Source organism: Canis aureus, chromosome 26, assembly GCF_053574225.1.
Source record: "Canis aureus isolate CA01 chromosome 26, VMU_Caureus_v.1.0, whole genome shotgun sequence".
In the NCBI taxonomy this organism is placed as follows: Eukaryota; Metazoa; Chordata; class Mammalia; order Carnivora; family Canidae; genus Canis; species Canis aureus.
Genome location: NC_135636.1, coordinates 45,978,792 through 46,050,880, shown reverse-complemented (window position 1 = coordinate 46,050,880; position 72,089 = coordinate 45,978,792). Strand labels below are relative to the sequence as shown.

General features: G+C 39.6%; 2 long non-coding RNA genes across 3 annotated transcripts; one reads left to right on the top strand and one right to left on the bottom strand.

Moving 5' to 3' along the window:
• Nucleotides 1-19,951: 19,951 nt before the first annotated feature.
• On the bottom strand, nucleotides 19,952-22,978 carry LOC144298867 (uncharacterized). Its single transcript, XR_013365739.1, has 2 exons — nucleotides 22,707-22,978; nucleotides 19,952-20,660 (listed from the first exon to the last, which is right to left on the bottom strand). It is a non-coding gene; the product is annotated as an uncharacterized LOC144298867 (long non-coding RNA).
• A 19,676-nt stretch (nucleotides 22,979-42,654) lies between these two features.
• Nucleotides 42,655-55,686, top strand: LOC144298865 (uncharacterized). 2 transcript variants are annotated; one of them, XR_013365737.1, is made up of 3 exons: nucleotides 42,655-42,686; nucleotides 47,818-47,969; nucleotides 54,551-55,686. It is a non-coding gene; the product is annotated as an uncharacterized LOC144298865 (long non-coding RNA). The 2 variants fall into 2 exon arrangements; XR_013365738.1 differs by lacking the exon at nucleotides 42,655-42,686 and adding an exon at nucleotides 43,279-43,357.
• Nucleotides 55,687-72,089: the final 16,403 nt, after the last annotated feature.

The following is a 72,089-nucleotide window of genomic DNA, read 5'->3' as shown; positions in this document are numbered from 1 at the left end:
TGGTTGACAGAAATCCACTTTGTTTCTCCCTCTCTCTCCTCCTGAGCCCCGTTTCCAATAGCTTAGCCCCTGCTGTGTACGAGGGGATGGTGAACACTGTTAATCAAAAGGGGACCCCATCCTGGTCACCAAGCCTGGGCGAAGAGAGACACAGGTTTGAAATCATCTTCCTTAATATTCCAGACCATACCCTGCCACACTTGCTTCCAGGTGATCATTGCAAGAGGTGGGGTTGAAACAGTGCAGCTTAACTGAGTTCATTTTCAGAGCACCAGAAGGTCTTTTCTTGATCCTGGACAAGCCTGACAGGGTACCACAAGTGAGAAATTGTTTTCAAAGACGCATGCGAATTTATCAATATGTTGTCTAGGACAAAGCACGTTTGCAGAAGGAGCAGTTTAGATGGGGTGGGGCAAAAGGTTGAGGGCTCAGAAAGTGGAGAGGAAAAGCATAAACAAGAAACCAGGAACCGTAATTTACAATTTCTTTTTCAAATCACATCTTTTTTTCACATTCTTTGCCTCAGATAATAGGAAGTGAACACTTATTCCATCCCCATTGTAGAGGTAGGTTTGGTTTGGTTTTGTCTTGTTTTTTTATCCTTAAGTAGACAAATTCAAACAGAATTAGGGATTAATTACCAGGAAGAGCTGAGAGCTTTTCAATACACCCTCTCTCCTGCCAGCCCACACACAGCTCTGTGATCTTGAACAACTTTCTGATCCCTTTATTTCCTTCTTTTGTTTGCTCTGCATTTCCCTGGGGTGGGGGGGGGTGGGGGGAGCGAATCACCATTTCTCCCTACTCCCTTCTACCTCAATGGCTCATGATTCAAGTCTAGTTTTCCTGTGTGTGTGTTTCCCAAATTAATCATAGGATCGCTTCCTTAAATGGAGCCAGCCCTCTGCTCGATACGGAGCATTTTCTGAGCTAGTGCTTCAGGAAGAGATAGAGAATGGAAGAAACCCAGGCTGTGCGTAGATTCCTCAAAGCAGGTTTTCAATATCCTTTTGCTAAGGCCCACACTTAGCATAATAATGGCTGCTTTCTTTGATAGTTTTCCTCAAATAATCATTTTAATATAAATACGAGTTGTTGCATATTCATCATTTATCATCTGCCAGGTATCTGCTAAACTCATTATATATTTATTTTATTTAATCCTCACAAACTTTCTGTGACCCTTACTCTCTCTCTTTAATAAATGGATTCAAACTTGGATAGAATCACCAAAGCACCTATGCTCTTATCAATGGGATGCAGAAGACCTGGCCAGACTGGATGGCCAGTACATGTTATGCAACTTTGCTGTGACTGGGCACTAACTCTGTGCTAGGTATTGTGCAAAGGGCTTCTGGTGTGATGTCATTACTGTGCATTGTTACTACTACAAGCTTGCAAGGGAGGAATTATTGTATCCCTGTTTAATACATGAGTTATCTAAGGCTAAGTTACTTGACATACCAAGCAACTTGAGCAAAGTACATAGCTCATCAGTACTCGATGTGGAACTAAAACCCAGGTCTGTCTGATTCCAAGCTCATCTCTCAGTGGGTGTGGCAGAGAGCCTCTGTCATGGGCCTCAGTGATCCCCATCCCCTGGTAGTCACACCTGTGTGTCATCCTGTCCAGTTTGTTTGATTCCAACAAACAGAACATGGCAAGGTTACCAAATGTCACTGTGGAAAGACCATGACTTTCATTTCCCTCTCTCTTTCTGTTGCTCCCTCTTCCAGCCTCCCCTGGTAGTAGTGGGGAGAAACAGGTTTCCATGTTGTGAGTAGCCCTATAGAGAGGCTCACATGCCTGGAATGGATGAATCCAGCTAACAGAAAATCTGAGACCTGCCAAGGGCCCCAAGAGTCAGCTTGATAATGAATTTTCTAAGACCTGCCAGGTGAGTGAACTTGGAAGCAGACCTTCCCCCAAGCCAGCGTGGAGAAATCTGTAGCCTCAACCAACACCTTGATTACTGCTTTATGAGACACTCTGAAGTGGAGACACCAGCTAAGCTGTGTCTAGATTCCTGATATGAAGAAACTGAAATAATAACGGATACATGTGGGGTTGGTAGGCAAGGGATATGGTATGGACAGGCAATGTATTCTAGAAGGTATCCATTCCTTTCTACTAGAAGCTCTATAGTCAGTCCCTTCTGGAGCAAGTCCAGCTTTGAATGACTGAAGCTCTCAATAATTGAATGAATGAATATTCTGCATTCCTTTGGGCTTATTAGGTTTCTATCAGAATTATTTTTTTAAAGGTAATAGTTACTAGTCTTATATCATCACATAAGAAATACATGAAAAAAAAAAAGAAAAAAAAAGGAAATACATGAAAATAGTCAACCATCAGCCTATCATCTTGTTAATATTTTGAGTATATGCTTTTGGTCATTTTTGCAATATAATTATTTATACCTATTCGAACAAAAAATATAATCCTATTATAATACTGTTTTATAACTTGTGTTTCATTAATATTTTTCCACTTAATTTTTAAACATTTCTGCAATTTACTAAATGGTCTATTGAAAGGCTAACACTTCTAGAGGAGGTAAGGTTTGGAGTGAACAAATCACTTTAATCAATTCTACACGCTGCCTGAGCTTAGCCTCAGAGAACAGAGTTCTGAATTTTGGAGGAGAGATGGCAAAAAGTGGTAAATTTAAAGTTAATAAATTGACTTGAACTACTGCAAAGTAGATTCTATGTTATGTTACTAATATTTAATATTTATTGAGCAAATTTATCATAAATAATTTACTATTTGCTCAATACCAGGCCATAAGTAAACTATTCAAAAATTAAAATTGTATTTGATGCACTGTGCATTCATTTTTTAAAAATTTAACATTGTGATCTAGTCCTGTGATCTAGTCCTGCTATCACAGTGTCTCTATGAGCTGGACCCCAAACTAGTCAGACTTTTTATTTCATCAACATGAGTTTGCTGTGAACTCCCAAGAGAAATTAAGCTGGTGACTAAGGGGTGATGTCAAGAAGATGATCAAGTTCTATTTTTAAAAGAATAAGATATGTTTAAAAAGAATAAGATATCATTATGCTACTATTTGGAGTGTTATCTTTTAAAAAGGAAGGCAGATGTTGGCGTCTGTGCAAGCATATTGATCCAGTACACTGCTCTAGACTCTTATCCAAAGCATACAGCCATGCGGAATCCTAGGTAATCACACTTAAGAGTATTTTATGTATTTTAGTAGACATATAAAGGATTTCCAGACAATGAGATCAGTAGGCTTGACCTCTCTGAGATTAAATTGGGGAGAGGGGAAAGGGGATGTTCAGTTGAGAATCCATTACTCTGGGGAAATATAAAGGCTCTTCTAGAGAAACCATGAGTTAAGAAGTGGTGCACATACTAGATTAAAAATACTAGGTTAAGGCTTGCCTCAGAAAACAGTGGAAATTCTAAGACAGACTGTTTGGAGGCCTGAACACTGTCAGTACCACTTTCATTTATCTTTCCTGCCAACCTCCATTTTTCCTTTCAAATCAAAAGCTAAAGTAAGACACACATTTGGGGGAAAGTTGTCAAAATTCATTTTATGGAAATGTGCTACTCACGAGGATCCTTTGATCAGCAGCAGTATCTTTTGAAATTGAAATTGAATAGATTATATGGTGATCTGCCTCTTCTCTCCTCTGAGTTCAGCTGGAAATAAATTGGAAATGCACGTGAAAAATACAAACTCCTTTTCTGGTTGGAGCTTCCCTAATATTGGTTTTACCTCATCTTTGAGCAACAGATGTCAAAAGCTACTGGCAAATGTGGCTCTTAGAATTCTCTACAGAAAGATGGGCATGCTCAGATGTAAAAATCATATTAATAAATTGTTCATATAAAGTGTGTAATTAAAAAAAATAAATAAATAAAAATAAAGTGTGTAATTAAACTAAAAACTTTGGGTCTTCAGGACATGTGGATTCCAGGACCAACTCCTGTACAGCTTCTAACAAATTACAAAGTTTCCTTTGGGTTTGGTAAATCCACCTCTAGCAGTGAGCAATTGGGAAGGTTCAAATCACAGAAACGTAAACTGAACTAGATTAAAAAATTAAATAATTTTAAAAAGCCTGGGTAGCTGAGCCTTCCCTTCAGTCCAGATAGATCTAGGATGGAAAAAGTCTTATTAGAATTTGATCTGAGAGCCTCTTCTTTCTTCCCCTAACTCCCTCCATCTTTAGCTTTTCTCTTTGTTCTACTATATTTCCTTCTATCTCATGGCTGCCAATGCTCCAGACTCACACTAGTCACAGCTCCTGGTCTATTAAAATGAACATGCCTCCTTCTTAGTAGCTTCTACAAGCATCATGGAGTTCAGGCCATTGGGACCAGCCTGAGTCACTTGCCCATCCCTGGACCATACGGGGTAGTTCTGGATGAGAACATGCTAACTGGACAGCTTGGTCAGGTACCCACCCCTTGAGACGGAGGAGGCAACAGTAGAGTCATTCACACATGAATCACATGGAGTGGGACTGGGGACATGTGGGCCTTTGTTGAGAAACCCAAAGGGGTGTTCTAGAATAGGAAAAAAAAATCTGAGCAGGAAAAAGCAACAGATGTCCACTACACTTCCCGCCAACCAAAACTTCTGGTAAGCAGCATGTCTTTTTTTAATAAAGCCAAAGTGTATTTTAAATTCCTCATTAGGTTTGAAACTGCTGTGTTGCCCTTCTTTTATCAAAAGTGGTGACAAACTCCAAATTAAGAAAAATAATTGGTAGACATTTATCACAGATGGCAAATTCTATTCTAAGTGTAGCCTGGCATGATTTTTATTGCCAACATAAATAATGCCAAAAACTGGACAAATCACTGAAACTGATTCCTATCATCCATCTGATTGGCAGCGAAAAAACAATTTGACCAAAATCTGTGATGTGCTTGAGGAATTATTCTGTGTAGAAGAAGAGAGAGAGAGAGAGAGAGAGAGATGAATGTTTTGCAGCTGTAGCTATAGGACTAGAGCACAGCCATGGTGTATACAGTAAACACATAATTTCCTTCTCCAGAAATACTCTTTTATAATCTCTAGTGCTTGGCTTCAAGATACCTGGGCCTGATAGCACAAGGGATATCCAGAGTTCCTCGAAGCTCAGATAATTCAACCCTGAAAAAACCCTCCATGGCATAACAAACTTGCTTTGAAACGGTCATTGTAGACAATCCATTTGATTTATGTGGGAGCTTCTAAGCTGAAATAATTGGTCTGGTCTCTAAAATGAACACTAAAAAGGCCATTGGCAAAGGATGGTAACGAGTTCAGCCATGTCTTCTCGGTCATGTCTATAATTTAACACCCATCTGCGGAAACAATTACAACTGCAAATTAACAGATGGCCCCATCCATGTATACAGAAATGACTGATTCAGACTGAAAAAGTGAATTTTATAAAATAATTACAGGTATCCCCTGCTATCCTTGAGTTTGTTTTGTGCCACTTCAATTATTACGGAAGACCTACATTAGTACCTGTTTGTGGTAATCAAAAGAAACCCAAAGAAGATTTTGGCTTTCACATAAGGGTAGCTGCTTCTTTGCTTGCACCATTTCGGGGTATGCAAGGGTTCATGGGGGCGCTCTACTTTCAGAGAGCAGGTCAAACCTCTGTGTGCAAAAATAGTAACTTCATGAAAGTTAATATACATAATCCTTTTCAACTTTTAAATCCATACTACTGTGTACCAATCAATATTTACTGAATACCTACTGTGCACCAAGTCATGAAGTCTTGGCAATTAAGAAGACAAAGACTCAGGATAAACCAATCATGAAATAAATATCACGATAACTTCAGAGAGTTTTAAGTACTCTGAAGAGAAATGTACAGGTTCACAGGAAAGATAGGGTGTGTGGTTGTGTGGGGGGGCTGGGGGAAGAGATTCCCTAATGCAGAATTAGTGAATAGGGACAGCCTCTGTGATGACATGGCTGGAATGAAGGGAAGAGAAAACCAACAGAAGGTTTGTAAACTCATCTTAAGACAAGCAAAGAGCAAATACCAAGACCTGCCTGGAGAATGTGCTGAAAGAAATAAATGCATTTTATTTCTTTAATTGTCTTTATTTTGCAAAAAGAGAAAATATTTTTAATGGATTTTTTAACCTAAAGCTTTTTTTACTGAAAGCTTTCATTTTTTAATTTTTATTTATTTTTTTATTTATTTATGATAGTCACAGAGAGAGAGAGAGACAGAGAGAGGCAGAGACACAGGCAGAGGGAGAAGCAGGCTCCATGCACCGGGAGCCCGACGTGGGATTCGATCCCGGGTCTCCAGGATCGCGCCCTGGGCTAAAGGCAGGCGCTAAACCGCTGTGCCACCCAGGGAAACCCTGAAAGCTTTCAATTGATTTAAAGTTTTGTCCTTTTCTTCTCATATGCAAGTCACATCTGTCAGTCTGTAGATGGCTTCCTTCTGCATGGGAATGTAAACTCCTGGGGCTCCTGGGTGGCTCAGTCTGTTAAACGTCATGATCTCATTGGGCTTCCCACTCAAGGAGGAGTCTGCTTCTCCCTCTGCCCCTCCCTGCACTCATGCCCTCTCTCTCTATCTCTCTCTCTCTCTGAAATAAATAAAATCTTAAAAAAAAAAAAAAAAGAAGAATGTAAACTCCTTAAGGTCAGGGTTTCTTCTTCATTATTGGGGATACTGCTATATCCCCAGACCTTAGGGGTGCTCACCATGTATGTTGAATAATGAATACAATATTCATTATTGGGGATACTGCTATATCCCCAGACCTTAGAGGTGCTCACCATGTATGTTCATTCGAGTATTTATTCATTGAATAGTATTTAAGCATCAAATATTTGCAAAGTGGTAAAAAAAAACCCAAAACCCTAAAACCTTGCTTTGTGAGGTAAGGTTAAGAGTATTCAATTAACAAATGAGAGGACAGAGAGAAAGAGAGAAAAAAGGGGAATCAGTGCTGTAAGTTTTGTTGAGGGTTATGTTGCAGGATTTTAGGATCCCATTTCTGACACCTAGAATGGCACTAAGGTTGACTAGAGATGAGCCACTCATGCACTAGTATAAATTCCCAATGATAGAACTTTCCAATTTTTCATAAAACATGGTTTTTGTTTTCTAACCACTTTTCACTATTTGATATCTCAGAATGCGTTCATTCAACACACATTTGAGCACTTTCTATATGCTGGACCTTTCTACATCCTAAAAACCCAACCGTTAACAAAACAGTGAAAAAGAATCCCTGAATTCAAGTTTATATTCTGATGAGAAAATGGAATTGTTTGCAGATTGGCAAATGTGACCCTCATAAGTATGTGGAGGAGCAGATGCAGCCTATGTGTGTGGCTTTTTGATTCCCCTGGGTCCATGCATCCCCCCACCATCACTGCTCCCCACTCCTGAGCCCAAGCTGGGGAGGAAGACTAACTCTTGCTATGTCTCTCTCCTTAATACCCAGCCTTCTGTTACCATCCAGAAAAACTCTCATGAAAAAAAACGATGCTCTTAGATATTAAGTTGGGTTCTCTGAAGATCAGTGGGAAAGTGATCCACTAAGTATTTCTGGAAAACATTGGTAGACAAGTGAGGGAGCTGGATTGGGAGTGAAGGGAGCCAAAAAATGGGGCACCATCAAGCAAAGTCCCATGGCAGGTGTCTCCATTCGGTCCTGCAGGAAAGTATGACCCAGTTCAAGTCACATCTGAGTCACTGCAATGGGGACAAGGCAGCCCAACCTTGGTACCATCAGTCATTGGTTGAGGATTGGCCCCTGGGGGATGCCAGCCTCCCTGTCTTCAAGCAGAACAGGTTCTTAGTGATGGGACTGGATATCCATGTGCAGCAACATGGCTAAGAAATTCAAGGGGTTAAGTGCCACGTACAGATTGCATCTCCTTCTGCAGTGGTTCTCACAGTGTGGTCCCAGACCACGGCATCAAATATCACTTGTTAGAAGTACCAACTCTGGGGACCCAGGCCATACCTACAGAATCAGAAACTTTGGGGGTAAGAAACAGCTACCCCATGTTAAGGAGCCCTCCAGGTGACTTTGATGCACACACAATTGTAAGAGCTACCAAGTCATTGGAATGTTTATGTACAGCAGGTTCTTCTTGCTCCCGATCTAAACTAAGCTCCAGCAGGACTTCATCTTCACCATGGGAAGATCAAGCAGAAATATGCCCAATTGAACCTGAACGATATGTCTCTTCTTCAGTTTTCCAGTGTCCAGGCAAGCTAGACTCTCCAAGCCAACCCTGCCACTTGCCAGCTGTGGGAAGTTTGGTTATTGGTTAACCTCAGACCTCATTTCCACTTATAAGGGAAAAGATACAAGGTCCCCCCAGTAAGATTGTTAGGAAAAACATACGAGATGAAATTTTAAAGTCCAACACCTAGATCATTGTAACTATCCTAAACATAGTTATGGTTCTTTATTATTATCATTAACATTGGCATGTGCCGAGTAAATTCTAGTTCCCTTCACACAGTAGAATGTATCAGTATCTGTCTGTCCCCAGTATCTGTCTTAGAAAGTATTTTCTCCCCTTCCCCACAATCGCCTCTAGAAAAATAGAGAAAATATTTGCTGCAGGTCAATTCCTAGGTAATTACTTTGGATAATTCCTTCCAATTATCTGTGCTTGTCTTGCTAGGCTTTGCATCACAAACCATTAAAATTTTAGAAAATAAGGTCTCCAAACTCTTTCCAAGAAAAAAAAGCCAGAAGAGCAATCATCTGCTCTTGGTCAAGGCAGAGGCAGCAGACACTGACAAAAGGTACCATGTCCAATGTCTAAGGCAAAACGGGGCTAACACTTTGTCCCTGGCTGTTCTGATGTGTCCTCGAGGAGGTGAAAGTGGGGATAAGCTGTGCATGCCCCACTCCTTAAAACTGGAAGCATCCAGTCTAGATGTCAGATCTACTAATGAAGGAAAAAGGCTCCTTCTGACTTCTTCCTAATGGAGACAGCAGGAAACAGGGTCTGGAGCTTTGAGTGGCATCCTTGAATTAGCCTAGGTTTATACAATGGTCCCTGTGGGTTTCTCCATTAACGGGTTTGCTATTACCCAGGCTTTGATCTAGGTGGACTTCCTACTGTTTTTCACAATATGAAGCCTCCCTGGCTTTATTACAGTCCAGCCTATCCATAATGCATTTAATATTATTTCTCCATCCACATTTCTACCATATTATAGCTTCACAGAGAAGTGATTTTCCTCTCTAAAAATAAGGCACCGGACTCAGAATTACACTTTTAAGATGACAGTAATCCAGTAATCACTTCTAGGAACCCAGATTTCTAGGACAACATAATTATTATACACTTAAATATGGGGATGAGGAGAGGAAATGCTAATTCCATCATTCCTGATAATTCAAGTCCAATAAAAGTTGACATAAATTAAAGGTGAGCCCAAAAGAAAAGCAATCTGAGTCTTAGATCAAATTCTTCTCTGGTACAAAAGAAAAATTACCTAAAAGCTTCAAAAGTTACAAAAATGTTCTCTGATACATATTGCACAAAGTTCTTTTCCCCTCCCCGTGTCACTTAAAAATAACCAGGACAAGTAATTTCCCTGTATCACAAAAAATATAAAGAAAAAGAAAACATGAAATGACTTCAAAGAAGGCAGGCACTTTCTCTCTTTTTCCCCCTTACACTTCTATTTTATGCAAGAAAGTATTCATCATTAGGTAGGTACTCTCTCTCCTTGAGGAAGAAAAATGGAAGGTCTTTTCTGTATTGTTACACTTGTTTTATGATTTTATTTTCTTTACAACACACAGCAGTTTTCTTTGCCTGCAGGAGGTAGGGATGTCCAATGCCCTTTACCATTCGCATCCGTTAAACTATCTGCTCATCGGCAAGAGTAAGTGCAGGCAGCAGACACTGAGATGAAAAGTTTCACTTCACAAAAATCCTTCCATTTAAATAACTGAGAGTCAGAGACAGAGACAGAAACAGAGACAGAGACAGAGGGGGGTGCGGAGATAGAGAGAAAGAAAGAACTGTCAAAGCATAAAATATATTTGACTAAAATACAAAGCAATGTTTTTTGTGACAGCAAAATTATATCCTGGATTGCTTCCCTGAGGACAGTTCACTTAGAAACAGTGCTGCAAAGTCAGTCAGTAGGAAAAATATTTCCATCTTCATTTGAAAGATTAGCACCTTGTTCCTTTTTGTTACCAAATTGGAAATAAAACCAGTTTCCTTGCTTTGCGTAAGGCGTGAAGGAGGAGAAATGTCTATTTTATGAGATGTATCCTACTGGCTCTAGCTCTGTCTCCAGTGTCAAATCAGCTCCCTCCACTGGGCTGAAAATGACCAAAATCGTTTGCACAGTAGAATTTCTCTCCGTGATGTCTGCAATATGCTCCAACCTCGTTGGACTCCATCTCAAGGCTAACAGTGTTATCAGGTTCTGGGCTGTGTGTTTGGACAGCAAAATGCATTAGCTGGTATACAAGCAAAAGACATCTCCATGCAGGATGCTGTGCATTATAGAACACATTTTGATCCTTTCCACATCTGTGTTGGTTTGTGTTACTGATAAATATGAGGGCACACAAAACAATTGGAAAGTGCATTTTAAAATCAGGACATAAAAATGTATCAGTAAAAGAGGAGAAAAGCTAGGCACAGGGAAAAGAATGGTATAGGTAGGCTTTCAAATATTCAGTCTCCAACTACTTATAATCATGCTAGCCATACATGATTGTTGTCAAGCCTAAAAATGCAGCATTTGGGTAAGCTGCTGAAAGAAAATAATGAGTAGAGGGTCTTGTTACAAAGTTGTAACCAGTAGAGGGTCTGTTCCAAAGTCTACTGTTCAGGTTAATTTGTCTTCTTTCAGCTGCAAATGGCAGAAACCTAACTGAACATAATTCAAGCTACTGGAAAGTACATGGGGTTCCTTTAGGCACAGCTGGAGACAGGATTGCTGATATTCCTCCATTTCTTGACTCTGCTTTTTCTCTACAAGGGCTTCATTCTTAGACAGATTCTCTTAATGTAGTAGTAAACTGCTCACCAGCAGCTGCAGCCTCATACCCTATGGAGCTAGCAAATCCTATTTGAAGTGGTGAGTAGAGAGAGGTGGCAAACTTATCCTTCCCTAAAATTCCAGAAAAAGTCTGGAGGGTAATTCTTATTGGCTCCAAAGCATCACATGTGAAACCAAACCAATCCCTGTGACTCCGATGGGCCAACAATAATCCCATGAGCTGGGAACGGATCACTCCCTCAAAACACAATGGACAAGGGTAAGAAAGTGAAGCCACCTCAAAAGAATGGACTTCTGTGATCAGAAGATAGGGGGTGAAAGCTGAGCAGGGATCTGCTATAAAATGGCTGCTGAAATGATGGAGAAAGCTCTGAGTGGGTCAAGGGGCATGAAAGTGTTAAGTAGAACATCTGAGGTAGAAAGAGCAAACACTGGGGGGCTGGAAATTCGCAGTATATATGCAAAAGGTGAAAGAAGCAGAGTAAAGTGGTCTGTTTGGAAGAATACTGAGAAATTAGGTTGACTGGTTATAGGGTAAAAGGGAGAACTAATTCGTGTCAAGACATAAAAGTGAGGTTTCACAGGCTGGATTTAACACAATTAGCTTATAGGTGACATCTATATATTTTAGCAATGGTTTCAGGTAGGAGAGGCTGGATTGAACACAGAGGTTATGTTAGACAACAGAGGCCCCAACAGCGAGGTAACTAAGCAGTTCAGCTTGTGGGAATAGCTGAAGGATATTTTTTACATGTCTAAATGTTTTGGATAACTACTTACAGAAATGTACCTGGTCTCTATTTGAGCTAAGGTAGGAACAATGAGCCTTGAAAACACCACAATGTGTGTGTTTTCCAAAGGCTATTTTGCGAAAGAATGTGAAAAAATATTCTATGATCATAGAGCCCTGGGGTCAAATACCAAGTTAATCCAAACTTAAAGATTTCTCGGGAACTTTACAAATATGAATATTCAAGTAAGAGACATGGTTATATGGCATTTCCCAAATTTGTCTCCAGAATCCCTGCCTATAGATCCTATAAAACATCTCGTGCAACTAGTGTTCCATAGAACATACTTTGGGAAGCACTCTTCACCTCCATGCAAGATTATATAGGATTCAGGTATTTACAAAATATTATTTTATCACAAATATTTGGACAAGCAAAACCAAGACAATTTTGGACCAGTCTAAAGTTGCAACATTTTTAATGTTATAATAGAATAGTGGATCTAACTTTTCTGTCTTCATGAAGTCATCTCTAAGCTACATAGATATATATGGCAAATACCTAGCCAAACTATAGTTTCAATGTTTGAACCTGGTGGCATTAATCTTTAGATGACTATAACCATAAGGCAGTCATTTTATGGCCAAGTCCAAAGTACCAAAGAAGAGTTACCAGCCCCTGGAATAGAGTTCCAGGACCCATGACAGCTGAAAATACAGTAATTGAGACTGAACTGAACAGAGTAGAGACGTTTTATATCTTCAAAATTTTCTTAAAACAAAAACAATCTCAAAAGGGAATTATTTTTCTGGCAAAAAGAAAGCAGAGCAATGCTTTTCCATCTAGTCCAAGTCATTTTACACTATTACCTTCCTTATAATACACATGTGTCTAGGGGAGGGAATTGGACAAATTGTGACTTGGACTGAACACAATTGATGGGTCTGCTTCAGATAATATGACAAGTTCCTCTTGGCTCCTTCTCCCCTTAGACTCAGAAAATTTGTTGTGATTTATCTCTAAGAGAAAAACAGGATTCCACAGATGATTAGTTTGTAAGTCAACACTCACAAGATTGAAAAGTGGTTCTCCAGTATGCATCCTCTTTATCCCATTGGTTTTTCAACCTTATTCTCCAAACCGTAAGTCAAAGACTCAGTGGTAGATGCCCAGAGACCACACTGGAAGACATTTCAGGGTGGGAAGCAGAAAATAGTCCCTTCCACTCATAGAGATAGAGTGATCTCTTCTGATTGCGGTTTTATAGGGGTCAGATTGAGATCATCCATAAGATCTTTCAGGAATGAAGCTATTCTTCCTAAAAGTAGGTTTCTTTTGAGCATAATTGCCTAATTCAGAGGATGATGGATTAAGGCTTGCAAAAGCAAGAAAGAGTCAGAACAAAGTCACTAGGCATAACCAGCCATGAAAATGAGAGCTGAGTATAGATAAGGGCATATGTTAGGATAATCTACGAATCAGATGTCATACTGACACAATCCAAAACACTTTCTTGGACTTGATGTGTACATAAGGTTTACATCTCATCCTTTGTACAGGCAAAGGAGTATGCTAGAATAAGTAACTGTCTTACCAGCTACTTTATAAACACAAAAATACTCAGTTGGGACTTTTCAATGTTTTTACTGTATTTATATTTATTTAAAGTAAAAAAACATGAGTGTTAGAATACTACCAACTGAAACTAAAGGAGGATGCTGTGCTCCTCTTCAAGCATGAGGAGTTTAGTACTAACGTTATTCCAGAATAAAGAGAGCATAACAACATGCATGTTTTCCTCTTGGCTGATATGTCATAATGCAGCAACCATTGCTAGCTACCAACTGAATGTTTATTTCTACAGTTACTAGTTTTTTAAACATTTATTTATTTATTAATAGAGTATGTGAGAGCAGGGAGAGGGGCAGAGGGAGAGAGTCTCAAGCAGACTCCCCACTAAGCACAGAAGCCCATATGGGGCTCCATCTCATGACCTTGAGATCATAACCTGAGCTAAAATGAAGAGTCAGACACTTAATCGACTGAGCCACCCAGGTGCCCTGATAGTTACTATTTTTTTCAATTAACAACCCTCATTTTGTTTAAATAGGCATTATATTTAAAAATTATACAAAACAGACAAAGGGGGAAAGACTATCCACTGGAAGAAAGACATTCTCTTCAATAAATGGTGCTGAGAAAATTGGACATCCACATGCAGAAGAATGAAACTAGACCACTCTCTTGTACCATACACAAAGATAAACTCAAAATGGATGAAAGATCTAAATGTGAAACAAGATTCCGTCAAAATCCTAGAGGAGAACACAGGCTACACCCTTTTTGAACTCGGCCACAGTAACTTCTTGCAAGATACATCCACGAAGGCAAAAGAAACAAAAGCAAAAATGAACTATTGGGACTTCATCAAGATAAGAAGCTTTTTGCACAGCACAGGATACAGTCAACAAAACTAAAAGACAACCTACAGAATGGGAGAAGATATTTGCAAATGACGTATCAGATAAAGGGCTAGTTTCCAAGACCTATAAAGAACTTATTAAACTCAACAGCAAAGAAACAAACAATCCAATCATGAAATGGGCAAAAGACATGAACAGAAATCTCACAGAGGAAGACATAGACAGGGCCAACAAGCACATGAGAAGATGCTCTGCATCACTTGCCATCAGGGAAATACAAATCAAAACCACAATGAGATACCACCTCACACCAGTGAGAATGGGGAAAATTAACAAGGCAGGAAACCACAAATGTTGGAGAGGATGTGGAGAAAGGGGAACCCTCTTGCACTGTTGGTGGGAATGTGAACTGGTGCAGCCACTCTGGAAAACTGTGTGGAGGTTCCTCAAAGAGTTAAAAATAGACCTGCCCTACGACCCAGCAATTGCACTGCTGGGGACTTACCCCAAAGATACAGATGCAATGAAACGCCGGGACACCTGCACCCCGATGTTTCTAGCAGCAATGTCCACAATAGCCAAACTGTGGAAGGAGCCTCGGTGTCCATTGAAAGATGAATGGATAAAGAAGCTGTGGTTTATGTATACAATGGAATATTCCTCAGCCATTAGAAACGACAAATACCCACCATTTGCTTTGACGTGGATGGAACTGGAGGGTATTATGCTGAGTGAAATAAGTCAATCAGAGAAGGACAAAAATTATAGGGTCTCATTCATTTGGGGAATATAAATAATAGTGAAAGGGAATAAAGGGGAAAGGAGAAAAAATAAATGGGAAATATCAGAAAGGGATACAGAACATGGAAGACTCCTAACTCTGGGAAACGAACTAGGGGTGGTGGAAGGGGAGGAGGGCAGAGGGTGGGGGTGACTGCATGGTGGGCACTGAGGTGGGCACTTGACGGGATGAGCATTGAGTGTTATACTATATGTTGGCAAATTGAACACCAATAAAAAATAAATTTATTATTAAAAGAATTATATAAAACAAAAAATTATTTCCTTATCTTTCCTTGCATGCATCCCAATTCTGTCTATATAGACATTCCTATGAATGGCATCCCTTCCCAAACTGAAATGCAGATCTCATTCTGTCTTGTTCTCTTCTCCCTTCCCAGATCATGAAAGATTCTTGAGGTTCTGAATTGGAATTAGAAGCATTCACATGAATTGAGGATTTCATATATACATATATGTATACATGTGTTGACAACTAATGCCTATATCATTTACTATACATCAGGATGCACAAAAATTGCCAAGAAAGGGAAATATAAGGAGACTTTTTGAACATACTTCTGTGCCAAGATGCAGGAAGTGTTGAAAACCTGATGAGAACATACCAAGAGTTCATAAGAGACAGATTGATGTCAAAATGGAAATTTTTGAGCATTTCAATAAATGAGGACAGAAGTTGACTTTCCCACACTAAATAAAAATGAACTTATGCAACTATACTGGGTATACATTCATAAAGGAAGGAGGGAAGGGTTTTGATTTGGGATTTTTGTTTGTTTACTTGTTTTGAGTAGAATACTCATACTGCTAACTAATAAATGTTGAAATACTGAAAGGTTTAAATTCACTATTTCACAAGGACAATAGCAATAATTGATTCAGGCAAAAAATCAGCAGTAGAGATTTAAAAGCCTTGATGTGGACAGGATATTCACACAATTTAAAGTACCCACCCACAGATTACTTAGTAATTACAATTGGAGGGGGGAGGTAACTTCATGGTGCAGACTTCTGGCAGACATTACCGAGAAGTGAGCAAATGTAATATAATAAAAATCGACTCAAATTGACATCTTGTACCTACTGATTTAATACATTGAGAAGGACACAACATCGTTTATACAATATCCCTGCTAAAAATGTACTGCCTGAATCCAATCACAAGAAAAACCCAAATTAAGGGACTTCTACAAAACAGCTAACCTATATTGCTCAACATTGCCAGTATCAAGAAAAATAACAAAAGGCTGAAAAATTATTAATTAAAAGAAACTAAAGAAACACAATAGCAAAAGAAAATACATGGCCCTGGATCGGACCTTAGAGCTAGAAAAAAATACTACTTATAGAAAGTTACATAAATTATAATATACAACCCTGTGCTTAGGGACACAATCTTAAATATTTGAATATGGAGTATATGTTAGATAATGAGATTCAAACAATGTTAAATTTCCTGAATGTGACAAATGCACCTAGATTTATGTAAGAGGGTGTCCTTCTACTTTGAAAACACAAAGTGATGACATAGGTGTCGAAGGATCATGATGTCTGCAAATTACTCACAAATCGTTCAGCAAAAAACAAATAGGGAGAAAGAGCACAAGAAGGAGTGAGAAAGAGACAAGTGGAAAATGTTAATAACTGGTGAATCTAAGTGAAGAGTAGTATGTGACATTCATTTAATATGACATAAAACTGGAAAAAAAGGATTTTTAAAAAAAATTCATGAACAGGATATTCAAAGAAATATTATGGCTTTAAATATTTGCATTATACTCTTCAAAGTGTAGGGATAGAGGGAACATTCCTCAATATCTTAAAAGTCATTTATGAAAAGCCCACAGCGAATATAATTCTCAATGGGGAAAAACTAAGAGCCTTTCCCCTAAGATCAGGGACATGAGAGGGATGTCCACTCTCACCACTGCTATTCAACATAGTGCTAGAAGTCCTAGCCTCAGCAATCAGACAACAAAAAGAAATAAAAGGCATTCAAGTTGGCAAAGAAGTCAAACTCTCCACCTTTGCAGATGACATGATGCTGTACATAGAAAACCCAAAAGACTCCACCCCAAGATTGCTAGAACTCATACGGCAATTCAGCAATGTGGCAGGATACAAAATCAATGACCAGAAATCAATGGCATTTCTATACACTAACAATGAGACTGAAGAAAGAGAAATTGAGGAACCAATCCTGTTTAAAATTGTACCCAAAATAATAAGATACCTAGGAATAAAACTAATCAAAGAGGTAAAGGATCTGTACCCTAAAAACCAAAGAACACTTCTGAAAGGAATTGAGGAAGACACAAAGAGATGGAAAAACATTCCATGTTCATGGATTGGAAGAATAAATATGGTGAAAATGTCTATGCTATGCAGAACAATTTACACATTCAATGCAATTCCTATCAAAATCCCATGGACTTTCTTCACAGAGTTGGAACAAATAATTTTAAGATTTGTATGGAATCAGAAAAGACCCAGAATAGTAAGAGGAATATTGAAAAAGAAAACCAGTGCCAGGGGCATCACAATGCCAGATTTCAAGCTGTATTACAAAGCTGTGGTCATCAAGACAGTGTGGTACTGGCACAAAAACAGACACATAGGTCAATGGAACAGAACAGAGAACCCAGAAATGGGCCCTCAACTATATGGTCAACTAATATTGGACAAACCAGAAAGACTATCCACTGGAAAAAGGACAGTCTCTTCAATAAACGGTGCTGGGAACAGTGGACAGCCACATGCAGAAGAATGAAGCTGGACCATTCTCTTACACCAGACACAAAGATAAACTGAAAATGGTTGAAAGATCTAAATGTGAGACAAGAATCCATCAAGATTCTAGAGGAGAACACAGGCAACCATCTTTTTGAAGTTGGCCACAGCAACTTCTTGCTGGACACATCTCCGAAGGCAAGGTAAGCAAAGGCAAAAATGAACTATTGGGACTTCATCAAGATAAAAAGCTTCTGCACAGCAAAAGAAACAGTCAACAAAACTAAAAGACAACCTACAGAATGAGAGAAGATATTTGCAAATGACCTATCAGATAAAGGGCTAGTATCCAAGATCTATAAAGAACTTATCAAACTCGACACCCAAGAAACAAACAATCCAAACATGAAATGGGCAAAAGACATGAACAGAAATTTCTCCAAAGAACCTCCACACGGCCAACAAGCACATGAAAAAATGCTCCACATCACTGGCCATCAGGGAAATACAAATCAAAACCAGAATGAGATACCACTTTACGCCAGTAAGAATGGTGAAAATTAACAAGACAGGAAACAACAAATGTTGGAGAGGATGTGGAGAAAGGGAACCTTCTTGCACTGTTGGTGGGAATATGAACTGGTGCAGCCACTCTGGAAAACTGTGTGGAGGTTCCTCAAGAAATTAAAAATAGACCTGCCCTATGACTTGCACTACTGGGTATTTACCTCAAAAATACAGATGCAGTGAAATGCCGGGCCACCTGCACCCCAATGTTTATAGCAGCAATGTCCATAATAGCCAAACTGTGGAAGGAGCCACAATGTCCTTCAACAGATGAATGGATAAAGAAGATGTGGTCTATGTATACAATGGAATATTACTCAACCATTAGAAAAGACAAACATCCACCATTTGCTTCGATGTGGATGGAACTGGAGGGTATTATGTTGAGCGAAATAAGTCAGCTGGAGAAGAACAAACATCATATGATTTCACTCATATGCGGAATATAAGAAATAGTGAAATGGAGTATAAGGGAAAGGAAGGGAATTGAGTGGTAAAAATTAGAGAGGGAGACAAACCATGAAAGACTCCTAACTCTGGGAAACAAAGGATTGCAGAAGGGGAGGTGGTGGTGGGGAGATGAGGTGACTGGGTGATGGGTACTAAGGAGGGCACTTGATGGGATGAGCACTGGATGTTATACTACATGTTGGCAAATTGAACTTAAATTTTAAAAAATGAATAAATAAATAAATGGTTGTATTATAAATGGAGGATGAATTGAAAAAGAATGAACTATCTAAAGAAAACAAGAAAAAGGAGTAAAAATAATGGCTAATCAGTGCATTAGCTAAAGAAATCCATGACTATAAGCTTAAGAGACGGTTTCAAAACAAACATTAAAGAAGTTTTCTTTCTGGCCCCAAAAAAGGAATAGAGAAGTCAAAGGAACTTAAGTTAAAAGCAAAATTAAATACGTAGGAACTTATAAATGTTACAAAAAATATAATATGCAACTTTGTGCTAATAAATTTGAATATAGTGTTTTCATTCATTAATCATTAATAAGATAATGCAAGCCACCAAAATTCACAAGGATTTATGAAATTTCAATTTTGGAAATTTAAAAAATGTTTTTTCTCTGTTACTGCTTATTAAGTTTTTACACACACATTCACACACACACGATTTGTACATACATATATAGTAATATAACAATTCCAGGCCCATGTGAGTTTAATTTTTTGTTTTAATTTCTCATTCCCAAGAATATTGATCCCAATTATATGTGCCATTCCAGAATTTTTAAAAAAAGATTCTCCAGTCTGACAAAATCTTTATGTAAAACTTGACATAGATAAAATAAGAAAAGTACAGCTCCAACTCACCCATAAATACAGATGCAAAATTCCTAACAAAAACTTGGCAGATTATACTTTGTAATTAAAAGATGATAAGTCACTACCAAATAGGGCTAGTTTAAGGAATGAAGAATGATTCAGAATTAAAAATGAGTGAATTTTATCTCATGTAAATGACACCTCAATAAAGCTTATCATTTTCAAGTATGAGATTGTCTAATATTTATAAACCACATAATCACATCAAATATGTGTGTATATCTATATATATTTTATATATATATATTTTTTTATATATATAGATATAACATATAAAAATAGAAGATGTACATTACGTTGGCACAGACAAACAGACCACAGGAAATATAACAAAATGTTTGGTGATAGACTTATGGACAATGTTTATTTTTCTTCATGTTTTTTCTTCTTTTTTTGTAGTTCTCAAATCATCTGCCAACAACATAAGACAACATCATAATACTATGAAGAAAAATATACAAATGACTGTTCAGCCTCTCATTGGAATTAAGCTCTTTATAGATCTTGGATACTTGCCCTTTATCTGATAGCTCATTTGCAAATATCTTCTCCCATCCTGTAGGTTGTCTTTTAGTTTTGTTGACTGTTTCTTTTGCTGTGCAGAAGCTTTTTATTTTGATGAAGTCCCAATAGTTCATTTTTGCTTTTGTTTCCCTTGCTTTCATAGATGTATCTTGCAAGAAGTTACTGTGGCCAACTTCAAAAAGATTGTTGCCTGTGTTCTCCTCTAGGATCTTGATGGATTCTTGTCTCACATTTAGATCTTTCAACCATTTTCAGTTTATCTTTGTGTCTGGTGTAAGAGAATGGTCCAGCTTCATTCTTCTGCATGTGGCTGTCCAATGTTCCCAACACCGTTTATTGAAGAGACTGTCTTTTTTCCAGTGGATAGTCTTTCCTGCTTTGTCGAATATTAGTTGACCATAAAGTTGAGGGCCCACTTCTGGATTCTCTGTTCTGTTCCATTGATCTATGTGTCTGTTTTTGTGCCAGTGCCACACTGTCTTGATGATCACAGCTTTGTAGTACAGCTTGAAATCTGGCATTGTGATGCCCCTGGCATTGGTTCGGAAAAAAAAAAAAAAAGGAATTAAGCAATCAAATGTATGTAGTTTATGAAAAAAAAAAAAAAACCTATGGTATTTTGTTTTTGATGCATGTCAGTATATAAGCTTCTTTGGAAATATGTCTTTTTAGGATTTTATTTATTTATTCATGAGAGACACAGAGAGAGAGGCAGAGACAAAGGCAGAGGGAGAAGCAGGTTCCATGCAGGGAGCCTGATGTGGGACTCAATCCCAGGATGCCGGGATCTGGACCTGAGCCAAAGGCAGACACTCAACCACTGAGCCACCCAGATACCCTAAGGGATGAGTCTTAAGTCTGAAAATACTACCCTACTCAGCAATAGCGACGCAATGAAATGAACCAGCAATCTCAAAACTGCCTCCAAATCTTGATTTACACATTGGTTTTTATTTAGTTACTGTTAATTCTTCACACTCTCTTTTAGTGATAATTGATTACAGGTTGATTAAATAGAAACAAACAAAAAAAAAAGAATGTCGGTGATTTTTTTTTTTTCCTCCAAAAAGTGCCCCAGTAATTCCTGGAATGGATAAACGACTTAACGCTCTGATATTTCATGTTAAACTTTCTGCCTTTAAACAACAACCACATTTTCTTAATGAGTTTTGGACGTTATTTAGCCAGAAAGAAGTCCTATCTATAAAATTCAACCGTTGAATTTTATAATCTTATTCTGTAACAAAACTGGCATCCCCTCCATTTAAATGTATAGACATTTCATACCAGATTATCAGTTCTGATGACTAATTAATGCAAATGATTTTGTTCTTTTTGGGATTCATATTTTATTGGCTCACTGTGGCTGATCTACTATTGAAATCTCTTTAGAGTACATGTGTAAACAGCATCAATGGGTTTTTCCTGTTTTCGGATTAAGAGTAAAAGAGGTAGAGTTGAATATTATGAAAGTATTTTAAAAATATTTCTGGTGTATGAATCCGAAAACTTGTTTGGAAATGTACTGAACTGGAATTAATTGGTATTCTGATTTCATTCCTAATGTTCTGCTGCTCTATTGTTTGAAAAATAAATGAAGAGAAGAGTACTGAGCTGTTAAGACTGAATGATCTATTGACTATCTAATTAATGTGCTGGGCCATTTCATTAGCATTCAGATGTTTTATGTAGATTGACAAAGCTCCTGTGGTTTTGTAATTTGTGGAAAGATTGGGAATTTAGATGACCATTCGGGCACAGAGGCCAGGGTAGCGTCTGAAGGGGGCAAGATTTGGAGAGATCCTAGGGAAACTGTAGCTCCTAGGTCCTGAGTATCTCACCCTTCAGGTGGATGTCAGTAGCCTGAAAGTGGTCCTGAGGACAAACGGTGGCCTTTTTTTTAAAAGCAAATACAACCCACATCTCCCTTCCACAGTGAAGAAACTATCTCAACTCTCCATCCCTCGGGTTCCTTATTGATGACGTGGTCCCTGATGCATCTTCTAGCTCTGATCCCTCATTCGAACCATGAGTTTATAATCACCTGAGGCATCATCTCTCCCACATCATCGCTTTGGAAGACAACACACTTGTGATTAGAATGGGGTCATTTTTTCAATATGATATTTGTGCATGTGGAAAGAGAGCATGGAAAAAAAGAACAAGTTTTTAATTGCTTAGAGCCACTTCATGAACCAGAGGAGAAAATGCTTATTCATTTAATAGTTAATATTACTCAAATAGGTCGACAAATACGCTATCTTCCTCAAGTCCACGATCTATTGCTTTTTCTCCCACATTAACCAAGCATACTGCCTGCCAGGTACTGGGATTACAATGATAAATAAACAAACAATGAACAAACAAAGATCTCTGCCTTCTGGGACCTCCAACATAGCTGGAATGTATCTAGTCAGCAAATCAGACAAGAACCCCAAAAGAAGCACGAAGCATCCTAGGTACAAAGGAAACAAACAGAGGGGTATGCCCCAGCATATGAGGTACAACCTTTATAGAGGATCTTTTCTGTGAAGAGATGACATTTTACCCTGAGACTCTGAAGGAGGCAAAGCTCACCAAACAAAAGCCAGGGGAGGGCTTTCTTGATAAGGCAGCAGCAGGTGAAGAGGCCAGGAGATGGCAGAGAGCTCGGTGTGTTCAAGGAACTGGCAGCAAGCAGGTGAGCTTCAGTGTGGTTAACAGCCCAAGCTGCAAAGAGCTGGGAAGTGAGGTTGCAAAGGAGTCCAGCCAGCTCCTGCAGAGTCTTCTCAGATGCAGAGGCATCTGGATTCCGTTCCACACACAGTGGTTTCATTCAGGGAAACGATTTGTATATTTTATTGGAGCATATAATGCCTATATAGAAAGGTGTAATGGTAGATTGCTGTGAGGTGTGCAGTTGTCAAATCAAATGCAAGACACAAAGTAGAACCTTGCCAGCACCCCAGAACCCCCCGCCTCCCCTTTGTCACTCAAAGCCACCTTCCCTCCCTCCATGGCAAATGATAGTTTTACTTCCATACTAATAATTTTCTTGCTTTCCATTATACTTTTCCCATCTAAACACGAATGGCTAAACACTACATACAGCTCGGCTTTCCAGGTTTTTAAACTTAAATGAAACTGTTCTTTGTATCAGTTTGTGTCTGGGTTCTTTTGCTAAGTATTATTGATACAGGGGGCACCTGGTTGGCTCAGTGGGACGAGCACATTACTCCCCATATCCCTGCAGTGAGTTCCAGCCCCACCCACATTGGGTACAGAGATTCCTTAAAAAAAACTTAAAAAAAACCCACAAGAAGTATTATTGATACAATTTATTTATTTTTTTTAGATTTATTTTTTATTGGTGTTCAATTTACTAACATACAGAATAACCCCCAGTGCCCGTCACCCATTCACTCCCACCCCCCGCCCTCCTCCCCTTCTACCACCCCTAGTTCGTTTCCCAGAGTTAGGAGTCTTTACGTTCTGTCTCCCTTTCTGATATTTCCCACACATTTCTTCCCCCTTCCCTTATATTCCCTTTCACTATTATTTATATTCCCCAAATGAATGAGAACATATAATGTTTGTCCTTCTCCGACTGACTTACTTCACTCAGCATAATACCCTCCAGTTCCATCCACGTTGAAGCAAATGGTGGGTATTTGTCATTTCTAATAACTGAGTAATATTCCATTGTATACATAAACCACATCTTCTTTATTTAAATATAATATTGGAAATTCCTGTATGTTGCTACACTATTATTTGGAGTGTTCCTTGGCACAGGCAGCCTTCAATTTAATCTTTGCATCCATTATACTGTGGATGTCCACTGGGTTGTTTTTTGGGGTCTGCTGATATAAACACTTGTGTACTTTTCCCGGTCCAGACATATTCTTGTTGGCTGGCAGCCCTTTAGCAAGAGAACTGTGGTAGACCTTCACTTCAGTAAGCAATGCCTCTTTTTTTCAGAGTCATTTTACCAGTGTAAACTTATGCTGTGTGGGAAACCTCATTGCTTCATGCCTCGCCACCAATTGGTGGGGTCATTCTTTTCAATTTTAGCTCTTACGATGAGAGCTTTTATTTTTGAAAGATTGTTATGGATGTTGTGTGACAGGGCCAACTAAAGCAGGTATCCAAGGTAGGTTCTAAGGACCAAACTAAGAGGACTGACTGATAGGTTGGATGGAGATGATCAAGTATGACTTCCACATTTCTAGCTTTAATAACTGGATGAGGATAATGACACTTTGAGATAGAAAGGACTGGAAGCAAAGAGAGTCAGAGGAGGGGCATATCATTTTGTGCAGATGTGTTATGAGTGACATGCCTATTAGATACCCACCTTATGTCACATGTGTATCTCAATGCATCTGGGGCTCAGAGTAACTGCTCAATTCCTAAACAAATAGGAATTCCTTTTTCTCTGAGGTAATAGGAAATCTGGAGATAATGTGATTGCTGGCATTGATTCAGTAATTTCTAAATAATGTCATCAGGAATGAGGGAGGGGTTTCTATCTTTCTTTGCTGCCATGCTCAGCCTATTGTCTTGACTTTGTCACATCAGCATTCACAGTAAAGAGAAGAAGAGAGGGGCTTCACCAGCTTTCATAAGTTTCTTTTAGGAAAATAAAGGATCTCCAAGAAACATCCACTAGACTTCTACTCACGTGTCAACCGACCTATGGCATGAGCCCAGCTCTAGCTGCAAGGGAGCCAGGAGAGGTGAGTCTCTAACTGTACGCTGTTGCCCAGAGTGAAACAAGGGTTCCCTTAGTGAAGAAGAATGGAGAATGGATATGTGTTAAACAGACAGCTCTGCCTGCCACATGAAGATGGTGGATGTTTGAGTTCAACCACACTGGACTATACTGGGTTGATTTGAGAGAGAGAGAGACAGAGAGAGAGAGAGAGAGGACTGATGCTCTTGGTAAGAGTGGTTATTTGCACTAAAAGCATAAAATTGGCCACCACTGAAGATATTGAAGATAAAAATGAAACACATTGTGGGGGCTGAGAGCAATCCACAAAGAATTTAAAGACAATTTTAATGCCTCTACTTTGGAAAACATATGCTTAACTCACACACATGTAATTTCTAGTATTTTCTTGTTTTGAAACAATAAATATCCCAGAACATCTCGTCATCTGAAAGAGATTAATGATCAACCCAGCCAATTACAGAGATAGGCTATTTTTTAAATGCATTCATTCCACAATATTAAAATATATGGCACCGTGCTATGATTTTTCAATTAATCAAAATGAAATACAATACTTATCTATCTCCAAACTGCCACTTTCATTTTGGTGGCCTATACTGTTTCTATAACTGAGGCTGGATTTTTGTACACCAAATCACAGTGAGGCTCTACACTCCATCTAGACTAAACCAATCCTACCAGGACACAAGTAAAAAGGGCTTAATTTTTTTTTTTTCCAAAAAGAACAGCACTTGATTGTCTTCATTGAATCAAACGTTTGAAAACCATTCACAAATAATCGTAGGTCCTTTCCTGTGCCCTTCAAAACAATGGCAACACCTAAGCAAATCCTAAGATGCTCTCTAATATCCCATGCATGTTCGACCTACTACAACGATGACAATTTCAAATAGAATCTGCTGCCAAAATGGGTTTCAACAGCAGAAACCCACATGCAAATTGCTCCCGCTCACAGTCTGGTTACAGGGTAATGTATACACACAAATGAGTGGCGAAGAAATTCTAGGTTTTAGATAAATGATGATAGTTTGTTACCCTCAGTACCTACATTCCAAAGGGTTGCTTCCACTGCTCTGAAAGAATAAATCAATCTTGCCACAGCCCGGGTTTAAGGATAGTGGAAGAAAAGCAGTGATAGCTTAGGAAGCTAACACATATTGAGTGCTTGGGAGGCACCAGGGACTCTATCAGGGGCATTATGTGCCTTGCCTTATCTAATCATCCCTGCTCTGGAGCTGAGGCTGGTAGAGATGCAGCGTATTCCTAAGATGACATGCCTAAAACAAGATGAAGCCACCATTAGAACTCAGCCAGATTTCAGAAACTAGGGTTTCTTTTTCTTTTTTTTTTTTTTAAGATTTATTTATTTATTTATTCAGAGAGAGAGAGACAGAGAGGCAGAGAGAGACACAGGCAGAGGGAGAAGCAGGCTCCATGCAGGGAGCCCGACGTGGGACTCGATCCTGGGTCTCCAGGATCACACCCTGGGCTGCAGGCGGCACTAAACCGCTGCGCCACCGGGGCTGCCCAGAAACTAGGGTTTCAATCATAATTTTGTCCCCCACTCCTCAACGTACAGGAAAAAGTCACACCTCGGGATCATTTCCTTAAATGACATATGTCAAAAAAATACATAGCAAAGGAGGTATATTTAACTCCAAACCCCAATTTCCATACTCTCACCTGCTCAACCCAGAGTGGATTAAAAATTTCCTGATGACACAGCTGCCTGCACTGATCAAGTCCATCAGTGATTGGGAGACTGCTATTTCTCTGCAATCTTAGGAATAAATGCTCAGGAGAAATTTGTTCAAGGGCGAAAGAAAACAACAAAAATCTTGTTGAATCCTTAACTGACACAGATTTATAAACTTAGCATAAGCAGCACGGGCATCACTGAGCTATCCTGATAGCTCTACTTAATAGTAGCAGTCCAAGGTTCTGGCCACTGCTTCATAATCTCCTCTTTTCGTTTTTCTAATGTCTCTTTATTTGTATTTCTGTGGGTTCCATGCATTTTCTCCCTCTAAGGGACACAAAAAATAATACCGCAGAGCTCCCACATAGTCATAAAGTGATAAGTGCCACTAGTAAATCCTAGCACTTACTTCATACTATCGGATTGAATGACCAAACACAAGGCAGACATATATTCCAATAGTTCTTCAATCCTTTAGCCATTTATTTCCAAATTGGGTGTGCCATTTACATTTAGACTAGCAGCCCATTTTCGTTTTTCCTCAAGTGCTGTTAACAGAATGGCCCATATAATATAGTAACTTTGATTTTTTCCTGAGGATCAATCTTTACTTGTTAGGGAGAAAACTTGCCAGAAACCGACTGCATTCTAAACTCTTATCCAAAATCTCATGATAAACCTACCCAAGCTGAAAGTGTTTTATTTCCTGTTATTTATCTTAACAATACTGTGATATAAGTATGGCAGTTGAAAAACTCAGAAACCCCCACTATAAATAATGCAGTTTTTAAGAAAGACAGTAATCCATTCCTGACCTAGTTCACCAATTCATATTCAGACGGGAACAGCCAAATTGTATCGATGAATTTTTTAAAATCAGAAAACACGGTTCTTTCCATTATGAAAAGCACCTCACTTTGCTAATTGCCAAACATCAGTGAACTTGTCATTCAGTAGAATATCTATTATGTTGATTCGTAAATGGCAAATTGAGTACCACACAAGGAAACACAAACAAGATAATTTAAATTATGAGTTATTTGTGCAGACACAAACAAAATGTGTGCTTATTCAAAGTTTCTAAAATGTTTTGGAAATGTGGTTGGTTCGGTGCCCTTAAAGCACCCACACATATGTCCTGTTAAAAAGCACAGTCTGTTCCCTTGCAGTACCTGCTTCTGTGATGTAAATTAGCTCCTACAGATCTAGAAATAAAGAGATGATGTCAACGTAGCATTTAGGGCACGGGTGTCACTTACACTCTCACTACTACACAGAGCAAGTTGCGGGAGGGGGCGGGGGGGCACCAGATGATGCCTGTTCACTCCAAGTTCCTCTCTATGCTTGGTTGACCTTGGAGGGTTTTTTTGGAAATGATTTTTGCACGATTCCTTCCACTCTTTATGTGTTTATCTATTCATTTAATTTTGCAGCTTCAACCCTTCCACACACTCTCTTCCAGTGGGTTCTCTTCACTTTTCATCAAAGATTTATTTTTTTCATCAAAGATTTAAAGTCCTATACTTACTGTAGTATTTCTTTATTATGAAGGAATATTTTTGTGCTTTGGGGTTTTTTTTAGGATTAGTATTATTGTTGTGATTGCATACTTGCATGGTTTGAGTGGTTTGTCTAATGTTATTTGCCCCCAAAGCTCCATTATTTTTACCAAGTAATTCTGTGAGGTTTTTCAAGAACACATATATTGCAGTAGAGCAGTATCTATGAACAATATTGCGTATAGATCATATGAAGACTCTCATGAGACATGCCTTTCCTTCAACTCAAGAATGCTAGTACCTTTCATAAAAAATGAGTTTGCCTTTATCCTCGTGCTGTAAACGATGTAATCTCCCTTTGTTAGAAGCTTTATAAGATGCTTTATAGATGTCTTTGTTTCCCTTATGTTAGATGCCTATAGAGAAATTTGGGCCTCATCCTATCTAACAAGTATAGAGGATTTGATAATACACATTTTTGTATCAAACTCATTACTGGCTCCATTTCTTTTCTGTTGATCATAGTGGATGTTAGTATTTCCTCCCTTTTCTATTTCTTTTACAATCCTGTTACTTTATATATTGCTTCTAAACTGCCATTAACACTGTCTAAAGGTAGGAAGTTTTATATATACACACATCTATTTATATATACACAGACTCACATGTGCATATATACATATAAATAGCACATACATATGCAGATAGATACACTCTGTATTTAGAATTACTTGGTTATTTAAATGGAATCTGAATGTAAGTAGCAGGTGGTAGGAGCCCAAAAATAAGTTAATTGGAATTAAACAGAAAAGACCAATTGATTATGTGCCTCTCTACAACGTTTCCACTGTTGTTTTGGAGTTGTGGAAAGAATGTCTCTATTACCCACCAGGATACCATTTGTCACATTGGAATAGAACCAAAATTTTCTACAAGGCATTCTGGATTCATTAAGAAGTTAGCACTTAGCACGTTCTCTCAAAGCCCCTAACCTACCCCCAGCGTGTATTAATAGACTGAGGGAATCTGAGTCAGCAAGTCATAAATTTTGTATATACACAAACAAGAGAGAAAAAGTGGCAACATGGCATGTTCTGGTTGTAAAACATAAGATATCACCAAGATATATGATAGAAGAGCTTGAGGAAATTACACCATCTCAGTCACACAAAGACCAAAATGCAAAACAAAAGTTGGGTCACTTTGATTAACATGGAATGAGATTGTAAATTTCATATATTTCATTCATTTGTCAAGCAGATATTTATTGCACACTTAGTAATGTGCACATTACTCTGTTGTTGGCCCACCCAGATCCCCTTTTCCAAGAAATGTACTGATTCCCAGATACCCTCAGTATTGCCTGCTAATAGCTCATGACTGTACCCTTCTCTGAGAATCACCCTCGGCTCGTGGGAGCTGCTCTCATGTCAATGGCTGACTCATCCTGGGGAAATGGGGTGAGAATTCAGTCTGCTGGATTCAAAGTGGGACAACTGCCGTGATGCAATTCATGCTCCCCATGGGATTAGACAGAGGGTAGGGAGCCAACAGTTCTGGCTTCCCTAGGACTGGCTTGGTTCTCTCACTTCTAAGACACCACCTCAATGAAACACCTGTGCAAGAAAACTCATCCCAGGCTCTGCATCTGGAAAACTCAACCTAAGACACCTGCTTACTATGGGCCCGCCCGTCTTAGGTGCTCAACAGCCAGGCACGGTTACTGCCATTATGAACTTACCTGTTATTGATCACAAAACCTTAGAAACACATTCTAGAAGTTAAAACACACAAGGTCTACCTGGGACCAGGTGAGCAGTATTAGGTAGAGTGGTCAAGACAAGGCCTACCTGAGGAACAACAACTGAGCTTTGACGAAAATGCTGAGAAGCATCCAGCTGTGTGAAGACATAGAGAGTGGTTCAGGAGGAGGGGCCAGCAGATGCGACTATCCTGGGGTAGAGTACACTCTGTCTGCTTTAGTGGGGAATCCTTCCTCTCCACTCCTGACACTCCTTCCTGCAAAAGCAGCTCATTTGGCGTCATCTCCAGCATCTCCCCATTCTCAATTCTCTTTGCCCCAGAGTGAGTGCAGGGACAACTGAGTGGTAAATTTAAGCAGAACAGTTGTTTATGTTGGACTCATTTGTACACTCTCAAGAGCAAGCTGCCTGCCCTCCGGGAGCAGCCTTCTGATCTGCTTCTCCAGAAGCAACTTTGCCCTGATAAAGTGTTACCTGTGACTGGCTGGGTTTAGTCTAGCCAGCTCTGGAATTCGGAATCAGTAAGCCTTCTTGACTAACAGGCTTCAAGCCCAGTCCTCTTACATGGGCTCTGAAGGAATCTAGGTGCTAGCTGACCTCCAAAGACCACTGCCTCACTGCATCGGTTTGTTCAGATCCAGGATGGGCAATAGTCCTTCCCCCTCCCAGAGGCCATACTGACTTTTCATTCACCTCACTAAGATTTACTTAAGAGAGCAACTTGGAAAAGAGAAATCATCAAACATGGCAATCCTTTCCATTGAAAATAAGGTAAATAAAGGCGTGGACCTTGAGAAAAACATCCACGATTTTGCTTCCATTAGAGCAGAAAAGTCAAATGGTAAATAAATTCTGTCGTTAGTATGGACAATATATCAAAAATTATATTAAAGTTATAAAGTTTTGATACACCTACTTTTCAATTATTCAATAGATTTTCAACTACGTGAAGGTTTTGGGAAACTAAGTATTAAAAATACATTAAAATGTGTACATGGATCCACATTTTCCTTTTGCCTCCATTTTAAATTTTTAAAGACTATTGCATTACAATATTAGTTTTCTTGATCACTGACTTTCTGTACCCCCTTAACACACTTAAATTTTGTACATGAGGCAAGTGACTTGCTGAGGCACAGAATTTGAGGCAAGGGCAGGGGTGGGGGTGAAAGGTGGGGTGAGGGACAAAGATTTAGGTGGTGCTTTACCTGCTTCACCCTCATCCTAGCACCACACAGTAATATGTTCTAAAAACTGGGGGTGGGGGAGTATAGCAAAAATTGTGCTTTTACTAAGTCATGACAGGAAAAGATAGAAGAGACAGAGAGGCAGACAAGACTTAGATCAAGTAGGGCCTTTAGATAGGGATTGAAAGAGAGGTTTCACCCTGGAACTAGTGGCTAGTCCATTTTCCTGCCACCTACCACTCACAATAGCATCAAATACGACTCTGACTTCGAAGCAATCTCTTGGTTCTTACTACCCAAAAATTAATGTTTCAGTTCCCCAGTGCCCAGTCAAGGAGTTATCAAAAAGATATCTATTTTTTCCACCTGAAACTTCTATAGTGACCCACAAAATCTCCCAGCAAGCTCATCCTTCCCATGATGCTTGATGTTTGAAGAGCTACCTTGTATTCGTAAAGTTCATATGATTGTGAATACTTCTAACAATACAGAAAAGAATAAAAAGATATGAAAAATCAAAAGAAGATACCAGACATTAAGGAAGTTAAATATTAGTAAGAGAAGAAAAAGCAGAACCAGCCTTGGATTATTTTCAAAAATAATAATAGTGGTTTTCTTTCCAAATTGCAAAAACAACGATGTTTGCCTGCCCCCAAATCTGCCTCATGTGACGGCATATTCATTTCCTTTCCTTTTTAAGCTGTAAAAAAATATCCTCATAAATAATTACGCAGGGAATAGAGCCACAGAGCAATACTTATCACCTCTGTATTATTAAGGAGTAAGAAGATACTGAAGCTTAATTGCTACCGTATTAGTATTTTAGTAAAGTTAATGGTGCTATCACTAGTATTTTCATTCATGGTCTCATCCTTTTAAACGTCCATGGAACAGAATTTAAACCTTTGCTACTGATTCTGGGGAATCTCAAAATTGAATGCTCGTGGGATTAAGCAAGCAACATAAATACAGATCATGAAAGAGACAAGAAGGAATGGTGGGGACTAGGGTAAAATGGGAAGTGTTCATTTCCTTTTTAAAGGGTGCTGCTTGAAATTCTATAACAGAAAAGCTAAGGATTTTCACAATAAAACCCAGTCTTCCTATTTGTCGATGATGACAACTAAGTCCTTTTTTAATGTTTTTAACAAGCCAAACAAAGCATGTCTTTCAGAGTGCTTACAACTGCAGGCGAGAGTTATCATTCTGAACATCCATCTTTGTGCTGAGTTGAACTACAGGATTGCTTTCAAAGAGATGCAAAGGTATGAAGAATTAATGGTCTCTAAGTGCTTTTCTCTTCCTACCTCCCTGCTATTTCTTACCTGCTTCTCAATATCTGTGGTAAATAGAAAAGCAAAGTAAGGGAGTTTGTTAAAGAGTCACCCTGTTTTTACCAAAATTTTAAGTGAATATACTTTGGGTTGCTGGCAAAGGGTGGCTTTGGAATTCTCATGTGAAGGAAAATGCACAGTCTTTATAGCTGTGATTTCCTTTCCCATTCAGAGAGGTGTTTTACCTACTCCTGGATTCTCATCCCCACATAGGATTTTCTGTTACCATCACCCTCGTTACCTAATCAAGGCCACCTTCCCCTCTTTCCTAGCCTCCCTTGTCCCCAGCAACCGGAGAGGTCTTCTTCAAATATGCATCAGTCACAGTTCCTGATTGCAAGCAAGACAGTAACCTAAGAAAAATTGTTTAGAGGGATGTTGGGGAGTTCACTAGACCAACAGCAAAAGCTAGGGAGCCACGGGGGAGAAATGAAGGGGAATCATGGGAAAACAAGCCACAGGACCCTTGCCAAGGCCATGCCCTGAAGCAGCCATTTGACTAAGACCATACTGTTGGAAGTAATTCCTTCCCACCTCTCCAGATCCAACGTCCTGAGGAGGTGCATGTAACTGGCCACGCCAGGATCCTGTGCCCCACACTGCTAGCTGACAATGGATGGAAAGGGGAAGGACTCTGCTGGGGAAGGTGGCAGGGGGAGAGCACCAATCCCAGGATCCACACGAGGGAGAATCCTGCCCCCACCCGCACCGCCAAGTACAGGAAGTAGATGGGATGCCTTGCAGACAAAACATGACAAATAAATATTAAACCACTTTGCTACATAAAATCTCTTTGTGAATTCCCATGTCTTTAAGAATAAAATCCATACTCCGAACCAGAGCACTTCAAGAAGTGGTCCCTCTTCCTACCTCTGCAACCTCTCCTCTCACTCCCTTGAAAGGTACTTCTCAGCCATAGTGGCCTCTTTAGGTTCTTGAAAGAGCACCAGGTCTCTATCTTTGGACCTTTATGCACGCCTTTCCCTCTGCGTAAAATTCTCTTACCACTCCTGCCCACCGCTCCCATGCCTGGGTCCACATCATTTAGGGCTTTAGCTACTTTTGGAGTTCTTATCAGAGCATACTATCATAAAAAGCTCACGTTTTGCCACAGGGCTCTCTACCAGATTCATATATCCACTTCATATTTCTTATGACAGCCTGGAGATATACTGGTGTGTATTGACTTGGTGCCTGTCAACTTGGTGTGTGTTGGTTTGTATGCTGTCCCTATTCCTCAGTAGTCCACATGCGATGACAGTGGACCTTTCCAGTATGTTTCTTCTCTAGCACCGAGTATAGTATCGGGCACAGAAAAAGATGCTCAATAGCTATTTGTCAAACACGTGAAAGAATGCAGCCTTAGAAGACTCACTGAGGGAAAAGTATGGCATCATGTAGACCAAGAGTTTCAAGTGGTGTTTTGCAGAGCTGCTCCCTAGATTGCACTGAAAAGGGAAGAAAACAGGCAAAGCTTCCGGGACCCTATTCTCGCTTCAAACAGAACATCTTCTCTTATATGTCTTCTACAATTTAGCCTCCTAAGCAAGATTTAACTTAAAAGATTTGCATCTAAATGAAGCTTGACAATGAAGACCTAATTGGGAGAAAGGAAAATTATTAAAACAGGTTAGTACTTTGATAAATTCCGATAAATATTCTAGGTGGTGATGAGTAAGACTGATAGATCATGATTATTCAAATTGACCTACATCTTTTACAAATCTTTTCCAAAGAAGCATTATTCTGGGAAAATCCCTGCTTGTGTTCACCTATGTTTAAATCTGTTCATAATGTTTCCATATATGTTAGTCTTTAACTCTGATATGGTTTATGTGACTGCCTGATGAAGTTTGGTGCCTACTAAAGAAAAGTAAAAGCTAAAAAATATATTGGTGTTTTCCAGCTAGGGGGCAGGTTCCTTGTGAGCAGAAACTAAGTTCATTTTGCTCACTCTACCATCTCCTGTCTTTAGAACAGTGAGTGCCCACACAGAATATGGTTCACAAATATTTGATGACCAAGAGCTTAGAAAGGGGTAAAGAGGTTACCAGGTTGGAAGGTGATAGTGGTGGTCTGGCACAAAACCTCAGAGACCAGGAATCCCTGGGTGGTGCAGCGGTTTAGTGCCTGCCTTTGGCCCAGGGCGCGATCCTGGAGACCCGGGATCGAATCCCACGTCAGGCTCCCGGTGCATGGAGCCTGCTTCTCCCTCTGCCTATGTCTCTGCCTCTCTCTCTCTCAATCTCTCTGTGTGACTATCATAAATAAATAAAAATTAAAAAAAAAAAAAAACCCTCAGAGACCAAGTAAGGTAAGGATGAACATCAAAACAGGGAGGGTGTGTTGATGGATGATTAATTATACTGATGGGGAGTATTAATCCTGTGAATAGATGCATTAAGAATAATAGCAGCTAGGTTTTTTTTTCACTATTGGAGAAAAAGGTTACATATATGGAAAAGGAAAAATGTAGTTGAATAATACACACACACAGGCACACACACACATACATACATGCCCAGATTTTATTTTTAAATATCATTTTCTACCAAAAGGAACCCAAGTTTCTTGGAGTAAAGCCTGATTCAAGGCTGGGACAGAAGCAGAGCTAGATGAGCCTAGACCACCTTGTGCCAGAAGTAAGAATGGTAACAGATGGTAACTACACTTATCACGGTGAGCACTGCATAAATAGAATTGTTGAATCACTCACTAGGTTGTACACCTGAAATTAATGTAACATTGTAGGGCAACTTTACTTCAATAAAGCAAAATAAACTTAAAAAAAAATAAAAACAATTTAAAAATGCTCTCAGAGAAGAGCAAACATGTTAAAAAAAAAAAAAAAAGAAAAGAAAAGAAAAGAAGAAACCAAAGTCAGCTTGAATAGATTCCCAGTGGTCAAATCTGGTACAATCTCATCATCAAAATGAACAACTATAATCATAAATTACACCCATTTAGTAAAATATGAATCCATGAGATTGCACTGATATGAACAAATGGGAAAATAAAAATCTTCTTGCAAGAAGTCAACTAATAAAAGTCGAGGGAAGGGGCACCTGGGTGGTTCAGTGGGTTAAGCATCTGCCTTCACCTCGGGTCATGATCCCAGGGTCCTGGGAACCAACCAGCATCAGGCTCCCTGCTCAGCCGGGAACCTGCTTCTCCTTCTCCCTCTGCAGCTCCCTCTGCTTGTTCTCTCTCTCTCTCATCAAATAAGTAAATAAAACATTTAAAAAATAATAAGAAGAAATAAAAGTAGAGGGACGCCTCGGTGGCTCAGCGGTTGGGTGTCTGCCTTTGGCTTGGGGTGTGATCCAGGGTCCGGGGATCAGGTCCTGTGTCGGGCTCCCTGTGGGGAGCCTGCTTCTCTCTGCCTGTGTCTCTACCCCACCCCCCTCTCATGAATAAATAAATAAATCTAAAAAAAATAAATAAAAGTAGAGAGAATAACAGAACTGGGCAATCACCATTTGGCAACTATCATAGCAATAATTTAGCCAAGGGATATCAATGAATACAGAAATAATCAGTAAAAGTTTGTTTAGGAATTGGATACTTATGAAGCTGCAAGTTACCTCCCAACAAGATGCACATGATGCGCAAAGGGAAAAGAATAACTTTCCATTGGGAAAAGTCCAGAAGTGATCAAAGTGAACATTAAGAGTAATGGGAGAAATCACGTGCCACTTGATGGGGGGTAGTGACAACCACAGCTGCCACAGACTAGACATGTCATCATATTGAGACATTCTTGCCCCAAATACACAACCTCAATCAAATTATGAGGAAATATCAGCAACCCAAATTGAAAGACATTCTTAAAAAATGACTCATCTGTAAAGTTCCGAATTATCAAATCAATGTCACGAAAGTCAAGGAAAAACTGCGGATATATTCCTAATTGGAGATTAAAGAGACAAGGCAACTCAATGCAAGATGTGATCCTGGATTTGGCTTCTTTTGCTATAAATGACATTATTAGAATAACTGAAGAATTCTGAATGGGGTGCATGGATTATATGGTAGCAATATGTCAATGTTAATGACCTGAATTTGATGGTTATACTGCGGTTAGATAGAACAATGCCCTCATTTGTAGGAACACACACTGAAATATTAGCTGGTGATACGGCATCACATCAGCAACTTACTCTCAAATGATTTAGAAGAAAAAAAGTTCTTTGAACAAGGCTTTTCTGTAAGTTTGAAATTATTTTTCAATAAAAAGTAAGTATATTGATACTGCCCTATATTCTACAGACAGTATAACCAGTATACTTATTAATAAAAACCAAGGCAAATTAAAACAATGTAGTATTGTTTCAATGTGAGGAACCGGAGGCTTCTTAATTGACCAGCTATTTCTCCTTTTGCCTTAAAAAAAATCAGCCTCTCATTTTGCAAACGTTTAAGGACCATGCCTTATGTGCCACCCACTGTTCCAAAGATGCACAAAATGAACCAGGTTCCTGTTTGCACGGAGCCTTGCCTTTTTATTGGGAAGTTGAATATTGAACACATTTCTATCAAGGAGAGTGGAGAAAGAGGTAGACAGGCAGAGAACGTGTGTACAATCTGTCACCTCCTACGGCGCTACCTTCTATAATTAGTGATGAGGGTTTTTTTTTCCTTAAGCAATAAAAGCAATTTTCAAAGTGGCATATTCATACATCTCCATATATTCATGATGTATAGATGACAGGAAGGTAGGTAGGTATGCACTTTGGGGGGAGGGAGGGGGAGGCCGGATGGAGAGAAAGGGAGAGAGAGGAAAGGAGGTGGAAGGGACAAAAAGAATACTGTTTTATCATCCCACTGCTGGACTTGACATCATAATCAAGAGAAGGGAAAGCATCGGAAGCAAACTGGCATCTCAGATGTAACCTCATATGGGAAGGGAAGGGCAGTGTGGGACAGCACTGGGGCAATGGCAGCTATTTCTATGACCATCAAGTCCTGAGGCCCTTCTTGTCTGACCTCACGATATGCCCTTGAGCGAGGCACATGACAGCAGTCAACTGCACCGTGTTTACCACGCAGCGTAGAGCACGTCAGATGGCACACTGCCTGGGCTGACCTCCAGTGCTCCAGCTGCTTGCTGGCTGTGCCTCCCAGCTGTGGTGGAACCGGGGCGTTCTGGTGGGATATCACGGGTGTTCCTTCTCTCCCAGCCTTCCTGGAGAGAACTCTAAGACATAGATTGCCACCTTTAGGTGCAAAGCAGGCAATGCAAACGCAAGGAAGGAGACCAGAAAAAGCCACAGAGAAATGATTCTGCTTCCCATTAATCTTCAAACATATGATTCATTCACCTTTCGTTGGATCTTTCAACTTCCTGTATTTACTAGAGACATGGGTACCCCAAAATTTAAAGTTTCCTCTTCAACGTACAGGGGCAAAGATAAATAGCATGTGGAGCACAGCCTCAGTGTTGGGAGTGAATTGAGGAAGTAGGGGCACTGGGGTCAGCAGGAGAGCACATAATCCATTGAAACACAAAGGGTCCTAATCAAGTACCAGCAATTTCTGCCAGCAGGAAAAAAGTGTCAGATTACCTGATCTTCCAATGTTTTCCTTTCCCTTTTTGTTTTTTGTTTTGTTTTGTTTTTTGTTTTTTGGTCTTTTTAAACATTAACACTTAATTCACATAGCATAAAATTCACCTGCTTAAAGTATACAAATCAATGCTCTTTAGTGTATTGAGGGATGCAACTCTCACTATAACCTAAATCCGGAACATTCTCAGCATCCCCCAAAAGAAACCCCAATCCCACTGGCAGTCCCGGTCATTCACCTTTCTCTCCCCCAGCTTCTAGCAACCACCAGTCTTATTTCCCCGTCTCTGTTGATTTGCTTATTCTGGACCTTTGATATAAATGGAGTCTTGAAATGTGTGTTTTGCTGTGGCTGACTTCTTTCCCTCAGCATAATGTTTTGGAAGTTCATCTATGTCGTAGCAGCTTACAATATTTTAAGAGCAGCCAGCAACACAGATTTTCATGTGACCTCTGCATTGTTCAAGGATGGTCACTAATTTGAAAACATAGTATAGTCGAAAGAAAAGATCTGAGACAGTTGATCTGGTTTTATACTTTGTTAAGAGTATAGAAATTACACACGAATTTTAAACAACCATTGAGGTCAGAGGCCATTTGCCTCTGGGTCCCCAGTGAAAGAAGAACCAAGGGCAGGGTGGTAGGAGGAATCTGTCCTGCATGAAGATAATAAGGATACACATTGTTCATAGAGAATTTTTAAGTGATAATAAATGACTAAAAGTTGGTCTGCTTATCATCATGCTAAAAATTTTAAACAATATTACAAATAAAAAAAAATCTTTCTCCCAAACATATTTTGCTTATCTTAGTTCTCATCGATTCCTCTGATAACCATTGGGTTTTACTAATACATAGAGAGTTTAGGGGCACCTGAGTGGTTCAATGGGTAAAGCGTCTAGCTTCAGCTCAGGTCATGATCCCAGGGTCCTGGGTTCGAGCCCTGCTTTGGGATCCCTGCTCAGTCTGCTTCTCCCTCTCCCTTTGCTGCTCCCCCTGCCTGTGCTTTCTCTCTGTCAAATAAAAAAAATAAAATCTTAAAAAAAAAAAAAGATAGCCTCAGATTAGCACACTGTCTTTACTTTTCCTTTAAAAAACACTGCTTTATACATGGCAGTTTATTTGGAGAATTTCCAGTTATAAATTGGCCTCAGACACAGGGGAACTCAGTCACATGCATCTATTTCAAGAATAAACTCTTAAAGGATCGGAACCCTTCGAGCTCGCCTCAGGGTAGGTTGTATCCTCTACCCCTGTGGACCTACCTAGTTTTGCATTTCAACAGAAAATGCAAAACAAACATGGATTGCCCAGGGATTATGATAAAGGAAAAAACAAAACATAGAATACTTCAAGTCTTGTCCTTTTTTGTGACTACTTGGAGTTTTCATGCATATAAATTTTTAAACTTGCTTAATAAACAGAAGCCAAAATGTTATTATTTGTGAATGCAAGACAAATAGATAGGCAGATAGGTCCCTTTAAAAAATGTAGTGATGGGGATCCCTGGGTGGCTCAGTGGTTCAGCGCCTGCCTTTGACCCAGGGTGTGATCCTGGAGTCCCGGGAGCGAGTCCTCCCAGCATGGAGCCTGCTTCTCCCTCTGCTTGTGTCTCTGCCTCTCTCTCTATGTCTACCATGAATAAATAAATAAATAAAATCTTTAAAAAAATGTAGTGATGAAATTAAAAACTACTATCACGTTACTGTTTTTCTTTTTCATAGTTATTTTATTTTTTATTATATGTATATTTATTTACTTTTTTACTGGCATGTTTACATATAGAAAACATGATAAAAGAAAATTTAACTTAATTATATTTCTTTTCTGCCACTATTTTGTTTCATTTCATAGTAGCTATTGAAAATGCCTTTGTCATAAAGACAAAAGGGAGTGATACATGTGATCCACCCCAAGTATCAAAGTTACTAGTTATGTCACTAGTTCCAGAGAGTGAGAGGGAGGGAGTACAAAAGGATTTCATGAAGTAAAAGACGGCATGCCAATGAAAAACAAATTCCTTCACTCATCTGAAAAATAACTTTAAGAACTAAGCGTGTATTCGACAGTTTTCCCATTATATACTGGTGCGTAACAAACTCCCCCAAAAGTCGGTAGTGTGCTGTGTTTGTTTTATTGTAGAAACTCCAGCCTGTGTGTGTGTGCTGAGAACTGCCCAGGGAAGGGATTAAGACAACAACAACAACAAAACAAAATAAAATAAGATAAAACAACAACCACAAAATCACCGATGTAAGAGGAAGCAGGAACACTTGCTAGACAGAAATCATGGAAGAGCAGGAATGAAACTGACTGCTCCAGTGGTAGGGTATGTTCTTAGCAGGCCACACAGCCACATTGCTCTTAGATCAGGCCGCCTGGAGTCCCTGACCTGGGCCTCATGGTGCAAGGCACAGATGTGCCTCAGGTCCATCCACAGATGCTTCCCCCCCAGGAAGCAGAGCCCCCACTTCCATAGTGCATTACATACAACCAAGATCCTGGATTTCTCTGCTCAAAGCACCAGCATCCACTTCAGGACCTACAAGATCCTCTTCCCAAGTCAGAGTCCCTGAGAATGGGCCACACTTCTGGGGACTGCTCTTTGCTTAGGAGAAGAGAATAAAACTTGAAAAGGAAGTGGTCATGACCTGAGCTGGGACAGCCAAGTATGCTTGTTCCCCAAGCCTTACAAATGCTAGCCACAGGCTTTGCCAGACTGTTTATCTGCAGCAACTGGATGAAAGGCAGAACACAGGATCGTGGAAACTGACAGTTGGTAGCTGACCGGTATTGCCAGGCAGAAGCTCTCCTATCACTATTTTATCAAGAAAATAAAAAGCAACAACCATCAGCCAAGTTGAGAGGGGGAAGGTGTGGTTTGCAGGTTGTAGAAGAAAGGAGGTCCAAGGAGAATGGGAAGTGAGTGGACCAAGAAAAGTCGTAGGAGAATCAGCCACACAGCCTGTCCACCTAAAGTTAGTAGTTCTATATTTTAGGTCAGACCAGTTAGTGGACTGTGTTTAGGGCCTGAATAGGTAAAATCTGTACTCAATCTATGGTGTGTTTTCTCTGAAGGGGATGATGAAGGCCAAGAGGGCTGAGGCCATATCTAAAGGAGGTTGTAACAATGGGCTTTGGGACATCAGCTGGGCAAAAAAGGGAGTAAAGATTAAAACTACTGAAGGACTGGGGATCCCTTGGTGGTTCAGTGGTTTGGCATCTGCCTTTGGCCCAGGGCGCGATCCTGGAGTCCCAGGATCGAGTCCTGCATCGGGCTCCCGGCATGGAGCCTGCTTCTCCCTCTGCCTGTGTCTCTACCTCTCTGTCTCTCTATCATTAAATCAATCAATCAATCAATCAATCAATCTTAAAAAAAATACTGAAGGACTATTAACAGTGGGGGTTCAATGGTTTAGAGGTCCTACTGGGGTGAAGTATTGTTGGAATCAGAAAACAGGGAAATGACATAAGACATGATAATTGGGCAGTGGAGTTCGTGACACTGAGAATGTAAATAGTGTCCTGCTTATTGGTAACAACAAAGTCTAGATGGGAATATGATCAAATTTGATCAGGAAATAGGAGGCTGAAGACCACTGGAGAGTCCAAAGCATCAACAATTCAGGGGAGTGAAGGTTTTATTTACACGAATATTGAAATTACCAAGAATCATGAAATAATAGCTAAGCTAATTGAGAAGAGCAAGGTGCACAACAGGACTATAGGAAGCCCTCATTTGAGTAAAAAAAAAAAAAAATGACAGATGTGCTATACATTTGTCTAGACACAATCTTTAAAGACCCATATACATTGTCTAGACACCTGTATGCTTGTGTGCACATGCAAAGACTAATTCTAGAAGGAGACCTGGGGAATGACACCCATCACCGACTCTCATAATGGAGTCTAGGGAACTAGACTGGTTCAAGACCAGGAGTAGTCTTATTTTTCAAAACATAACCTTTGGCACTGCCAGAATGGTTTACAATATATCTGCACTATTTCTTAGTTTAGAAAGGAAAGAAAATAGCTAGTGAATAAAAAATAAAAACTGGGGCACCTGGCTGGCTCAGTCAGAAGAGCATGAGACTCTTAATCTCTGGGGTCATGAGTTCGAGCCCCATGTTGGGTGTAGAGATTACTGAAAAGAAAGAAACTTCTAAAAAAAACTAGAATGTTGATCTTAGCCTTATTCAGCTGGAGTTGCTTTCCTTACACTCTCAAGAAGTACTCAGTCCTTAAAATGGAGCCAAGTTTTGAGAATAAAACTCTCAGAGTAATCAGGACAATTAAGATGTATTTAAACATCTCTGGGCTGAGGAAAAATGGATTTTTCTTGCTGCTGGCAATGTGAGTAACAAAAGTCCTATTCTCTAACTGACTTACTTGAGAAAGCCTGTGTCTTGATCAAAGACCAAATGATTGCAATTTAGCCACCCAATATCTTTTCGCTGATTTAATTAACATAATGTTCCCTTAACCAAATGAAACAACATTATTAAGCTGCATTGATGAAATGCAGCCCAAACCCTCACAGGAAGGCTGCCAAAGGATGTGGGCTTGGAAAATATTTTTCCATTTCATGCTCTCTCTCTCTCTCACACACTAGAACAGTTCAAATGGGTGCTCTAGGAGGTTCACCATTTTACTAATTAGGGGAACTCCTGCAGAAAGATGAAAAGGGTGTAGCCCAGGAGGGAAGTGGAGAATCATGCTGAAGTAGACAATGGATATCACCCTTTGACCCCACTCAAAGATTCCCTCACCTCTGGGGACTATCCACTGCAGAAGGTAAGCCTGACTTGGAGCAACCCCTTCAAGAATTACAGGGCAATTATATTCCTAGGGATTAGAGCAAGTGAAATGGTCAAGGCAATTTTCCCCAGCTCATCTCCAGCAAATCTCTCAGAACGGCAGAGAGTAATGCTCCCACCTGTTCTGACCCTTTCCTGTTTGGAAAAGGGAGTGCAGAGAAAAGTGTGAGCAGGAGGACGTATTCAGATGAGGACTGTGACCCAGTCATATCACACACTTTTTGTATGTGAGCTGGTCCAGAGTAGGGTCACATATTCACTTCTCCCTACCCCACTGCCACCATAGCCCAAGGGAGCACAGGGGACTCTCGTAAGCTGGAGAGCTCATGCCTCGTCTAAAGGGGCAGTCACTACATGTCAGCTGCCACGCATTGCAGAGTAGTCATGCACACACCTACAGGTGCCAGACTGCCTGTCCGGCTCTGCCATTTGGGTCCTGGGCAAGTTCCCCCAGACAAGGTAACTTGTTTTTTCCCTGGCAGCCAGTGTGACTTTTTAAAATAACCATCAAATAAAGTTTCCACCACACACCCCACTTCCAGGTCCTTATTGGTTTCCCATTGTCCTTAAAGTTAATTTCAGACTCATCAGCATGGTGTTTGAACCCAGCAGAGCCCAGTCCTGTGCTCCCTCCAGCCTCATCTTCAGGTACATCCCCCCCACCCCTCTGCACTCACTATCCTTCAGGCACGCCAGCCTTACACTCCATGCCAAATTCTTTCCTACCTTCAGATTTGGCACACACTGTTACCTTTGTCTGGAATTCTCTTCAAAAAAAAAAAAAGCAATCTCTAGCTGGAAAATTCTTACTTTATCCTTCAGTTTCAACCTAAAATTTCTCCCTTAAAGGACCTTTCCCCAAATCCTTAGCCGCACACAGGGTCCGACCATTATCCTCTTCCCCAGAGCACAGTGCCACAGTGAATACCACCAGTTGGGTATCAATTCATTTACTCACTCACTAAATCATCAGCTCCAATAAGCACATGCCACTTCTATTTTGCTCACTCTCAAGTCCATAGACAGGGCCTGACACAGAGTAGATGCTCAATAAATAGCTGATGTATATATGATTAACGAGTATTATGGGACACTTTGGATGTGCCAGGTATTGTGCTGACAAGGAAACAAAAATAAATCAGACATGCATCCTGTCATTCAGACCCTAAGCAGCTAGGAAGAAGGGATCCCACTGCTATGTGTTTTAGGCTATCTAGCTTTCAAAACTACTGAGAAGCCTGGCATTTCCATTCTAGGAGCCATTACACGAAACAGAGAAAATTAATCCAGGCTCATGACTGATTTCAATGCTGAACATAGGAGACTCCTTTTCTTTTTTCACATATGCCTCTAAGTGTGAGATGGCCAGCACCTGGCATGAGTGTGCCGCTCCCCTGCCCACTCCCAATGCCAGAGCGAATTAATTGATTACAGCACCCTCTGTGCTGAGAATTAACTTCTGACTCCTTTACAAGCAGTCCAGGCAGCCACACCAATGGATCAGAGTTGGCATGAAAGATGGACAGTTTTTTCCATCCCCCTTGCTAGCCCTTAAAACCCCTGGACATAACCGTGGTGAGAACTGACAATTGTATCAAGTGAAATGGCATCCTCCCCCTGCCTCTGAGGCTCAGGTTGGCACATCACCTTGGAGCAGACTGTCTGGGGCGGCACACTATAGCCAAGTCACTCAAATCTCCACTCTGCCCATCCTCAGTATGTTCAAACATGGCCTTCAAGAGGATTGCTTCCTCAAGTCTATTTGTTGACTCTCTTGAGTCTTTCCTGACCATTTGGGGAAAGACTGACACAATTTTTCTAAGTATTTTAAAAATAAATTCTATTTCTGTTGGACAAAGGAAGGCCAAGTCTTAAAAGCATCCCTTAATTCTCGATTCTAGAAGGGCAACCACAATTTCAGCTCGTTTATAATGCACATCAATTCATAAGTCTTCATTATTTTGAATTACTTATTCATGAACCTAATTATTCCCCAACACTAATGTGTGTAACTCAGCTTGGTCTGCATCCTTCATTAAAGGGTTTCAAGTCCATTAACTGAAAATCCATAGAAAAATTAAATCTAGACTCTAACTTCAAGTGTTTCTTTTGTGTTAGTACTTAAATTGTAAAACAAGCACATCTAATCATAACCCACTTTAGCGCGTGTGTGTGCGCACGCGCACGTGTGTGTGCATGCACGAACACTCTTTGTTTAGCAGTAAACTCGAAGCTGTAACTTGTGGAGATTTGCAGTTCTTCATAATGTATTCAAATAAATAAAGAGCTAAGTTAATATTTAATGGATTATTAAAAAGCTTTTTTCCAGAGAAATCAACATCTTTTCCCATTAAATATGAAATATACTATTAAGATAAATTAAAAGTGTTGCCTATAAATAAAAATTCCTCACAGGCTAGGTCATGGGCCCTATATCATGAGGCGACATTATGACGCGTCTACAAAATGTAAATCATATCATTACAATAATAATAATAATAATAACAATAGCATATTCATTACGCTTAGTGTGTGCTTATTAGCACTGTGTTAAGCATTTCATGTATATTAAACCATTTTATCTTTAGAACAATTATGTTATTATCTCCATGTTATGTATGAATAAACTGAGGCACAGAGAACCTAAGCAATTTGTCCAAAGCCTGCCAGCTAGCGGGATTCGCAGCTGGCAGGCCCCTGCCCAAAATCGCACAGTTAGATTCCGACTCCAGAGTTCGTGCTTTAATCCCCATGCTATACCACCCCTAGCATTTAGTGCACTGTTTTCATAAGTAGCAACTTGCAAGCATCATTACCCTCTGTAGTCCTTCATTATCCTTTGTATAAACAAAAACCCACAGAATTCTTGCACGCAAACACTGGTTGCGCAGTTCCTCATTTCATTTTTCACACTGGGACCCTAAATTCTAGGACTTTGAATATTTCCAGATACTAAAAATGTCCTATTGGATCCTCTAGGTACCTTTTCACCCACTGGGGATACCATCTGTGATGTCTCAGGACATTTGACACAAGACTTGAGTGAATTCCCCAGGGTCAAGGTCCCCCCCCTCATTTTGCCTGTTGTGGGTGGTGATAGGAATTCGACCATTTTCCTGGGTCAAATCAGCTAAATTGAAAAGAGAGTTCCATCCAAAGGAAATTAATGTAAGTTATGAACAAGCAAAATTACTTCAGAAAATCAAAGTTTCCAGCCAGGTAGTTGGCCATGTAGTCCAAAGGACAGAGAATCTCATCTTGCAACATCTCCTGTCCATTATTTTTTAGTGAATTGCCCAAGCTGGGGTAGGAATCCTTTTTTGAGGAGGTAAGAAGTGGACATTAAAGCAACTCAGGATAAGAAAATCTCAATTATTTTGCAGTTGTAACATGAGCTCTTGTGTTCATAAATTTCCAGACTCATTTCTTACCAAGAGTAAAACGAAATCCATTAAAAAATAAGGACATGGGGAAAATGTGGGATAAAATGAAAAATACAGAAATAATAAGTGCTTAAGAAGGTTAGAACAGACTGAAAATTAGAAATTAAAATAAATATGAGATAAAACCTGAAATATTTAAGCCAAGAGATGTAAAAGGGTAAAAGCAACAGAAGAAAGTAAATCCTAGAGATAGAAATCCTAAGTCTATGATTAGGATTTAGAGATTAAGGTGGAATAAATCAATGATTTAGAAGGATATTTTAAGAAGTTCCAAGCTAAGGAGAAAAAAATAAAACCATGAAAGTGAAGATATGCAAATTTGAGATAGTCTAAGAAAAATTACTTAACAGGTAAGGTAAACTGAGTCAAAAATGAACAAGTCAACTCCTAGGATATACTTAGAAGCACAGTTTTCTTACTCGAGAGAACATCAGAATCACCTAAAAACCCAGGTTGCTGGACCCTACCCAGAGTTTCTAATTTAGTAGATCTGGTATAGAGCTTGAGAATTTGCTAGAAAGGTACGTGATGCTCTTAGAGACCCAGTAACCTACAGAATCTTCAGAAACCTACTTGCAAAAGCTTATTTGGAACAGCTCTCCCATAAAGCAGAAAGGCATAAACAACTCTACTACCTAGTGAAATGATACTGGACAAAAACAAGAGCGGGCTGCCATCACCCAAGGGAATGTCATACACCAGTGAAAATTAATGAACTGCAGCTACATGCAATGACACAGTTGAATCTTAGAAACAGCACGCTGAGTGAAAAGGTGCAAGTCACAGCTGACTACCTACTGAACAAAACGATCTTTAAAGCTCAGAAATGAACAGCAGTTACTTAAGGATATACATGCGTGTTTGGTAGAAACTTTTTTAAATCTAAGAGTAATAAACTCACAACTCAGAGATAGGAGAAAAGGACTAGGAGGGAGACAGGTGGATTAATGCACATCCATTTTGCCACAGTGGTTAGTTTGGGCAGGGCATTCACGGGTTTTGTTTCATTATTATTCTTTTCAACTTCTAAATTTATATATGTACATAATATATATTTTCATGCAGTACATACATTGTTATTTATATATTATACTATTCCATGTTACTAGCTTATATATAATTCTATACTATATATTGACATATATCTATATCATATATATATTCTCTGCAATGTATCAGCTACCACATTTTAAAATATATTCACTGCGAGGTTAATTTTATGTCTCAGCTTGACTAGGGCACAGTACCCAGATAGTTGGTCAAACGTTCTGGATGTTTCTGGGAAGGTACTTTTTAGGTGAGATTGACATTTACATCTATAGACTTTGAGTAAAGCAGATTACCCTCCATAGTATCAATGGGCTTCATCCAATCAGTCTAAGATCTTAAGAAAAAGACTGACCTTCCACAGGGAAGAGGGAGTTCTGGCAACAGCCAGCCTTCTGACTCAAGACGTGTCAACTTGTCCCTGGGTCCGCAGCCCGCCTGCCAGTTCAGCCTCCACAATGGTGTGAGCCAATTCTTTTTTTTTTTTCCAATTCTTTAAAACAAACAAGATACATATAATCTCCTAGATGTATCCTATATATGTCCTATTGTTTCTGTTTCTCTGGAGAATGCTAATTCATTCATATTTCCCCAAAAATATTTTATTTGATTTTTCAGTCTGGAATTTGGAGAAGAATAATGCCAGGCTCAAAGCCGAATCACTAGGAAAGAGGTCACTGCTGAGAAACCAGAGGTATGAGAGGCCAAGAATGGCATACACGTCTAGACCTCGTGCAACTTCTGTGTCTGGATCACTCCCAGCCATCCAGGTATACAGGGTTAATTGGTCTGAACTCTTACCATTTTGAGTTACAGGAACAGCCCAAACTAGCTTAGGCAAGAAGAGTGAATGTATTGATTGCTATAACTAAAACTTTCAAAGAGAGGTCTGACCTCAGGCATACGTTGGTTCAGGGGCTCGAATGATTTGACTAGCTCTCAACTCTGCTCTCCTAACAACCTCAAACATATACAATCCCTTAATGCCATCAGTGGAACAGGTGCTTATCTATCTTCCTTGAGTATTGTGACAAACATTCTCAAATCGAGTTTCATTGTCCGGGGTGGGTCAGGGCTGGTGAATGGAATGCCATGATAAACTAAGGCTTCACTTCTAAGGCTAATTCCTGTGCCCACCTGCACCCATCAAATCACACAGATCAAAGGTGGGACATGGGTTGTTCCTCAGTGGAAAATCAATTGTGATGTTGTTATTGAAGGGGGAAATGACTGCTGGGCACATAAAACTCTAATACTACTAATAATAATGACACAATAGATACCCACTCCACAGGGAAATGATTTCTCCTGAGAGAACAAGCAACTATGGCTCATTTTGTGATAACTACAGCACAGCCAGCTGCATGAAAATTTCTTCCTCGGTCCCCCCAACAACATCCAGATACACAGAGGTTCAGCATTGGATGAGCTTTTAGACTTCAATAGCATCATCTCAGATAGAAATTAGGAAATTAAAGACCAAGGATGTTAGAAATTGGTTTAAGGTCAATCAAAGAAATAAGTGGCAAAATTGAGGCAGTGAGTGAAAAAGCCTAACATTTTCTTAATGTGCAAAGAGCATGAGGAAAAGGAAAAACAGACTGGAAAGAGGCGTGAAAATGATGGGGTGATCTGGGGAAGTATTTGTTGAATGCATTTGAGAACTGCTGTTTTAAAATGCTGAGTTTAAGTACTCTTCAGAAGCTTGAATTTGTGATTCTTCTAAAACTTATTCACTTAAATGCATTTTCAGTTCCCATTTAGTGAAGGCTTATTCACAACAGAACTGTGTATTTTGTCAGCTAAGGTCATAACAAATCCAGCTTAATAGCATATACATCTAAATTTCTATAGCAGATAATTCATGTTCATACAGTATTATCTTACATTAAAAAGAAAAATGCTATCAGACTCAATTGTCATCTTCATGCCAAAAGTCAAATTTTCATGTTTTCATATGCTAAATATCAACGTTGCTTATGTTTCAAAACTACTTTTATTTTCAGTGTTCAGAGGCAGGATACAACATCTAAAGATCTGATTATCGTCATGATTTTCCTGGAAAATCTTCTGGGTTTATTTTACTTGTCTCTTATTAGGAGATTAAGCATGAGAAGTATTACTTATCCATTCCAAGATGTGGAATATAGAGTGTCCACAAAGGAGCAGATTGGCAAAAGCTGTCGTCTCATTAATAACCAGAAAGGAGCATATAGAAATGTCCACTCAATTCTCCATGACTGGGGTAGTTGCAAAATATAGTAGACACTGGGTATCCCAAGAGAGAGATCTGTAGACTTTCTCAAGCCACTTTTATTCCTTTTTTCATTTGACTTCCTCCATAATTACGCCATAATTGCAAACTGTAATACTTAATGATTGTTAATGCATGTGAGAGACTAGGAAGCAGCTCTGTCACAGTGAGGTGACCACGCCAGGAAAGTGACTACACTCGGGCCCTGACGTAGTGATTGACAACTCCGCGTCTGCATCACAGCATAGGACATTTAGTTTTGACTCTCAGCATTTTTTTATTATGAGAGATATCAAACAGTAGATCATAAGAGAAAATAACATATCAAGCACTGATATATCCTTTACCCAGATGAATGTCTTAACAGTTTATAATATCTGCCTCCCTTTGATTTTATTTTTTATTTTTGGTTTTCTTTTTTAAGATTTTATTTATTTATTCAGGAGAAACACACAGAGACAGGCAGAGACATAAGCAGAGGTTCAAGCAGGCTCCCTGTGGGAAGCTGGATGCGGGACTCGATCCCAGGACCCCAGGATCACGCCCTGAGCCGAAGGCAGAAGCTCAACCACTGAGCCACCCAGATGTCCCTGATTTTATTTTTTAATAGTACATTAGAGTTATACCTCAAGGCCCTTTTTGCTATATATGGCAAATACATAAATGAAAAACAAACACAGTTTAGGGGTAAAGGTTCCTTTTCTTTTTTTTGGAATCTTTTTACTTATTTATTTGAGAGAGAGAGCATGCACAAGCAGGATAGGGGGAGCAGAGGGAAAAGCAGACTCCCCACTACCCTGGGGCTCAATCCCAGGATCCTGACCTGAGCTGAAGGCAGATGCTTAACCTTAAGGGGACTGAGCCACCCAGGTGCCCCTAAAATGTCCTCTTCTGGTACCAACATCCTGGACCTGAATTCCACTTTTTTTTTTTTTTTTTTTTTTATTGGTGTTCAATTTACTAACATACAGAATAACACCCAGTGCCCGTCACCCATTCACTCCCACCCCCCGCCCTCCTCCCCTTCTACCACCCCTAGTTCGTTTCCCAGAGTTAGCAGTCTTTATGTTCTGTCTCCCTTTCTGATATTCCACTTTTGATATTCACCGGCTGTATGGCCTTAGGCAAGTTAATGGACCCTTCTGTGCCTGAGTTTGCTCATCAATAAAAAACAAGGATGATGATGGGGCGCCTAGGTGGTTCAGCCGGTTAAGGATCTGCCTTCGGCTCAGATCAGAATCCCGGAGTCCTGGGATGGAGCCCTGCCTTGGGCCCACTGCTCAGCAAGGGGTCTGATTCTCCCTCTCCCTTTGCCCCTCCTCCTGCCTGTGCTCTCCCTCTCTCTCTCAAATAAACAAATAAAATCATTAAAAAATACCAACAAGGATAGTAATAATAATAATAACAGTACTTTACCACCTAGGATTGTTGTGAGGATTAAACAAGTTTATTCATGTAAACCACTCTGACTCTGCCTGGCACACAGTGAGCATGCTTCCTATTCCTCCCATGGAGGTCATGTTACTTACATTCTCCATTGGTATTAGGGCAAAACAAGTTTTTGCCAACATGCTTTACAAATGTTCACCTCGCTTCATGTATCTGATCTTTCAGTGCCTCACTTGCAGTCGTGGGTTAAAACGATGACTTATATAAACTATATCATTTAACAAAATACATCACACTATACAAAATAAAAATATTTCAAATCGCAAATGGTGGGAGACTTTTAATAAATCTATGGTAGCAAAACATCAAACTCTAGATTAATAGGGCTACAAAATACTCTTCCTCCATAACCCTGAGACTCTAGTAAAAGATATTATAAAGATATTTGTTTTATGTCAAGTTTTAAATTTGACACTTGGTAACAAATAGAGGAAGCAAATCAAAGTAAAAAAAAAAAAGTTTTACACCTTACTGATAAATTAGAAAAATATGCCTGTAATTATCAACCATTCCACCAACATAGTTTATTATATTCGGAGAGACAAATGCATTTAACATGCTGACAAGTTCAATTTCCCTACAGTTTTATTACTCAAATTACTTATAACCTAGGAAAATGTCAAGTGTCAACTCTTTTAAAGGGTTGGCATAGCTTTTAAGCAAATTTGTGAAGTCTAAGAAGGAAGACCTTGTGGCTGCTTCTGGCATTCTCTCATTGGTTTTCTAGGAAAACAAATTTTTTCAGGGTTGTCATTTCCATGAAGTTCACTCTTCCGCTCATTTTCTATCTTTCTGATCATGAATCTGTTTAACTGATATGGCTATTGAAGTTGAAATTCACTGGTAAATATTTCATTTAAAAAACTTAGTAGGAAAAAGACATACATGGTGTAACTGTGGATTTCATGTATATTTGGGGATTATCCAACCCTTCTTAAAGAAAAATCTCCAGATAGACTAGAATATACATTTAAAAATGCATGCAGGGGCACCTGGGTGGCACCATCAGTTAGGCGTCCCACTCTTGGTTTCAGCTCAACTTGTGATCTCAGCGTGTGAGACTGAATCTCATTGAATGTGGAGCCCACTTACAACACTCTCTCCTTCTCCTTCTTCCCTCCTCCCCTCTAATAAATAAATAAATCTTTAAAAAATACAAAATAAAATAAAAATATGCATGCAATCCATACAATGTGAGAGTAAGACCTGAAACTTAGCATTTGTTCCATAAATGACACTTCAGTGTGTAACTGTTGTATGCCTACGTTAAAATGTTTCTTACAGTAATGACCATAGTTATCTTAAGAAGAAGGAATCATTCTGATGTTAGTTACTGGCATAGTAAGGCACAAATATACTGCCCAAGGTCACAGACATCAAAAGGTTGATAAAGATATGATGTGAACCCCAGATACCTAAAGCCAATGTCTCCTCTCCTGACTAACCTGAGGTATGATTGTGTCGAGGAAGAACACTTACACAAATCACGTACGCCACCATGAATGACATTTGATAACATCACTATGCTGACAGGATGGTAGATATCCATTCCTAAGCAAACACTTCTTTCAAAAACAGTCACCAGTCAGGGCATCTGGGTGGCTCAGTCAGTAAAGCGTCTGTGTTTGACTCAGGTCATGATCTCAGGGTCCTGGGATGGAGCCCTGCGAAGGGGCTCCCTGCTTAGAGGGGAGTCTGCTTCTCCTTCTGCCTCTGCTGCTCCCTCTGTTTATGTTTTCTCACTATCTCTCAAATAAGTAAATAAAATTTAAGATAGTCACCATTCAGCAAAGGCCCAATACAGAAAGGCCCAATTACTCAGAAAAGGTCCAATATTGTTGTTTATCATTTCCAGCGAGAACCAATTATCTCTACTAGTTTCTAGTCCTGTCTATGAACTGTACACATATTTCTGATAAATTCAAAAAGTCAAACCATTTCGCTATCATTTATCTAGTTAATGAATTCTCTTCAAACAATAGAAACCATTAAAACTCCCAACCCCCTTTGCTCAGTGATCTAAGTTTATAATTAGCTTTTACAGTTTCCAAAACAAAATGACAAACCAAAATAGGTGCCCAGAGAAGTGATGGAAATAGTTACACAGTCTAACACAGATGAGAGACAGAGACAGGGAGACAGAGATGGAGAAAGAAACAAACAGACAGGAGATTGAGTGGGGAAGGTCACTGTAAAGGAACCAATGTTCAGGCACATCAAATGCAGAGGGATTGAAAAGACTAAAAAAATGCCTTTCTTATCACCATATCTTATGTCACTGGAGAAAAAAAATTTGATGAGATTAAATAATGAGAGGTTAGAAAATAATATTATTTTTCTCTAATTCTTTGTGTAAATTGGAATGAATTTTTACTGAATGATAATTCACTAAACCATCGAAGGTGATGACACATTCCAAGTCACCACCTGTTCCATTACTCTACTATAAATTAATATCTAAGTACATATGGAATATGACACAGTAAAATGCTCATTATTCCACATCTGGTGCATCTTGATAAGGTGTGGATATATATGCCTGTAGCAGTAAGTAAGCTCCAAATTGTTGAAACTGATTATTTATGGGTCCCCAATTTCCTAGAAAACTGCAAATCCCCATCTCTTTATGTCACATAGAAGTATGCAAAATATCGTAACATTTTTCCCTAGAATTAATAACCACAGAGATTTCCAAAATATCAAAAAACCAATCTATTTTGGTTATGTTTCTAGTGGAAAATATACTATAAGGGCTCCTAAAGTGAATGGATACATACAACAAGAGCCAAAAAGGCTATTATGTAGTTGGCATTGCATTCATCACGTTAACCAAAATATGTCTCCTCACTACACTGGAAGAGAAATTAAATGAAACGTTTAACAATGCAAGTGCTCCTCAAAGGTTAGCACTGAGCAATCCTTTCATTACGGGAAGGCCCGGAAAAAAAATCTTCAAAATACTCATGTATGTATTATCTCTAGGGAGGTCAAAATATTCATGAACTTCGCCATCCACTAAAATATGTGTGTTGCAACAGAGGTAAGAGACAGTGTACATGTGAGAGAGGAAAAAGGAGAGATTCAGAACACAAACTAAATGCTGGTCCATTTTCCTTGTACAATCAATCTGCAAATTTACTAATTTATGTATCTAACTTTAAAAATCCGCATGTAAATTATATTTAAATATACGTATCTATTTGGCAATATTACATCGTGGGCAACTTTGTACACTCTGTATGCAGACCCCCTGTGACTGTAGCCCTGTTCTATCATTTGAAATCATTTTGTGAATGTGGGAAAGTACTGAGCCTCCATAATTTCCACTGAGACAATATCTCTACAATATTACTCAAGTTCATACAGCCCACAAAAGTATCTGCCACATAATAAATGCTCAATAATTGTCATTTTCTCTTGATAGAAATATCAAGTTATTTAGTGATGCAAAATAAATAAATAGTTTACTAATTAAAATGAGTTAATTATAAGAATGATTTTTGAGAACTCTAACAATCTATTCAAATAATTTCCATTTAAGGTTACATATTTGCTATACGACTGTACTTGTCACCCTTGCTGTAGTAATGTTGCATAACAATTAAACCCAAACATTGGTGGTTACACATTTATATCTCTTGCTCCTAGGTGAGATGAGTGTGCTGTGGTTGCTTCACTCCAGCCCTGAGTTGGAAGTGGAGGAAGTGGGGGAAGTGGAGGAAGCCCTCCACATGTCTTCTCAACTCTAGATCTCAAGCTGAAAAGTCAGTGTCACCCAGGTCTTGATATTCTCATCACAGAAGCCAGGAACTCAGGAGAAATGGAAACCTGTGCAGGCTCTTAAAGCCTCTGTTTGAAATTTCACAATGTAACGTATATGCCTATTCCATTGGACAACACAAGCCACCTTTGCAAGCCCAAAGTCAACAGCAGAGCACTGAAAGGTCAAACAACCTTAAAAAATGATGAGATCTACTGCAACAATCTGTGATTTATTTCACTATTCTAAAAAATGTGACACACACCTATACACCAGACATTCTCTACTCCACAGTTGAACAAGCAGCTTCCAGAGTCTACATTACAGTGAAGAACATACATATTCAGAGGCTCCTTTTGTTCCAATGTTGGCTCTTCCACCCACAAGATGTGAGAACTTGGACAAAGTATTTAATCTATCAAAGCCTCCAGAGCTATCCCCCACAATTTTTATAAAATGGAGACAAAGGTCATCATAATTTTGTGGGATTGTTAGGAAGATTAATGTGTAGTAACTTCATGTAAGGCAGTAGCATTTCTGTCTGGCACGTAGAACTCATTTCACTTATAGCTTTGGTTTCCCAAGGATAAAAATCAGGATCAATAAGGGGGAAAGGTACATGTGGCAGAGCCTGGAGGATACCAGGTGTGGGCTTCTAAGAGTCTTTTCCCAGTGGGTTTGCATGATACACCTTCAATCCTCCAGCAATGAACTGCAGCAATGCATATGAAGTGTTTTCTGTCAGGGAATGTCGTCTGAGCCTACAAGTTCACGTTTTTACTGGAGTTTGTCATGCAGTAACATGTGCCTCCATCCCTCCGTACCTCCATGACTTAGCACAGCTATTAAAATTCCAAACCCGGGCAGCCCTGGTGGCCCAGCGGTTTAGCACTGCCTTCAGCCCAGGATGTGATCCTGGAGACCCGGGATCAAGTCCCACATGGGGCTCCCTGTATGGAGCCTGCTTCTCCCTCTGCCTGTGTCTCTGCTTCTCTCTCTCTGTGTGTGTGTGTGTGTGTGTCTCTCATGAATAAATACATAAAATCTTAAAAAAATAAATAAAATTCCAAACTCTCCAGAAGCAAAGTGCATGTTCACCATAAGCCACACTGTTTGCACAAACTATCCAGACAAGCTGGTACAAAGGGGTGTAAGGCTTCAAGTATATACAACATTCTTAGTAGTGTAAGAAACATTCTAGGAGCTCAGTTTCCAATTGCTTTCCCCTAGTAACGATAGTCCAATTCATCCTTCATCATAAAATGTCTGATTTGCAGTTGAGAACACAGTCTACTTAGAGACTTAATTCCACACAACTAAGTCCTGACCAATATGACATAGGTGGAAATGTTGTATATTACTTTTCAAAAATGTCTTCAAAGATAGGTGAATTTGAGAGTGTGGACTTCTGATAGCAGGTGTGCAAATATGATGACTAGAACTCGATCAGCCATGAAGGACTGTATGTTGGAAAACCAGTGCTGTGGCCAGCAGAAGCAATGGCATAGAAATAGCCTCAGCGTCTGACCCAGTGTTAATAGTTAATTTTGTGTGTCAACCTGACTGGGCTAATGGCTGCCCAGGTATGATCAAACATTATTGCCCTGTGTGCCTTTGAGAGTGTCTATGGAAGACATAAGCATTTGAATCAGTAGACTGGGTAAAGAAGACTGCCTTCACCAATGTGGCTGGACATCCTCCAACCCACTGAGGGCTTAAATAGAACAAAAGGGTGGAGGAAGTGCAAATGCACCTTCTCTATTTGAGCTGAGACAACCATCTTTTCCTGTCCTCAGATTAGTAATCCTGGTTCTTGGGCTTTCCTGGGTTTTACACCATCAGCCCCCTGATTCTCAGGCCTGTGGACTTGCACCGAAATTACATCACTGGCTTTCCTGATTCTCCAGCTTGCAAATGGCACCTCACGGACTTCTTACAGACTCTTTAATCACTTGAGCCAATTCCAATTATATCTATATATATTCCATAGGAAATTCCACATATATCTGTCTGTATTTCCTATTGGCTTTCTGTTTCTCTGTGGAAGCCTGGTTAATACAGTTCCACTGTATTAGAACGCCATATATTGTACTGCCTTGTCTTACTATCTCTAAGTCCAGGTGTCTTTTAAAGGAGAGAAACACATATCTATCCTGTTTAACCCACTGTGGTTTTTTACTTCTCACTGCTGGTAGAGCAGGGAGTCCCCTCTGCTTTGAGCATGTGAACAAAATCCTAACTATACAGAACTCAACTAATATTTGTAAATTGATGAGTCCCCTGCTTATTTCCCCTAGGAGCTCTGGGAACCCCAACTTAACACAGTGTACCCTGTACCATGGCTGGGGCACAAGCCGGAAACCCTCCACACACAATCGTGATTTCCAGCAGAGAAAACAAGGAGGGAATGTTGTGGAATTGCAGTACAAGCTAATCATTCATTCTCAAAATAGAATTGCAGACAAGCATATTCTTTCCATAACGTTGCTCTATGGTGCCTTTTGATGAGTATCATTATTTCCTCCCATTGCCCATATTTTTCTCAAATGTTGAAATCACAAATTCCTCTAAGCTACTCTTGTTCCCTCTTCTATAGATCCATCCTCTTATTCCACCCCACAATGAAATAGATATAAATCAAAATGTAGAAATCCATCAAGGAGGCTATCCATTTCTGTCACAAGGGGGGTTTTCTCTCTTAAGCCAAAGGAAGCAAAATGTTAGAATTTGCTATGTTGCTATTAGCTTTAATACTTCTTCTTTTCTGGGGCAATTTCCTTGAGAATCTACATGAGCAATGTGAAAGTTGAATATATTTGTGATGAGAGCAGATGTGTATATGACTTTTCTTGTTAGTTCCTCTCCAAGAATGAGAAATCTGTTTGAATTCACATGTCAATGCATTGTAAATGGGCATTTGTTTCTGTTTTCCACAGAAAACACTCTTGCCCCTTCTTATAGAATTTCATCATTATTTCCTAAATACTCCTCACTGAAGCCTTCCAAAGTCCGACTGATGTATAAAAATCTTCGTCGGCTTTATGGCTAAAACTGAGTAGCTATAAACTACAGGAGTTTGGATAAAGCTGAGGGGGTGTGGGGTGGGAGGGGTGGTTCTGCCTGAAGTACTTTCCCCTCTCAGATAGAAACATGGCTCACCCCTCACCATTTCTAGGTCCATATTCAAATGCTGACCTTTTCAGGCAAGGTTTCCCCTGCCTATTTTATTTAAAATTGCAACACCCCACCAAGCACTCCCAACTCCCCTCACTTGTTCTTTCTGTTTGTCATAGTACATATCACTTTCTGACATATCATATATATGGATAAACCAGGGTAGTCTCTCTGCCTAAATCATGAGAAATAACCTGAATTCCATCTGCAAACCCCCTTCGGAGCACCTACATTGGTACCTGATGGAATAGCCGTGAGATGGGAATCTTGGGGGAGAATCATTAGGAATCTGCCTACCACAGGCGTCAACATATGGATAAGATATTCATGTGCCTTGGGACAGGACAAAGGGGAAATAGAAGCTGGGCAGGCAACAATCACTGCCCCTCAATGTTCTACATGCAGATTCTTAGGGTTCTTTTTTAAATTGTTAAAATTCTAAAGTTATTTTTATTACATGTCAGGCTCTAAATATAATGAGGATTAAAATGTAGCCTCTGACCTTACACGTCTTTTCCTGCAATAAGTCCTAAAGAAACTCAATTAGGAAGAATATTTCTATTTTTCTTACTCAATAAAAATATATATTGAGCTCCTACTCTGTGTCAGACTCTGTTCTAGGGAGTATGGTATTGGGAAAAAAGATCCCTGCTTTCATGGAGTTCATATTTTTGTGAAGAAGGCAGGCAGTGAAAATCACACATACATACACACATACACAGACATACATATGCAGGTGTGTGTGTGTATGTGTGTGTATGAACACAAAATTCATATAAACTCAAGAAGAACTGGAAGAACAGTTTTGTTTTGTTTTTCTTTAAGATTTTATTTATTTATTCATGAGAGATACAGAGAGAGAGAGAGGCAGAGACACAGGCAGAGGGAGAAGCAGGCTCCATGCAGGGAGCCTGACGTGGGACTCATCCCGGGTCTCCAGGATCACACCCTGAAGGCGGTGCTAAACCGCTGAGCCACGTGGGCTTCCTGGAAGAACAGTTCTTGTGTCAAGTGATAGTATTCCAATTATTGTCTTTGTTCCATATTTCTCAGAATTGATTAAATCTTTTATAATAAGTACACACACATATATATTCGTATATATTCTCTCTCTTTTTTTAACTCAGAAAAGCGGTGTCTTTTTGTTTTAAAGAAAAAAATAAAATGGACAAAATGAGACGAGGTAAAAAAAAAAAAAGACAGCATAGTTTTAATGCCTATCTGCTAAATGTACCACAGAGTTTTATATATAAATATTTATTTATTTTTAATTTAAAAATGTGGTTTATTTGGTAAATAGGTTCCAGGTTGCATGTGCTCTGCAGGTGTTCTCAAAAATAACTGCATGGCAACAATACAAAAGCTCTCAGACCTGCCATTACCATGCCCATTGTCCCTATGCTCTTGGTGGACATTGCCACGGAGCTAATTTTAAAGGGTAAATTGGCACAGTATCATTTTAAATATAAATTTCAGTGCAACACTGGCAAAACCATTAATGTTGAGTATCACAATAATACAGAGCCTCTGCTTTTGTCTAAGCTATGCTAATGTTTTAAGAAATAAAGGCAAAAATCCAGTTTGGGAACACAGCTTTGACTTAAGTGTAACAGTCATAGTCAATAGGGTGAATTATGTCATGTAAGAAAATGACTTTTGACAGGTGACTTCTCTGAAACCTGCAGAGGTGCCTTTATGAGCCACTTATAGTTCATTTAATTTTCTCCATCAGATCCCTCTTTGCTCCTTCTGCCTCTCCCATCACTGACCTGCGCATCTTCATTTCCTTTACCTTTCCTCCCTCTTTAACCAATCTGAGGAGTGCTTGCATTTGAAACACTGATTTGAGAAGGAAATTTCCAGCTGTCATGTACCAGAGACAGCTTGGCACTTGCTTTTGGATCCACAGATGACTTTTCCACAAAGCTGATATGAATTTGCTCTGTAACACGCCTGGTCGGGAACCCAGAGAAATTGACAGGGCTCAGACCAGCCTCTCTTCTGCAAAGACTCCTCTAATATGCTTTGATTTAATGCCAGCCTCGGTATGTAGATTATATCCTATGTGTCTTCTCTAGCTCTAAAACCGTCTCTGTTGAGCTGCAGATGAATTTCCTTGACACAGTGTGACAGACCCTCACTGTTTCACATATCTATGCATCACTTGTGGAGGCCCCTGGAAAACGAGGAGCTGGTGTTGATCACAGGCCTCTTTTTCCCTCCTTATTCTTTATTTCCTTTGCCTCTTTATCCCCATTAACACTGAGCATTTAAGGAGTCAGACCTGCGCCTTCCCTGGGCCTGCCCACTGTCTTAATACAGAAATGGTTTGCATGCTTGGTGGCACTGCTTAAATTCTTAATCTAATAAAGTGCTAGCCAAGTGGTAAGAGGGTTAATGTGTTTACCTAACTGGTATAGGTAGTGAGGTTGTAGATTTATCCACGCTACAACTCAGTTGTGCAAAAGTCATGATCAAGTTCTGGTGATAATTTCTCCATCTCTTCCTAATCTCAACCCCTCCTGTGTGAGGCTCCTTCCTAAAACAGTGTTGTAGGCAGAATTCTGAGATGATCACACCACAGGAGATGTCTCTCATGAGATCAGGGGAGTGAGTTTCAGGTTGAAATCATTCCAACATGGAAACTGCAGCTGAAAGAGAAGACATCTGTATCTCCAGGAGAAACTCAAGACTGATACCCCTGAATCTGACCATCCTCTACTGAGTCATACACCAAGTGAGCCAAGATAATTAAGGCCAGGTAGGAATATTTTGGGTACTGTTCAGGCACTAGCTATGAGCTTATTGAGCGAATAAAAAATAAATGATTGTTGAGGGAACAGTATTCAAAACACACATTAGTGGTTTGGGGAAATGAAATCAATTCTTGAATTGACTGGAGGGAGAAGGTCTCCATTAGAAACAAGAAGTGACCATTTGGCAGTAAAGGGAAAGAGCCATGTGAACTGCTTCAGATGTAGGCATCAAACCCCTAGATATATTTTGACTCCAGTTTACTCGCTAAATGATAGCCATTCCACAACTCAGTTTCCACATGTGTAAAATACACATAATAATAGCCCATTGATGGGCATCTGAGGGATCAGATGAGATGATGCAATTAAAAGACTGAATGAAGTCCCTGGCACATAGTACCCTCTCACTAAGTGGCAGAAGGAATTACTACTGTTTATGAGAGAGAAAGAAAATCAATAGCTATCAAAGGTCAAAGGGATCACATCACCCTCCGTCGGACAATCAGGGTGTGTTCAGGTGCATGGATACATATTGGTTGATTTATTTCAATACTGTTCCCCTAAATAACTGTTAGCCCCATGGGAGTAGACCCAGATCACCATAGTTAACCACTTATGCCAGCCCCCAGGGAGGTGTCTGGCATGTAAGGGGTGCTCAATAATTACTGGATGAATGAATAAATACTATGCATAACAGTAAGGAAGCCAGGCGGGACAGTTATGCTGTTAACTACCATGTAAACCAGTCATTACCATGTAAACCAGAGAAAATCAAAGCAAAGCTGTAACATCCCAGGAAGCCTCAAAAAACAGGTTTGCCATACATTCAGCCATTACAAATTCATTGGCAATATCTTGTAAGTTTAAGAATTATACTTGAAAAGAGGATGTTTTCAATGTTTGTAAAATAAAAAAACTTTTATGCTTATTAAACATACAGATGCATTTACCTTAGAAATGTAAATTTAAGAGTCCTAGGTAGAGAAAAAATGGGCCCACCCAGTAACTGTGCAGAAAAGTAATTATTTGCAGAAATTTCTCAAAGAAGACACTGATGAGAATATTACTTTTATAACTTTAGATTCTGATATTGCTTCTTCAATTTATCAGAAAAAATGAAAAAAACCTTTTTAAGAGTCATAAATTTGGGGAATCAGAAGACAAAGGGAAGAAATGCTACCTGTGAGTATAAAAAGCAGACAGGAAAAAATACACTTCAGGAAGCAAGGAATAAAAGAAATTCACTATGAGGAGCATATGCACAAATACACTTTATTGGGGGCTTAAAGGGAGAATTATTCATTTTGGGGACAAAGGATAAGAAAAATTAACTTTCGAATAACAAAAGAGAAAATGGATTCACCATTGTGGGAGAGAAAAGACAACTCTCCTACACAGACAAAGAAAAGAAAGACAGTAAGAAAGGAGTAAGTATTTCATTTGAGGGAAGAGGACAGAAAGGGCATTTTCAGAGAAACCTATGAATTGGAGGGAAAGTGGTCTATGATGATGTCTTACTTACTTATGATAGATAATGAACAGAATGCCAAAAACTGACATTTCTTAGAAAATCCCAATATGATGACTAAAGAATACCTTCACTTCTTTCAGACAAATCAAAATGTGAAAGAAAAATGCAAAACTTAACCCATGTGAGGTGGTTACTCCAGTCCTACAAAACCCTCAGAGGCGTTTGTGTTTCACAAGCCACCAGCCATCTGAGAACCCAGTCTGTCCTTCCCGATTTCTTGCAACAGTATTAACGAAACCCAAATGTCAAAAATCTTATTTTTTTTTTTTGGTCACAAATTAATTTGATAATAACCTTTAGCCACAGTGATACTGGGTTAGCAATTAGGACCCAAACGGGAGAGGCAATACAAGATTTTGTACATTCAGATCCCGATTAATTTTCATAGTACAAAAAAATCATGCCCTGCCACACTCACCCCAACCTCTGGCATCTGTTGCGTTCTAATTAGTGATTGTTTAAACCTGTTGCTATTTAATGTTCATGCTCCCCACCCTTGCCCTCTCACCCTCCCCAAGTATGTCTTCAACATGCCAACTTTCTGATTAAGTTGAAAGCTCTCAGCATTCAACAGCCAGTAGACACCCCAGCACAGGGCACATGACCTTGCACCAGCCCCTTGCAATGTAAACGATATCACAGTAACATAAAATGTTCCTTTGATTATTTTGATCCTTAAAATCTTTAAACGAATTCTCAGAGATTGGAAATATCTTAGCAGGGAAATACATGACACATTACTGATGAGAGGTAAATGGGAAAACAAAACAAAATAAGTTGTAACCTCCAGCTTCTCGGAACACACCATTTCAAGTTGCCTGTGAAAACGATTAAAGACTTTAGCATGAAGTTAAAAGAGGGGCTTTTTCATAAGTAATCAGAAATTGGTCATAAGCTCTCACAATTTCCTGTAGGAAAATGGACGTAGAGTACATTTTCAAAGAACAATCTTTTCTATTCTTTGGTTGCTGCCTTACTCCCCCAAATAGGTAGGTGGGAAAAATACACAAATGTGTTTCTGAACACTGACTTCCCAAAGGAATAGTAACTATTTTAGTGGAAGTGTTTTAGTTGTCATTACTCAATTCAAAAAAAAAGAAAAGAAAAGAAAAAAGAAACTTAAGTTTAACTTAAATTGTATTTGAGTTCAACATAATTTTTAATAGATGTTCCCATAAGAATAACACTAAAACTAGACAAATGTCACAAAGAGTCTGTGTCAAATGAACCTCTGTGTGTACCTCCCTTTGTTTGCAAATCTTTCCCTCCCTCCATCTCTCCCTGCTGTCCCTCCTTTCCCCACTCCACCCACAAAAAAGAAGTATCCAGTCCAAAAGCTCAACCAAGATTAATAAAGTTTACATTCAAGCATTACTATTAATTGTATCAGATGGTATCATTCCGCAGAAGTATAATAACAAAATCTATTTCTGTAGTTATTTTTCTCTACTATACCACTGGCTGTACATCAGCATCTTGGAAGGAGATAATGCCAAAGCATTTACTGGAGCTGATCATTCACGGGCCAGCTTCACTGTTTCCCGAGTGACACAAACTGATCACTTCCATGGACTTTTTTTCTTATTCTAGTGTCCTGAGAACTGTAGATTATGCTACTGCATTTGGACAAATCAAGACCAAATTTCTCAAGCCTTCAGGGTCTACAACATTCTCAATTAGATGTATAAAATCTAAATTATTAAATTAGATGGTCATTTTTCAAGAAGGTAACTCTGTACGTATAAAGGTAACAATAGAAGAGCTGGCTATTTAAATTCAAATAACAAGTGAAAGAGCTCAGTGAACAACTCTGAGGGGAATCTCCCTTGACTCAGGCAGGGGCAGGGAGAGAATAAAAGTCAGCAGAATTAATATCCGTGAATGAATAAATCTATAGGTGGCTTCCTTTTTTATCTTACAGAGATAGAAAAGAAGGTGTACACATTAGTAAGACTGTGATAATGTTGGTGGAAATCCTGCAAATTTAAAAGCCCATAGCAGATGGACTGTTTTTTAGCAAAATAAGAGTGGTGGCTCATAGAAGAGGATTGCAGAGCAGAGGCTCTATCTATTAGCTATGATCCTCCAGAGCAACAGAAACAATATAATGTGTGTGTGTGTATTCATATATAAGAGATTTATTATAAGGAATTCTCATGCAGTTAGGGAGGCTGTTAAGTTCCAAATTTGCAGGGTGGGTCAATGGTGCAAAAGACCTAGAAAGAGCCGGTATTTCAATTCAAAGGTCATGGGGCAGAAGGACATGTTGTTGCAGATGAAGTCCGGGAGCAGTTGCCCAGACTATTTACATACTTACCACTTTTTAAAACTATATACATAAGTTACATTACTGAACATAAAAATTAAAACAAAAAAATTAACTTCTTATTGACTCCCCTCCAATATGTATGCTCATTGGTTTACGGATTAACCATAGTACCAGAATTTCCTCCTAGACTGTTATTTGATGCACAGGTTGAAATAACTATATATCGAAAGAGTTTTAATATTAAAAATTCTAAAAAATATATTTAAAATTCTAAAACCACTATACATGTAAACTGGAATTGGACAGTTAGGTAAATGGGTGGTGGGTGACAGGAGCCAGGCTTCTCATTGTTGGGGTGGAATGTACAAATAAGCAAAGTGGGGAGGATGGAATAAACAATGTAGAAATGCATTATAGTTGAAGACATCAGTATGAACTCAGGCTTAGTGTAATCTATCTACAGATGTTATACGCAGAAATATTTATACATCTTCTATAAATGCAAGTTAGATTTCCTTTCTGTCTGCTGAGATCACCTAGAAGAAATGACATTCCTGTAGCAATGTACATCTCGCAACCAGATCTTGGATTCTCGTGCCATTTTACATCCATGAGTCTGTACTGATATAAATTATTGACTGACTGAACCCTGAATGAACAAACAATCAAACAAGAGACGAAGAGATAAATCTCCCATGCAGAAGATTTCCAAATAATGACTGGAGAAACTCCTCAGTGAGGTGGAGTATCTCTCCCTATTAATTAAGTATGGGCTGGCATCAGCGACTTCTCTCCAAAGAGGAAAAGGGGGCGGGGAGAGTGAAAAACTAGACAGTTCAGACAAACACAGCCTCAGCCAGGTGATCAGGGTGGACATTAACAGTCATTCATCATGTGACAGAATGGATCTTCATTTCATGGGACAAGAATGATATTTACCTCTTCCTGCAGAATCCCAAGCTCCAGTATAATCATGACAAAAACTACATACAAACCTAAATGAAGGAACATCCTACCAAACCTAAATGAAGGGACATCTTACCAAATACTGGAACAGTAGAACTCAAAAATGTCCATGTCATCAAGAACATGGAAAAATCTGAGAAACAATGAAAGCCAAGAGGGACTTAAAGGACATTACAACTGAATGTAATGTGATATCTTGGATTGGCTATTTTGGAACAGGAAAGAAAAAAAAAGGATATTAGGTTAAAAACTAAAGAAATAGGAATAAACTGTGAACTTTGTTTAATAATAATGTATTAATTATATTGGTTTGTTAATTGTGACAAATGTTACATACCAATAATGTCAGGTGTCCATAGTAAGGGAAACTGGTGAGCAGGAACTCTGTACTATCTTCACAATTTTTCTGCATATCTGAACCTATTCTACAAAGAGTTATCAAAAATATAGATTAAAGAGTTTTAATAAACCCACCCCAATAGGTTTTTTTACCTTGCAAATATTCCTACAATATGGTTGATGTTCAAGGGAAGTGAGCACCACTTTGAAAACATTTATCTCCCCGTAACAAAGAACTTGGTTAAAGCTCTCTTTTCAAGATGATAGTATCTGTGTTAGAATCCATAATAAGGAATAGCTCATAATTAGGCAAGCTTAAAATACTCAGAAAATGGCCAATAAAGAAATTTGTCATAATTAGCCAAACTCAAAGCACTCAGAGTGTGGTTAATTTTCGAAAGGAAATCGTTATGCTAGACATTTGAAGACTCCTGCAAATATATTCAGGACAAAAAAAAAAAAAAAGGTTATTGACTACATAGAAGCATAAATAATGTGTATGTACTGTAAGTCCGGATTTTAATATTGTAAACTTTATCATTTTTATCAAATAATTTCAGAATTCATTAATTAGAAATGTGCCATTGACATCATTTTTAAAAATATTTTATTTATTTATTTGAGAGAAAGAAAGAGAGTGAGAGAGAATCCTGAAGCAGACTCCTGCTGAACAGGGAGCCCCACGTGGGCTCAGTCCCAGGACCCCAACATCATGACCTGAGCCAAAATCATGAGTGGACTGCTTCACTGACTGAGCCACCCACGTACCCCACTGACAGTATTTTTTAAAAATAAAGCTGTGGGGGTACCTTGGTGGCTTAGTAACACAGCCGACTGGCGAGTTTGGCTCAGGCCACGATCCCAGGGTTCTGGGATAAGGGTGTGCATGGGGCTCCCTGCTCAGCGGGGAGTATGCTTCAGGATTCTCTCTCCCTTTCTCTCTGCCCCTTCCCAACTCATACTTGCACTCTCTTTCTCTCTCAAATTGATAAATACAATCTTTTAAGAAATAAAAATAAAGTTGCAAGTACCCTTTATCTCACAGCAAGTCTTGAGTTATAAAAGTAAGAAAGGTTAGGTGGAGGAAAGTATGAGCAAAGTTGATAGTGAGCATTACTAATTCCTGAAAGGCTTGTACGCTCTCATCCAGTGTGTAGTAAATCAACATATTACCACGTGGCAGAAGCCTAGAGTATCATCGGTGGTCTCCATCATGCAAAACCATGAGTCAGTACTCTTTCTCCAACAAACTCAACTTCTCAACTACAAGCCACCTAATCAGCTGCACCGCACACTCTTCCAGTTCTTGGCCCTTTGTGATGCCAAATGTAACCAATGGCCATTTACCACATTGGCTCCTCTTCTGCATACTCTTGGGCTGCTCTGGCCAAGACTTATTTCTATGGTCTTCAATAGGCTTTTTTCTGTATGTTTCCCTTATCCAGCTCCATGACTTTAACTACCGCGTGTGGATGACTCCTAAGTCAATGTCATAGGCTCTCACTCATGTCTACTGAGTCCAGATTTCCTTACTCATCATGTGCTAATAATCTTGTTTGAAGACGCTTTCAAATGTTCTTTTCTATCTCAGTAAAGGTGTCATCACCCACCCTCCTGTTTCAAATAGAAAAATCTCATATCTCATATCTCATTATCCCCATATCTCATTTGTTAGTAAGCCCTGCCCTTTCTACCTCCAACTCCACTCAAAAGCTGGTCAATCACCTCCATCTCAATAGTGCCAGCCTAGTCCACCAACAGGTCCCACCTGCATGACTGTGATCACCTCCTATTTGCCTCCTGCTTATGCTCTTGTCAACTGGTTATGTATTTCATGCATTCTAAGATGTACATTTTTTCATATTTCAACACCTCTGAAATTGGGATCCATCTCACAGCCAGGATGGCACTTTAAAATTGCACTGGTTCTTCTTCTTTTGTTTTTCTTTCAAATTTTAACATCGCAAAAACAAGAGTGGAGGGAGATATTACAATCAATGGTGCCTTAACTTCGATGAAGTACATGGCATATATTTTCCACATAACTACAAGAATTAAAGTTTTCAAATTCAAATCAGGCCAACTACTCTCCTGCCAAAACTATTCCAATGTTTTCCACTATTGTGAGGAAAACAAATATATAAGACCAAATATAACTTCCTTGACATACCATATGAGACCCTTTATTATCTGGCCTCTGCCTAACTCTGACTTTATACTTTTTCTGTATGATACTTCAGTCTCCACAATTGTGTCAGTCACATGCCATCTTCATTCAATTTCACAAAACATGCCAAGCCCATTCTAGTAAAGTCTGCCCTCTTTCTGCCCTTGCTCCATTTTATACCTGACTTCCTCATATGAGCTGTGTGCTGATGCACACATGGCTAATGTCCTAACATCCCCCTCTTCCTCATTCACTCTTAGGTACATTTTATTTTCTGCAGAGTGTTAAATGCACTCTGAAATTATTTATTTACTTACTCTCTCACTTAATTATTGGCTTTCTTCTGCACAACACTATAAACTACGTGGTTGCTGGGAACTTTTCTGCCCATTCTCTGTGCCGATGGCAGTATCTAATAGGTAGAGATAAATAATTTTTGTGGACTCATCAATTAAGCAAGAGAAAAAAGTAAATCCTTGGAATCAAGTCTTTAAAAAAAAAAAGGTCCCTTGGGAAGGCAGCATGTTATGACAGAAAAGAGAAAGATCTGGGAAATACAGCTTGAATCCATCTCTGCCACTCAGCAGTTGTGTCACATGTGCGAGGGACGTGACTGTCTTAGTCGCCACTGACTCACGCATAAATTGGGGGACCGTGGGAGGATAAAGTGAAATGATGTGCAAACTTGACGCCATTCACAAAGCACATTTCGTGCGATTACACTGTAACTCTCCACTGATAATCATTTTCATAGTTTTATAGAAATTTGTTTATATGCTATCATGTCACTATTCAGCTGACATTTCTAAAATGTAATGTGCACACCCAGGGTTTTTAATATTCTCCAGTAAAAGGAACCAGGGATCCTTGAAGAAATGGATGGTTCTTGGACTAGGATCCGGAAACATACAAGATGAGCCAGCAGCATCCATCAGTGACAGAAATTAAGGAAAGGCTCAAAAATCCAAAGGATGGGGGTACGTCAAAAGGTCAGGGGGGCTGTCTAAAGGAGCTCCCAGTGGCCAAAGTCAAAATAATCTGAACAAAATAAACAATATAGTATTGATTACAACTGACATATAAATAAATATACAAGTCTGAACTCATGTAAATTAATGACTGACTACAGAAGTGAGGGAGGAGATAAATATTTTTTAGTGAAGAATTCTGAATAATACAGATAAATAGAGAAAGCTTAATTCCTTCCTGTCACACCCAAGCACTGGGCCAGGGACTGGACTCAATGATCCACTTCCAAAAAATTGTATGGATAGGGGGAAGCGAAGTAATTTTAGAAACCTGAAAGACCCCACCTTGCCAAGTCAGAGATGAAGGAGGACTTGACCGTGACATCATGTGGATATCGTCTGCCCTCTCAAGTGATGTGACAAGAAAGGCTTTTCATGTCTGTGGTATCCTTCCTCCAAACTCCAATCATGGGAAAGCATCAGAAAAGTCTCAACTGAAAGGCAGTCTGCAAAATAACTGGCCAATATTCCTCAAAACCACCAAGGTCATTTGAAAAAAGAAACACAAAGGAAACTCTGAGAAATCATCTCCTGCCAGAGGAGAGTAAGGACACGTGACGACTTGATGTAATGTGGGACCAGTGGATGTCGTCCTGGGAAAGGAACAAGGCATTGGTGGAAATGCTGGTGAACCTGCAGCAGAGGCTGGAGTTTGGTGGATAGTAACGCGCCAATGTCAATTTTTTCGTTTTCACAGAGGGCCCCCTAATCCTGGGAGATGGTAACAGTGAAGGGAAGTGAAACAGTTAATGGGGTTAATGGAACTCTCCTTATCGTCTGTAACTCTTTTTGGAAATCTAAAATTGCTCCAAAGTTAGAAGTTTCTTTGAAAAGAAAAAATATATATATGAGTGTTCTTAATATACATGACAATTCTAGAAAAAGCTGGTCACTGAGCTAGGTAAGTGGCATTTAAAGAAGAGAGGTCCTCCTCTCACCAAACTCCTTCATCCTGAGGGCTGGCCCTGAGCTTGGTGAAAAACAGACTCCCATTCTCCCTTGGGGCTCCTCGCCCATCCTGATAACCCATGGCCATGCAGAGAGGTGCAAGCAGAAGTTACCTGCAGGAACTTCCAGGAAGTATTTTACGTGAGGGGCAGGCAACAGGGGAAAACCACTCTTCCCACCTTTTCTCTTTTCCTCTTTCCTGTGACATAGACAAAGAGGCAAAAGACGTGGGAGCCATCGGAATCGCATGGTGATCCTCATGCTGAAGTAGCGAAGACAGCACTGAGGATGGAACAAGAAGAAGACAAGGAAAGTGCATCACACCTCACCCCGCAGAGCTGTCACACCAACTCTCCACCTGGTAACCTAAGGACAGCTTTTACACAAGGGTAACTATGAGTCTGATTCCACTTGTTGTTGTACCTTTTCTCCTTCAATTTTTTTTTTTTAATTATTGAAGTCTAGTTGACATAGGATGTTATATTAGTTGATTCTGGGCTTTTCTGATGTTTAACTGTTTATAGTTTCAAAGGCTCGCCTCGCCTCCCCCCTTCCCCTTATGCCCACATATCTAGACAAACTGAGAAGAAATCTGGGTGCTCCCACCTTCGGCACTGGCTGGAGATTCAAACTATGTGTGCATGGGAGTCATCCCTCTGGTCCCACCCCCAACCATGATAAAAGCTGAGGCCAGTCTTTTTCCCAAGCTCTCTCAGACCTTCCAGACCTGTGTGAGGAGCCTACCTTCCTCTCTCTGAGCCTCAATTATATCCATAATAAACCCTCCCTTATCCCCTCAGTGCGTGTGTGTGGCATCCTCAACCTTGCGATCTGAACCAAACTTGGGGTTGGGGGGTCATCAGCCTCTGCAGGTGACCACAACGATCTGATACACTGGCAATGTGCCGCCACCCCAAATCCTAAGCATTGCATGTACTGCGTCATTTAATTCTAGAGAGAACATCAGTGAGGTACTTGCAGGAAGTAGACTTCTCAGACACACTCTGTGATTCCTGGTCCTATGATAATCCTCCCTCCCTGAATGTGGGCTAGACCCGTAACTTCCTTCTGACCAACAGAATACGGCAAAGGAGAAGTGGTTTTGCAGATGTAATTAAAATCCTTAATCAGCTGACTTTAAATTCATCAAAGGGGAGATTAGCAGGCAATTCCTTTAAAAGAGGATCTAGTGGTCAGAGAGCTTCTCCACCTGACTTTGGAACTAGAAGCTGCCACATGGCCCAGGAGGTGCTCACAGGTCTCAGCTGACCACTGTCCAGAAATCTCCAGAGCTCTCAGCCATACAACCACAAGGAACCAATTCTCCCAGCAACCATGGTACCTTGGAAGAGGACCTCAAGCTCCAGAAAGAAGCAGAGCCCAGCTGGCACCTGCATTCCAGCCTCTGGGCAGCCTGAGGGAAAGACCCAGCGAAGCCATGCCCAGTGTTCTGACCCTCTGACACTACAAGTTAATAAAAGAATGTGGGCGACTTCCCTGACTCAGGCCACCTCTCTGAGTCATGGAACCTCGCCCGGGAGCACTCCCCATTAAAGCACTCTGGAACCTAAATAAATAAATAAATAAACAAATAAATAAATAAATAAATAAATAAAAATGTGGATTTAAGCTGCTGAGTTTGTGGTTATTTGTTGCGTGGCATGCAAAACCAATACAATACTAAGATGATTCTCATTAAAGACTTGGCATATCTGAGAATTCTTGGTGAGGTAGGTATTGCCCTTATGGACACTGATGTTAAGTGAAAGGCTGGTGTTTGAACCCAGGGATGTCTTACTGCAAGGTCCATACTCTTCCCTGCTGTGGTATTGCACATTTGTGATTTGTATCACCATAGATTCAGGAAAACAAACCAAGTCTTACTCAACTTTGAACTAGCCAAGGCTCCCTCCCTGTGCTAGATTCTCAGTAGTTGTTTGCTAAATTCAATGCACGGTTTTAAAGTATTGAGCATCACAAGCAAGCAGGCTAATTTCTAGTGGCCCGATAGTCGAGTTCCTACATCTTATCAGAACCTCACAGAAAAGTTCTTAGATACAGATTTGCGAAGGTTAAGCACTTTTATCTGTTCTTACAGTGGGTGGATGTTTTACGTGCAAAATTAGACTATGACATGAGATTTTTACAAAGCCTTTCATTTCTGCTTAGCTCTGTTGCCTGACTGCACAACCCGAAATTAGAATTTGTTCCTTTTGTGTGCATCCCAGGCTGTCATTTTCATGACAATT